The sequence below is a fragment of the Lagopus muta genome, chromosome 1 (genome assembly GCF_023343835.1).
Source record: "Lagopus muta isolate bLagMut1 chromosome 1, bLagMut1 primary, whole genome shotgun sequence".
Classification (NCBI taxonomy): Eukaryota; Metazoa; Chordata; class Aves; order Galliformes; family Phasianidae; genus Lagopus; species Lagopus muta.
In genome coordinates, this window is record NC_064433.1 from 74,578,502 (window position 1) to 74,650,590 (window position 72,089).

Below are 72,089 nucleotides of genomic sequence, written 5' to 3' on the forward strand. Positions count from 1 at the left end.
AAGGAAAATATTTGATTTTACTGTACATCAGAAATACTTGAAGGAAAGATATCTTGATACTCTAGGTCATCAAAAGCCCAAAAGGTAAAGCTAAGTTCCAGTGCTACTGATGATACAAAAAATGAAAAATTGTCTTTTGATGCAAATATAAATTACATTACATAAATTACCAAGAAAGATACTGAGCAGGCTCCCACCTAGCATCTGCACTGTAAGCTACACAGTAAAAAGCCAATCAACATCTTCATGCCACTGTCTGGTAAGAAGAATAACCTCCAAAACAACTTCATTGAAAATCTTTTAACTTTCACTAAGATAAACCTTTTATTAAACTGTTTTGAGAGAAAGTGTGTGTGCTCATCCACTAGAAAAAGTGGCTTTTTGCATAAGGGGCTTCTCAAATAAAGCTTATGTACAGTTCAATGAGTGCTTTGAAAATTTAGGCTGTTTAAAATGATTCTGATTTTGTAAGAATCAATTATTATAGAGTCTACACCTCCTGAACAATCGAACTAACATTGTACTCCTAATAAACATCAATGTAATTTGAATCAATACACGTGTTGTACGTTTACACAATCCCAACTCAGCTTTCTGAAACCTTCTTTTGACCTTTCAGATCACAAGAGTATTGCCCTGAGTGCAGGTGTCCAGTTGTGGAAAGGCCTGCCATAATGCTGATGTGTGGTATGAAACTGGGGTGCTAGACACAACTAGTTCCAGTCCACTGCTACTCACTCCTACTGCCCCACAGGACCCATTAGCCAATGAGCAGGCAGCTCAGAGGGAGTGGAGCTCAGAAGAAAGATCCCACAAAAGAGTGGGAACACCTTGTAAGAAGGTCATGGAGAAGGTGCTACGTGCCCCCAGCAACGCTCACCCTGCAGCTCCTGAAGAGCGTATGCTGGATCGGGGAGAGGTGTGAGGAGGAAGGGAAAGCGCAGAGGAGCTACTCTGCAACAGATGAAGGAGTCAGAAACGGAGGGGTGAGGAAGACCTGCTGAGCAGGGAATGGGAAGAATAAATGAAATTTATCTTCCCTAAGTGAAATATGTTTTACTTCTGAGGTAATATTCCCATGGGCTTTCCCCTCTCTCTCTGGCTTTCTGTGGAGGGGGAGTGAGAGAGAGGCTGAGTGAGTGTCTGGTGGCCATAAAATCAACACACCAAATGCACTGTGGCAAAAGCAATATAAAATCAATATACACTGATTAAGTTGACAAGGCACAGTCTCAGCACCTCGATTACTAGGAAGTCAGGTAGATCTTGGTGCATTATACAATAGATGTTCTTACTGATGGTGTCGATCGCCTAAGCAAATTATGCCTTTGAAGAGAAAGTTGTACAGCTGATTCAACGTGTATGTATGAGGTGTGCTTCAACAGTAACGTCTCCTATTTGATTATATTCGTCCACAATATCAGAGGCCGATGCTGGTGGTGTGACAATAGAGGATGTACCTTCTCAACAGTGTTCCACTACAGGTATATTACATACCTGTATATATACATACGTATATACAGGTGTGTTAGTGTTTAGTGTACTTAGCTAACATTTTGACAGTTACCTGCTTTTTTTTCCTTTCCCCCCCCCCAAAACTATTGTTATGATTTTCCAGGATCAAAGAACATCTATCACAATTAATTTTCCATAGATCATTTCTTCTTTTTTTCATCATTTTGCGTTCCCTTACTTTCGGGCTCTGAACCTTGCTTCTACAATGCAAAGGGATTCCAGCCACCACATGCATACAGCCAAGACATTTTAGTGTGAACTAGATACTCAGGCATACACAACCTGTAACGCACATGCTACGTGTATCCCAACTCAACTTGCACCCCCTACAGCTGTATCTATCATGGCAGCAGCTCTACCCTGATGAGTGGCCAGGCCTAGCCCAGAGTCACAGCAAGGTTTGCAGAGCAGCACTGAAAAATAAAGCAACAGAACTGAGAAAAGCCTGTCACCGGAAGAAAATATTTTCAACAAAGTCACATGGCAAAAGAAGGTAATGACAGTGCTTTCTAACGGGAGATAAGCGCCATAGCAGGTAACCATACAAGGCCATATGACCATACCTAACAGGTAACCATACATAACCTACAAGAACCATAGCAGCAGGTAACAAAGAAAAATTAGCTCACCCCTTCCAGAAACTAGTAACAACTCAAAAGAAGAGCAAACTCAGAGAGATACTGCTCCCTCTGCTGCTAACACTTAAATAAAAGCACCTTTTCCAATCATTGCTTGCACCTGAGCTCCCTGGGAGAGCCTTGACCTCTCCACTAATGTTCAATCATTGGTTCAGGCTGTGAAGGGATGGAGTGCAGCAGAGTTGCCAGGTCACTGCCTGAACCAAAGAGTGAGGAGGTCAGGGCTCAACTCCTGCTGTTTTGGAAACATGAAGTACAACGTGCATCGCGATGCAGGTACAGTACCTATCAATGATGTGATTGACAGGTGATTGTTGCAAGGTGATTGTTGACAGTCTTCTTATGGTTCTGTTGGAACAGTACTTGATGTTCCTTCTGGAGGCTTCTCTTCTTCAGTTTGGGTTTGGGTTCCCTGGTTCCCAGAATTTCAGCACTCCACCACCTGGTGTCATGACATACCCTCGTAGACACTGAAGCACGCTGAAGTGTTGATGCTCCTACCAGTGGTCCTGTGGACTTCACAGCCTCAAGGGGAGTAGTACAGATGTTTAAAAGGTATGAGGAGTGGTGGGTCTGCCTTCAGTGGGAGGATACAGGCTGCGTTTTTGTCTTGAGTCAAACACCTCCACTTATGCTGGGGCATGTCCTGGCCTTTGGTACAACATCCTTTGTCCTGTATTTACCTTTGAAGGTCAATATTAATTATTCTGCCATACGTCCCCCATTTTGGAACTGCAAGCAGCTTTCGTGTCTTCTCTATGTGAGAAGTTAGTCCAGAACAAGGTTTTAACTCACCCTACAAATCCTGCCATGGGGCTGTTCTGCCAGTCGTACAAAGAAAATTGTCTTTCTGCTCTGCAGAGTACAATGAACTTTTCATCTTCTCACTTAACAGCTGTATCTTTTAAAGAATAAAAGTAAATATAAAATTAGCGAGGATTCAGTAACAGTAGGTCAGCTATAAATACTTGCAAATGGGAAACATACAGCGAGCATCTTTGGAATTATGACATTACAGCATTCTGATTTTAGGAAAGTTACAATTAAGCTCCGTTTCAATACAACCAACTCTATATTACAAACTCAACAAAAACGTACGGAGGAGCAGAAGTCCTGCTCAGTGCACTTAGTGCCTTTTACACGGTTATTCAGATACAGCATGGTCACAGCTCTGGCCCGGTTCGACCTGGATCCTTGACTAAATGGCACAGGGGGACCCATGGACCCACCCCCTGTGATGGTTCTGAACACAAAACAGCGGCAACGAGCTAAGGGAGAAAATTAATTTACTAGATATTATAGCACAGTGTGAGAGAATGCAATATAGCACAATACAATTGGAATTGTAGCCTAGCCTAGCCATGTTTGCCTAAAGATGAACTGTTGCTAGCTAAGCGCATATTGCTAATTCTCACATTTGCTCATTCTGCACTAGGCCATTATTCCTGGACCCCTGCTGTCCTGGGATAGAGGTAAGTTGGAAGAAAAAATGTAGGGGAGCATCACTTGCATTCCTCCTAATCCAAAAGAGGGACAGTTTGACCTCCTGTCAGAGGCCCCTTAAGTTGTTCTTTTGCTGAGGGCCTCTTGGCAGAACAGAATAGTCTATAATACAAAAGTTACCATTTTGGTACTTCTTGAGGATTTCATCTTATCTACTAAGTGTGCATAAATGTGGAATAAGAAGCCACTTTCTTCCCATGGGCTTTCCCCTCTCTCTCTGGTACGGCACAAATAAACGACTTTCCTTTTCCAGCTCGGGTACGAGCATTGTTTTGCAGAACACTAATACGGTCCGAAACACTCTGCAAGTTATACCAGTTCTGTCGTGCCCAATCCATACCTGATAAAGAGGGTCGAGCACCATGTTTTTCTAAAAGATCAAATAATACATCTTCACTTTTCATGGTGGCAATGCTGTCGCTCATTTTTTCAATACAATGAGAGACCTACACTAAGGGAGGAGGAGGTGCAGGTATTCAAAAGCTCAAGTGACTCCTTATCTCCCCAGGGAAACAGACACTTTTCAAATGCTAATGCTCAAAGCACTCTTCCCTTTCTCTGAGGGGAGCACACAAAAGCCCGTTAGTCCAAACCAGATAAGGAGTCTAATTTTAGAGCTGGAGATAGTGTAACACTGTTACTAGTTGATACTTGCTATTTCATTGCATTCCAGGATTGTGTACTAAGCAAAAGAACTGCCTCATAGAAGAGAATGACTTATGAATTAGAATGCAGTAGTGATCTTGTTCTTGGTGTTATTATTGCATATATATACCTGCCTTTGCATTGTTAGTTCTAGAAGATACTGTCTACAGGTATTGCTGACAATTTTCTTCCCCATCACTCTGTATCTCTCATTGTCTTTTTCATAGTTTCCATTGTGTGTTTCCCTTTTCTTGTTCTTCGTTTCTTTTTTCTTTCTTTCTTTCTTTTTTTTTTTTTAATTTTTGTTTGTCTATCTGTATTGCTGTTGCTTAAGTTTTTGTTTGTTTGTTTGTTTGTTTGTTTGTTGTTGGGGGTAGGGAGGACAGGGGGGCTTGGGAGGGCTGAGTTGGTTGTTTTAGCTTGGTTGTTCTGTTTGTGCGTCTGCTTCCAAGTGACTTCAGTATATGTCCATCTCAGAAATCTGTTTGTATTATGATCTTTAATGCAAATATGAAAAATATTTACTACAGACACCTTTTCACTGATATTCTGATACTTCACTCAACTAAGGAAACCTCATTATTCTTCAACAGTTCATCTACAAACTGATTAGTAGAGCAGAAGCCACTAGCAGTAACAAACAATTAAGAGGCCATGGCCACCTGATGGAAACCTCATGGTGTTTTGTTTTGGCCAAGGAAAACCAGTTGATTATTTTCAGAACTTGCATAAATAAACAAATAAATAAATAAAAATGATACAAATAAATAGTAATAATAAGTAAAGAAAAGTAAGAGAAGACCATTCAAGCTGCATGAAAATAAAATCAAGGATTCTCACTACCACTGTTGCTGTATTTGTTTATAAAGCCAAGATCATGGCCTCAATCTACTGTGTAAAATTGCATCACTTGACATGCTGTCTTCCTCTACAGAGGGATTAAAAACAGAAATGAAATCTTAGAATCCATTTGAAAATCAATTTTGCTTTATTTCCCTTAACTTCAATAATATAATGAAACCCAATCTTCAGATAAAAGGATGAGTAACATGAGCAAACGTGGATTAATAACTGGTATAACTAAGTGATATTATTCTATAGACTTCAAAGGTGTCTGCCTTCTGAATATCACCAGATTTTACAAAAGATCATTCAGATCAACGCTTTAAACGTATGCTATCAAAATAAGCTCAACCAGCTTACAAAAATGACTAGGCATTTTCACTTTCAATAGACACGATTTAAAATGATACCTTTAAAGTAGTGACCAAGCTCGGTGTGGCTTCCATCATTTCTAGCCTCGCTATATTAACTACATCTCAAGAATAAGGATTGCGCTCTTATGGAAAAATTAGGTAGTGAATGTCAGTCTTACTGAGAAGACTAACGGTCATCACTTTATCTAAAAATAGTAAAACATGGATCACACAAATATACGTTTTCTTGTCTGGAAAAAAGCAAGAATTTTCAGAAGGAGCATGAAATCACAAGCAGCATGGATGTTCAGATTTTGTATATTCACAGGCAAAAAAAGAATTCTCATAGAAAATATCCATAGAAAATATGTAATCCTTTATCGCCTTTGGAGAAACTGCATGCATGCAAGAGCAGTTGGTGAATCAGATGCTAGGGGAGTACTGCTTTGTCTTATCCACAAGTCCGTTCTTTCCACTTAAACACAACAACTTCTAAACAGAATTAGGTCATGTTGGAGGAAGATCAAAGAACTGGATTGAGTACCAAAAAACATTCAATGCTGCCAAACTCTTTTAAAACAGCTAAAAGGAAAATATTTGATTTTACTGTACATCAGAAATACTTGAAGGAAAGATATCTTGATACTCTAGGTCATCAAAAGCCCAAAAGGTAAAGCTAAGTTCCAGTGCTACTGATGATACAAAAAATGAAAAATTGTCTTTTGATGCAAATATAAATTACATTACATAAATTACCAAGAAAGATACTGAGCAGGCTCCCACCTAGCATCTGCACTGTAAGCTACACAGTAAAAAGCCAATCAACATCTTCATGCCACTGTCTGGTAAGAAGAATAACCTCCAAAACAACTTCATTGAAAATCTTTTAACTTTCACTAAGATAAACCTTTTATTAAACTGTTTTGAGAGAAAGTGTGTGTGCTCATCCACTAGAAAAAGTGGCTTTTTGCATAAGGGGCTTCTCAAATAAAGCTTATGTACAGTTCAATGAGTGCTTTGAAAATTTAGGCTGTTTAAAATGATTCTGATTTTGTAAGAATCAATTATTATAGAGTCTACACCTCCTGAACAATCGAACTAACATTGTACTCCTAATAAACATCAATGTAATTTGAATCAATACACGTGTTGTACGTTTACACAATCCCAACTCAGCTTTCTGAAACCTTCTTTTGACCTTTCAGATCACAAGAGTATTGCCCTGAGTGCAGGTGTCCAGTTGTGGAAAGGCCTGCCATAATGCTGATGTGTGGTATGAAACTGGGGTGCTAGACACAACTAGTTCCAGTCCACTGCTACTCACTCCTACTGCCCCACAGGACCCATTAGCCAATGAGCAGGCAGCTCAGAGGGAGTGGAGCTCAGAAGAAAGATCCCACAAAAGAGTGGGAACACCTTGTAAGAAGGTCATGGAGAAGGTGCTACGTGCCCCCAGCAACGCTCACCCTGCAGCTCCTGAAGAGCGTATGCTGGATCGGGGAGAGGTGTGAGGAGGAAGGGAAAGCGCAGAGGAGCTACTCTGCAACAGATGAAGGAGTCAGAAACAGAGGGGTGAGGAAGACCTGCTGAGCAGGGAATGGGAAGAATAAATGAAATTTATCTTCCCTAAGTGAAATATGTTTTACTTCTGAGGTAATATTCCCATGGGCTTTCCCCTCTCTCTCTGGCTTTCTGTGGAGGGGGAGTGAGAGAGAGGCTGAGTGAGTGTCTGGTGGCCATAAAATCAACACACCAAATGCACTGTGGCAAAAGCAATATAAAATCAATATACACTGATTAAGTTGACAAGGCACAGTCTCAGCACCTCGATTACTAGGAAGTCAGGTAGATCTTGGTGCATTATACAATAGATGTTCTTACTGATGGTGTCGATCGCCTAAGCAAATTATGCCTTTGAAGAGAAAGTTGTACAGCTGATTCAACGTGTATGTATGAGGTGTGCTTCAACAGTAACGTCTCCTATTTGATTATATTCGTCCACAATATCAGAGGCCGATGCTGGTGGTGTGACAATAGAGGATGTACCTTCTCAACAGTGTTCCACTACAGGTATATTACATACCTGTATATATACATACGTATATACAGGTGTGTTAGTGTTTAGTGTACTTAGCTAACATTTTGACAGTTACCTGCTTTTTTTTCCTTTCCCCCCCCCCAAAACTATTGTTATGATTTTCCAGGATCAAAGAACATCTATCACAATTAATTTTCCATAGATCATTTCTTCTTTTTTTCATCATTTTGCGTTCCCTTACTTTCGGGCTCTGAACCTTGCTTCTACAATGCAAAGGGATTCCAGCCACCACATGCATACAGCCAAGACATTTTAGTGTGAACTAGATACTCAGGCATACACAACCTGTAACGCACATGCTACGTGTATCCCAACTCAACTTGCACCCCCTACAGCTGTATCTATCATGGCAGCAGCTCTACCCTGATGAGTGGCCAGGCCTAGCCCAGAGTCACAGCAAGGTTTGCAGAGCAGCACTGAAAAATAAAGCAACAGAACTGAGAAAAGCCTGTCACCGGAAGAAAATATTTTCAACAAAGTCACATGGCAAAAGAAGGTAATGACAGTGCTTTCTAACGGGAGATAAGCGCCATAGCAGGTAACCATACAAGGCCATATGACCATACCTAACAGGTAACCATACATAACCTACAAGAACCATAGCAGCAGGTAACAAAGAAAAATTAGCTCACCCCTTCCAGAAACTAGTAACAACTCAAAAGAAGAGCAAACTCAGAGAGATACTGCTCCCTCTGCTGCTAACACTTAAATAAAAGCACCTTTTCCAATCATTGCTTGCACCTGAGCTCCCTGGGAGAGCCTTGACCTCTCCACTAATGTTCAATCATTGGTTCAGGCTGTGAAGGGATGGAGTGCAGCAGAGTTGCCAGGTCACTGCCTGAACCAAAGAGTGAGTAGGTCAGGGCTCAACTCCTGCTGTTTTGGAAACATGAAGTACAACGTGCATCGCGATGCAGGTACAGTACCTATCAATGATGTGATTGACAGGTGATTGTTGCAAGGTGATTGTTGACAGTCTTCTTATGGTTCTGTTGGAACAGTACTTGATGTTCCTTCTGGAGGCTTCTCTTCTTCAGTTTGGGTTTGGGTTCCCTGGTTCCCAGAATTTCAGCACTCCACCACCTGGTGTCATGACATACCCTCGTAGACACTGAAGCACGCTGAAGTGTTGATGCTCCTACCAGTGGTCCTGTGGACTTCACAGCCTCAAGGGGAGTAGTACAGATGTTTAAAAGGTATGAGGAGTGGTGGGTCTGCCTTCAGTGGGAGGATACAGGCTGCGTTTTTGTCTTGAGTCAAACACCTCCACTTATGCTGGGGCATGTCCTGGCCTTTGGTACAACATCCTTTGTCCTGTATTTACCTTTGAAGGTCAATATTAATTATTCTGCCATACGTCCCCCATTTTGGAACTGCAAGCAGCTTTCATGTCTTCTCTATGTGAGAAGTTAGTCCAGAACAAGGTTTTAACTCACCCTACAAATCCTGCCATGGGGCTGTTCTGCCAGTCGTACAAAGAAAATTGTCTTTCTGCTCTGCAGAGTACAATGAACTTTTCATCTTCTCACTTAACAGCTGTATCTTTTAAAGAATAAAAGTAAATATAAAATTAGCGAGGATTCAGTAACAGTAGGTCAGCTATAAATACTTGCAAATGGGAAACATACAGCGAGCATCTTTGGAATTATGACATTACAGCATTCTGATTTTAGGAAAGTTACAATTAAGCTCCGTTTCAATACAACCAACTCTATATTACAAACTCAACAAAAACGTACGGAGGAGCAGAAGTCCTGCTCAGTGCACTTAGTGCCTTTTACACGGTTATTCAGATACAGCATGGTCACAGCTCTGGCCCGGTTCGACCTGGATCCTTGACTAAATGGCACAGGGGGACCCATGGACCCACCCCCTGTGATGGTTCTGAACACAAAACAGCGGCAACGAGCTAAGGGAGAAAATTAATTTACTAGATATTATAGCACAGTGTGAGAGAATGCAATATAGCACAATACAATTGGAATTGTAGCCTAGCCTAGCCATGTTTGCCTAAAGATGAACTGTTGCTAGCTAAGCGCATATTGCTAATTCTCACATTTGCTCATTCTGCACTAGGCCATTATTCCTGGACCCCTGCTGTCCTGGGATAGAGGTAAGTTGGAAGAAAAAATGTAGGGGAGCATCACTTGCATTCCTCCTAATCCAAAAGAGGGACAGTTTGACCTCCTGTCAGAGGCCCCTTAAGTTGTTCTTTTGCTGAGGGCCTCTTGGCAGAACAGAATAGTCTATAATACAAAAGTTACCATTTTGGTACTTCTTGAGGATTTCATCTTATCTACTAAGTGTGCATAAATGTGGAATAAGAAGCCACTTTCTTCCCATGGGCTTTCCCCTCTCTCTCTGGCTTTCTGTGGAGGGGGAGTGAGAGAGAGGCTGAGTGAGTGTCTGGTGGCCATAAAATCAACACACCAAATGCACTGTGGCAAAAGCAATATAAAATCAATATACACTGATTAAGTTGACAAGGTACAGTCTCAGCACCTTGATTACTAGGAAGTCAGGTAAATCTTGGTGCATTATACAATAGATGTTCTTACTGATGGTGTCGATTGCCTAAGCAAATTAGGCCTTTGAAGAGAAAGTTGTACAGCTGATTCAATGTGTATGTATGAGGTGTGCTTCAACAGTAACATCTCCTATTTGATTATATTCGTCCACAATATCAGAGGCCGATGCTGGTGGTGTGACAACAGATGATATACTTGTAGTGGAACACTGTTGAGAAGGTACATAACATACCTGTATATATGCATACGTATATACAAGTGTATTAGTGTTTAGTGTACTTAGCTAACATTTTGACAGTTACCTGCTTTTTTTTCCTTCCCCCCCCCCCAAAACTATTGTTATGATTTTCCAGGATCAAAGAACATCTATCACAATTAATTTTCCATAGATCATTTCTTCTTTTTTTCATCATTTTGCGTTCCCTTACTTTCGGGCTCTGAACTTTGCTTCTACAATGCAAAGGGATTCCAGCCACCACATGCATACAGCCAAGACATTTTAGTGTGAACTAGATACTCAGGCATACACAACCTGTAACGCACATGCTACGTGTATCCCAACTCAACTTGCACCCCCTACAGCTGTATCTATCATGGCAGCAGCTCTACCTTGATGAGTGGCCAGGCCTAGCCCAGAGTCACAGCAAGGTTTGCAGAGCAGCACTGAAAAATAAAGCAACAGAACTGAGAAAAGCCTGTCACCGGAAGAAAATTTTTGGTCTTGCTTTGGAGCAAATTCTTTGGTCTTGCTACTCTGCTATCACTGTCGTGCTTTTCATTGTGTTACAACCAGTAATTTAAGTGACTTGCTAAAACGTACAGGGCAAGGACAGTATTTAAGTGAGCCAGGAGATATTTTGCCTTGTATTTAATCTTTTTCTTCTTACAAAGTAGCCCTGCGTGAGGAAGTTTGTGTGAGGAACATTTGTTTTGTGGAAGCTGATTCAGGAGAACTCAATTTTTAATATTCCAAAGGGAAATCTCTCTGGAGTTACGACTACAAGCAGGCAAGCAACAACTGAATCTAATGTAGAAGTTTAGGACCATATGAAAAGACAGCTACATTAGCGAACTGGACTGCCTGCATGAGTATACTCCCTGGGATTCAACAAAATCTAAATTTTCACTTTATTTCTTTGATTACCATTCACTCACTACTTCAAAATCTCAATTTTAATTCTATACCAATTTTCATTTTTCATTGCCTTTTTCAAAATGTTTAGTACTGTATGTACTTTATACTATATATACTTATAATGGTTTAATCCCTCTGTAACAGATACATTTTGGTTAGAATTCACAATGTTTTTTGAAGATCTGTGCAGGTCATTCGACAAATTCAAGGGAAACTTACAGCACTTTACTTGTTATTGGAACAGATGGATGTGTTTCGCCCATTCATCTTCTTCCATGTCCTTCTAAATTATTTGTCAATTTATCAGACAAACAAGATGGTGAGACTAATTTTTTATGTCATTTAAAGATGATGTTTATGCAATATAATATATTTTGCATCTATTATCTGAACGTCTGTATTTATCAGTAATATCAGTGTGGCTCATAATTTGAGGAAATTGATCAGTCTCATCCATCCCTTGGCCAGGCTGGGCTGCTCCAGGAGGCAGATGATGTGGCAGGGTGAGCAGGCGGAAGTGTGAGCAAAACTGTTTTAGAGGCAGAATGTTCTTGTTTCACAGTATTGCAGATATGCAATCCTGCATTCAAGATGGAAGAAAGGGGCCTAGAATTTCAAAGAGATATGATGCAAAGTGGACAATGAGGGTCATTGCAAAAATTGTCCTTCTTTAGGGAACAAAACTTGCCTCCTGTTGAGTTCAATGACAGTCCTGCTATTGATTTGTGCCTGCCCTATCTATTCATTTTTCTGCTCCCCTGATTTTTTTTTTTTTTTTTTTTCCACTTTTGCTCAGATTAATGACTTGCTTCCTTCCTTAACTTTATCCTCTCTTCCCGAAAAGTGTTGTCAGCAGGTCAAGGTAGATGATCCTGCCCCTCTGCTCTGCATTGGTAAAGTCCGTATGGAAAAAATTGCACCCACCAACATTCACCGACACTTGCTGGATGGAGTCCAGACAATGGACATGAGCTCAGGGAGCTGGTAGATGTTGGACTTCAGCAGTGGTGACAACAGCAGTAGTTTACCTCTGCTGGTGCAGATTTTTACAAATGCAGCATGCAGGCTCATGTTCATTGCTAAATCACATCAAAAATGCATAGCTAGTGGTGGTGTCTATGTTAAAAAATAGTATTTTGAAGCTGAGAGTTTTCTCTCTCAAGTAATGTGATGGTTGTATGGGAACTGTTGATCACAGCCTGGACCTCTTATTGACCACCTGAGGCAAGCAATAAGTCAGCCATGGGAGCACAGGTGAAAGCAATTTGCCAGTGCTACCAGGAAGGGGTGGAGATCCCATTTAAGGGCTGACTCCCACTGAGGAGGGATCTCTTTCTGGAGGTTGCTCTCTGGGGTGTTTACTGTGAGCCTGTGAGTCCAGTTAGCATTTCCTTTTTTTTTTTTTTTCCTTTTTTTTTTTTTTCTTTTTAAATGTATATATCTTTTCATCATGGTTATCTTATGAAGCCTAACCTTTGTGCATCTGTTGATTGTAGAAGCCCCTAGCCTACAATATTACCATAGTAGTAAGAATGTTACAGTTTTCTGAGAAAGTAATAAAAAGGAGTAAAGAAATTTCTCTTGTTTTGAGAAATATTGCTTTCTCCAGCCTTTTTGAAGAAAGGTTAGACTAGAGAAGCTGCAATTACGTGGTAAAGTCATTCTTAATGCTTCTTATCTGCAACATCCTTTTTTTTTTTTTTAACTTCTTTTTATAATGAATACATGGCAGAATACCTTACCCATGAGCAGGTAACTTTTCTTAAAAGCATAACTTTTGACGCTCTTGACAGCAATACCTGAAATGCAGTTTGTGAGTCTTGGAAAAGGAAGGCAGACAGAAAAAAGACACCACGTAGTCTGGATTTGATGAACATTAGTCTGTTGCTCTCAGTTTGTTGCAGAACTGAACTTCTACAATGGCATACAGTGCAGATCACACAAAGGCTTTGGCAGAAGTTTTTCGTTATTAAAGACTGGGACAAATTTTCTGCCTTTAAAATAATGTTCAGATCCAAGTGTATGAGAGATTTTGGCCACATGAACAGGCATGACCACTGTGGTGGAAATGCTAAGTCAGGGCTTGAAACAGTGATTGAGCACCTAGTAGTAAGGCAGGGCCAAGCCAGGGGAGCTCAAGTGTATGCAGTGCACATGAATGACCAGTATGGGTATTGACAGGATCTTCCTCTTCCCAGACCTCATTTAAGTGTTGGCAGTGGAGGTGAGGGTATCTCATCTGGAGATCCCTGCATAGCTGAGGCCTTCCAAGGATAAGCAGGTTTTTGTTCCTTCTTTCTGTCTCCATGACTGCTCTGTTTAGCAAGTTTTCATTCACTGCAGCCTGGGGTCTTGCTACTCTGCTTCTTATCTGCAACATCCTTTTTTTTTTTTTAACTTCTTTTTATAATGAATACATGGCAGAATACGTTACCCATGAGCGGATAACTTTTCTTAAAAGCATAACTTTTGACGCTCTTGACAGCAATACCTGAAATGCAGTTTGTGAGTCTTGGAAAAGGAAGGCAGACAGAAAAAAGACACCACGTAGTCTGGATTTGATGAACATTAGTCTGTTGCTCTCAGTTTGTTGCAGAACTGAACTTCTACAATGGCATACAGTGCAGATCACACAAAGGCTTTGGCAGAAGTTTTTCGTTATTAATGACCGGGATAATTTTTCTGCCTTTAAAATAATGTTCAGATCCAAGTGTATGAGAGATTTTGGCCACATGAACAGGCATGACCACTGTGGTGGAAATGCTAAGTCAGGGCTTGAAACAGTGATTGAGCACCTAGTAGTAAGGCAGGGCCAAGCTTTAAATGACATAAAAAATTAGTCTCACCATCTTGTTTGTCTGATAAATTGACAAATAATTTAGAAGGACATGGAAGAAGATGAATGGGCGAAACACATCCATCTGTTCCAATAACAAGTAAAGTGCTGTAAGTTTCCCTTGAATTTGTCGAATGACCTGCACAGATCTTCAAAAAACATTGTGAATTCTAACCAAAATGTATCTGTTACAGAGGGATTAAACCATTATAAGTATATATAGTATAAAGTACATACAGTACTAAACATTTTGAAAAAGGCAATGAAAAATGAAAATTGGTATAGAATTAAAATTGAGATTTTGAAGTAGTGAGTGAATGGTAATCAAAGAAATAAAGTGAAAATTTAGATTTTGTTGAATCCCAGGGAGTATACTCATGCAGGCAGTCCAGTTCGCTAATGTAGCTGTCTTTTCATATGGTCCTAAACTTCTACATTAGATTCAGTTGTTGCTTGCCTGCTTGTAGTGTGGCTTCCATCATTTCTAGCCTCGCTATATTAACTACATCTCAAGAATAAGGATTGCGCTCTTATGGAAAAATTAGGTAGTGAATGTCAGTCTTACTGAGAAGACTAACGGTCATCACTTTATCTAAAAATAGTAAAACATGGATCACACAAATATACGTTTTCTTGTCTGGAAAAAAGCAAGAATTTTCAGAAGGAGCATGAAATCACAAGCAGCATGGATGTTCAGATTTTGTATATTCACAGGCAAAAAAAGAATTCTCATAGAAAATATCCATAGAAAATATGTAATCCTTTATCGCCTTTGGAGAAACTGCATGCATGCAAGAGCAGTTGGTGAATCAGATGCTAGGGGAGTACTGCTTTGTCTTATCCACAAGTCCGTTCTTTCCACTTAAACACAACAACTTCTAAACAGAATTAGGTCATGTTGGAGGAAGATCAAAGAACTGGATTGAGTACCAAAAAACATTCAATGCTGCCAAACTCTTTTAAAACAGCTAAAAGGAAAATATTTGATTTTACTGTACATCAGAAATACTTGAAGGAAAGATATCTTGATACTCTAGGTCATCAAAAGCCCAAAAGGTAAAGCTAAGTTCCAGTGCTACTGATGATACAAAAAATGAAAAATTGTCTTTTGATGCAAATATAAATTACATTACATAAATTACCAAGAAAGATACTGAGCAGGCTCCCACCTAGCATCTGCACTGTAAGCTACACAGTAAAAAGCCAATCAACATCTTCATGCCACTGTCTGGTAAGAAGAATAACCTCCAAAACAACTTCATTGAAAATCTTTTAACTTTCACTAAGATAAACCTTTTATTAAACTGTTTTGAGAGAAAGTGTGTGTGCTCATCCACTAGAAAAAGTGGCTTTTTGCATAAGGGGCTTCTCAAATAAAGCTTATGTACAGTTCAATGAGTGCTTTGAAAATTTAGGCTGTTTAAAATGATTCTGATTTTGTAAGAATCAATTATTATAGAGTCTACACCTCCTGAACAATCGAACTAACATTGTACTCCTAATAAACATCAATGTAATTTGAATCAATACACGTGTTGTACGTTTACACAATCCCAACTCAGCTTTCTGAAACCTTCTTTTGACCTTTCAGATCACAAGAGTATTGCCCTGAGTGCAGGTGTCCAGTTGTGGAAAGGCCTGCCATAATGCTGATGTGTGGTATGAAACTGGGGTGCTAGACACAACTAGTTCCAGTCCACTGCTACTCACTCCTACTGCCCCACAGGACCCATTAGCCAATGAGCAGGCAGCTCAGAGGGAGTGGAGCTCAGAAGAAAGATCCCACAAAAGAGTGGGAACACCTTGTAAGAAGGTCATGGAGAAGGTGCTACGTGCCCCCAGCAACGCTCACCCTGCAGCTCCTGAAGAGCGTATGCTGGATCGGGGAGAGGTGTGAGGAGGAAGGGAAAGCGCAGAGGAGCTACTCTGCAACAGATGAAGGAGTCAGAAACAGAGGGGTGAGGAAGACCTGCTGAGCAGGGAATGGGAAGAATAAATGAAATTTATCTTCCCTAAGTGAAATATGTTTTACTTCTGAGGTAATATTCCCATGGGCTTTCCCCTCTCTCTCTGGCTTTCTGTGGAGGGGGAGTGAGAGAGAGGCTGAGTGAGTGTCTGGTGGCCATAAAATCAACACACCAAATGCACTGTGGCAAAAGCAATATAAAATCAATATACACTGATTAAGTTGACAAGGCACAGTCTCAGCACCTCGATTACTAGGAAGTCAGGTAGATCTTGGTGCATTATACAATAGATGTTCTTACTGATGGTGTCGATCGCCTAAGCAAATTATGCCTTTGAAGAGAAAGTTGTACAGCTGATTCAACGTGTATGTATGAGGTGTGCTTCAACAGTAACGTCTCCTATTTGATTATATTCGTCCACAATATCAGAGGCCGATGCTGGTGGTGTGACAATAGAGGATGTACCTTCTCAACAGTGTTCCACTACAGGTATATTACATACCTGTATATATACATACGTATATACAGGTGTGTTAGTGTTTAGTGTACTTAGCTAACATTTTGACAGTTACCTGCTTTTTTTTCCTTTCCCCCCCCCAAAACTATTGTTATGATTTTCCAGGATCAAAGAACATCTATCACAATTAATTTTCCATAGATCATTTCTTCTTTTTTTCATCATTTTGCGTTCCCTTACTTTCGGGCTCTGAACCTTGCTTCTACAATGCAAAGGGATTCCAGCCACCACATGCATACAGCCAAGACATTTTAGTGTGAACTAGATACTCAGGCATACACAACCTGTAACGCACATGCTACGTGTATCCCAACTCAACTTGCACCCCCTACAGCTGTATCTATCATGGCAGCAGCTCTACCCTGATGAGTGGCCAGGCCTAGCCCAGAGTCACAGCAAGGTTTGCAGAGCAGCACTGAAAAATAAAGCAACAGAACTGAGAAAAGCCTGTCACCGGAAGAAAATATTTTCAACAAAGTCACATGGCAAAAGAAGGTAATGACAGTGCTTTCTAACGGGAGATAAGCGCCATAGCAGGTAACCATACAAGGCCATATGACCATACCTAACAGGTAACCATACATAACCTACAAGAACCATAGCAGCAGGTAACAAAGAAAAATTAGCTCACCCCTTCCAGAAACTAGTAACAACTCAAAAGAAGAGCAAACTCAGAGAGATACTGCTCCCTCTGCTGCTAACACTTAAATAAAAGCACCTTTTCCAATCATTGCTTGCACCTGAGCTCCCTGGGAGAGCCTTGACCTCTCCACTAATGTTCAATCATTGGTTCAGGCTGTGAAGGGATGGAGTGCAGCAGAGTTGCCAGGTCACTGCCTGAACCAAAGAGTGAGTAGGTCAGGGCTCAACTCCTGCTGTTTTGGAAACATGAAGTACAACGTGCATCGCGATGCAGGTACAGTACCTATCAATGATGTGATTGACAGGTGATTGTTGCAAGGTGATTGTTGACAGTCTTCTTATGGTTCTGTTGGAACAGTACTTGATGTTCCTTCTGGAGGCTTCTCTTCTTCAGTTTGGGTTTGGGTTCCCTGGTTCCCAGAATTTCAGCACTCCACCACCTGGTGTCATGACATACCCTCGTAGACACTGAAGCACGCTGAAGTGTTGATGCTCCTACCAGTGGTCCTGTGGACTTCACAGCCTCAAGGGGAGTAGTACAGATGTTTAAAAGGTATGAGGAGTGGTGGGTCTGCCTTCAGTGGGAGGATACAGGCTGCGTTTTTGTCTTGAGTCAAACACCTCCACTTATGCTGGGGCATGTCCTGGCCTTTGGTACAACATCCTTTGTCCTGTATTTACCTTTGAAGGTCAATATTAATTATTCTGCCATACGTCCCCCATTTTGGAACTGCAAGCAGCTTTCGTGTCTTCTCTATGTGAGAAGTTAGTCCAGAACAAGGTTTTAACTCACCCTACAAATCCTGCCATGGGGCTGTTCTGCCAGTCGTACAAAGAAAATTGTCTTTCTGCTCTGCAGAGTACAATGAACTTTTCATCTTCTCACTTAACAGCTGTATCTTTTAAAGAATAAAAGTAAATATAAAATTAGCGAGGATTCAGTAACAGTAGGTCAGCTATAAATACTTGCAAATGGGAAACATACAGCGAGCATCTTTGGAATTATGACATTACAGCATTCTGATTTTAGGAAAGTTACAATTAAGCTCCGTTTCAATACAACCAACTCTATATTACAAACTCAACAAAAACGTACGGAGGAGCAGAAGTCCTGCTCAGTGCACTTAGTGCCTTTTACACGGTTATTCAGATACAGCATGGTCACAGCTCTGGCCCGGTTCGACCTGGATCCTTGACTAAATGGCACAGGGGGACCCATGGACCCACCCCCTGTGATGGTTCTGAACACAAAACAGCGGCAACGAGCTAAGGGAGAAAATTAATTTACTAGATATTATAGCACAGTGTGAGAGAATGCAATATAGCACAATACAATTGGAATTGTAGCCTAGCCTAGCCATGTTTGCCTAAAGATGAACTGTTGCTAGCTAAGCGCATATTGCTAATTCTCACATTTGCTCATTCTGCACTAGGCCATTATTCCTGGACCCCTGCTGTCCTGGGATAGAGGTAAGTTGGAAGAAAAAATGTAGGGGAGCATCACTTGCATTCCTCCTAATCCAAAAGAGGGACAGTTTGACCTCCTGTCAGAGGCCCCTTAAGTTGTTCTTTTGCTGAGGGCCTCTTGGCAGAACAGAATAGTCTATAATACAAAAGTTACCATTTTGGTACTTCTTGAGGATTTCATCTTATCTACTAAGTGTGCATAAATGTGGAATAAGAAGCCACTTTCTTCCCATGGGCTTTCCCCTCTCTCTCTGGCTTTCTGTGGAGGGGGAGTGAGAGAGAGGCTGAGTGAGTGTCTGGTGGCCATAAAATCAACACACCAAATGCACTGTGGCAAAAGCAATATAAAATCAATATACACTGATTAAGTTGACAAGGTACAGTCTCAGCACCTTGATTACTAGGAAGTCAGGTAAATCTTGGTGCATTATACAATAGATGTTCTTACTGATGGTGTCGATTGCCTAAGCAAATTAGGCCTTTGAAGAGAAAGTTGTACAGCTGATTCAATGTGTATGTATGAGGTGTGCTTCAACAGTAACATCTCCTATTTGATTATATTCGTCCACAATATCAGAGGCCGATGCTGGTGGTGTGACAACAGATGATATACTTGTAGTGGAACACTGTTGAGAAGGTACATAACATACCTGTATATATGCATACGTATATACAAGTGTATTAGTGTTTAGTGTACTTAGCTAACATTTTGACAGTTACCTGCTTTTTTTTCCTTCCCCCCCCCCCAAAACTATTGTTATGATTTTCCAGGATCAAAGAACATCTATCACAATTAATTTTCCATAGATCATTTCTTCTTTTTTTCATCATTTTGCGTTCCCTTACTTTCGGGCTCTGAACTTTGCTTCTACAATGCAAAGGGATTCCAGCCACCACATGCATACAGCCAAGACATTTTAGTGTGAACTAGATACTCAGGCATACACAACCTGTAACGCACATGCTACGTGTATCCCAACTCAACTTGCACCCCCTACAGCTGTATCTATCATGGCAGCAGCTCTACCTTGATGAGTGGCCAGGCCTAGCCCAGAGTCACAGCAAGGTTTGCAGAGCAGCACTGAAAAATAAAGCAACAGAACTGAGAAAAGCCTGTCACCGGAAGAAAATTTTTGGTCTTGCTTTGGAGCAAATTCTTTGGTCTTGCTACTCTGCTATCACTGTCGTGCTTTTCATTGTGTTACAACCAGTAATTTAAGTGACTTGCTAAAACGTACAGGGCAAGGACAGTATTTAAGTGAGCCAGGAGATATTTTGCCTTGTATTTAATCTTTTTCTTCTTACAAAGTAGCCCTGCGTGAGGAAGTTTGTGTGAGGAACATTTGTTTTGTGGAAGCTGATTCAGGAGAACTCAATTTTTAATATTCCAAAGGGAAATCTCTCTGGAGTTACGACTACAAGCAGGCAAGCAACAACTGAATCTAATGTAGAAGTTTAGGACCATATGAAAAGACAGCTACATTAGCGAACTGGACTGCCTGCATGAGTATACTCCCTGGGATTCAACAAAATCTAAATTTTCACTTTATTTCTTTGATTACCATTCACTCACTACTTCAAAATCTCAATTTTAATTCTATACCAATTTTCATTTTTCATTGCCTTTTTCAAAATGTTTAGTACTGTATGTACTTTATACTATATATACTTATAATGGTTTAATCCCTCTGTAACAGATACATTTTGGTTAGAATTCACAATGTTTTTTGAAGATCTGTGCAGGTCATTCGACAAATTCAAGGGAAACTTACAGCACTTTACTTGTTATTGGAACAGATGGATGTGTTTCGCCCATTCATCTTCTTCCATGTCCTTCTAAATTATTTGTCAATTTATCAGACAAACAAGATGGTGAGACTAATTTTTTATGTCATTTAAAGCTTGGCCCTGCCTTACTACTAGGTGCTCAATCACTGTTTCAAGCCCTGACTTAGCATTTCCACCACAGTGGTCATGCCTGTTCATGTGGCCAAAATCTCTCATACACTTGGATCTGAACATTATTTTAAAGGCAGAAAAATTATCCCGGTCATTAATAACGAAAAACTTCTGCCAAAGCCTTTGTGTGATCTGCACTGTATGCCATTGTAGAAGTTCAGTTCTGCAACAAACTGAGAGCAACAGACTAATGTTCATCAAATCCAGACTACGTGGTGTCTTTTTTCTGTCTGCCTTCCTTTTCCAAGACTCACAAACTGCATTTCAGGTATTGCTGTCAAGAGCGTCAAAAGTTATGCTTTTAAGAAAAGTTATCCGCTCATGGGTAACGTATTCTGCCATGTATTCATTATAAAAAGAAGTTAAAAAAAAAAAAAGGATGTTGCAGATAAGAAGCAGAGTAGCAAGACCCCAGGCTGCAGTGAATGAAAACTTGCTAAACAGAGCAGTCATGGAGACAGAAAGAAGGAACAAAAACCTGCTTATCCTTGGAAGGCCTCAGCTATGCAGGGATCTCCAGATGAGATACCCTCACCTCCACTGCCAACACTTAAATGAGGTCTGGGAAGAGGAAGATCCTGTCAATACCCATACTGGTCATTCATGTGCACTGCATACACTTGAGCTCCCCTGGCTTGGCCCTGCCTTACTACTAGGTGCTCAATCACTGTTTCAAGCCCTGACTTAGCATTTCCACCACAGTGGTCATGCCTGTTCATGTGGCCAAAATCTCTCATACACTTGGATCTGAACATTATTTTAAAGGCAGAAAATTTGTCCCAGTCTTTAATAACGAAAAACTTCTGCCAAAGCCTTTGTGTGATCTGCACTGTATGCCATTGTAGAAGTTCAGTTCTGCAACAAACTGAGAGCAACAGACTAATGTTCATCAAATCCAGACTACGTGGTGTCTTTTTTCTGTCTGCCTTCCTTTTCCAAGACTCACAAACTGCATTTCAGGTATTGCTGTCAAGAGCGTCAAAAGTTATGCTTTTAAGAAAAGTTACCTGCTCATGGGTAAGGTATTCTGCCATGTATTCATTATAAAAAGAAGTTAAAAAAAAAAAAAAGGATGTTGCAGATAAGAAGCATTAAGAATGACTTTACCACGTAATTGCAGCTTCTCTAGTCTAACCTTTCTTCAAAAAGGCTGGAGAAAGCAATATTTCTCAAAACAAGAGAAATTTCTTTACTCCTTTTTATTACTTTCTCAGAAAACTGTAACATTCTTACTACTATGGTAATATTGTAGGCTAGGGGCTTCTACAATCAACAGATGCACAAAGGTTAGGCTTCATAAGATAACCATGATGAAAAGATATATACATTTAAAAAGAAAAAAAAAAAAAAGGAAAAAAAAAAAAAAAGGAAATGCTAACTGGACTCACAGGCTCACAGTAAACACCCCAGAGAGCAACCTCCAGAAAGAGATCCCTCCTCAGTGGGAGTCAGCCCTTAAATGGGATCTCCACCCCTTCCTGGTAGCACTGGCAAATTGCTTTCACCTGTGCTCCCATGGCTGACTTATTGCTTGCCTCAGGTGGTCAATAAGAGGTCCAGGCTGTGATCAACAGTTCCCATACAACCATCACATTACTTGAGAGAGAAAACTCTCAGCTTCAAAATACTATTTTTTAACATAGACACCACCACTAGCTATGCATTTTTGATGTGATTTAGCAATGAACATGAGCCTGCATGCTGCATTTGTAAAAATCTGCACCAGCAGAGGTAAACTACTGCTGTTGTCACCACTGCTGAAGTCCAACATCTACCAGCTCCCTGAGCTCATGTCCATTGTCTGGACTCCATCCAGCAAGTGTCGGTGAATGTTGGTGGGTGCAATTTTTTCCATACGGACTTTACCAATGCAGAGCAGAGGGGCAGGATCATCTACCTTGACCTGCTGACAACACTTTTCGGGAAGAGAGGATAAAGTTAAGGAAGGAAGCAAGTCATTAATCTGAGCAAAAGTGGAAAAAAAAAAAAAAAAAAAAAATCAGGGGAGCAGAAAAATGAATAGATAGGGCAGGCACAAATCAATAGCAGGACTGTCATTGAACTCAACAGGAGGCAAGTTTTGTTCCCTAAAGAAGGACAATTTTTGCAATGACCCTCATTGTCCACTTTGCATCATATCTCTTTGAAATTCTAGGCCCCTTTCTTCCATCTTGAATGCAGGATTGCATATCTGCAATACTGTGAAACAAGAACATTCTGCCTCTAAAACAGTTTTGCTCACACTTCCGCCTGCTCACCCTGCCACATCATCTGCCTCCTGGAGCAGCCCAGCCTGGCCAAGGGATGGATGAGACTGATCAATTTCCTCAAATTATGAGCCACACTGATATTACTGATAAATACAAACGTTCAGATAATAGATGCAAAATATATTATATTGCATAAACATCATCTTTAAATGACATAAAAAATTAGTCTCACCATCTTGTTTGTCTGATAAATTGACAAATAATTTAGAAGGACATGGAAGAAGATGAATGGGCGAAACACATCCATCTGTTCCAATAACAAGTAAAGTGCTGTAAGTTTCCCTTGAATTTGTCGAATGACCTGCACAGATCTTCAAAAAACATTGTGAATTCTAACCAAAATGTATCTGTTACAGAGGGATTAAACCATTATAAGTATATATAGTATAAAGTACATACAGTACTAAACATTTTGAAAAAGGCAATGAAAAATGAAAATTGGTATAGAATTAAAATTGAGATTTTGAAGTAGTGAGTGAATGGTAATCAAAGAAATAAAGTGAAAATTTAGATTTTGTTGAATCCCAGGGAGTATACTCATGCAGGCAGTCCAGTTCGCTAATGTAGCTGTCTTTTCATATGGTCCTAAACTTCTACATTAGATTCAGTTGTTGCTTGCCTGCTTGTAGTCGTAACTCCAGAGAGATTTCCCTTTGGAATATTAAAAATTGAGTTCTCCTGAATCAGCTTCCACAAAACAAATGTTCCTCACACAAACTTCCTCACGCAGGGCTACTTTGTAAGAAGAAAAAGATTAAATACAAGGCAAAATATCTCCTGGCTCACTTAAATACTGTCCTTGCCCTGTACGTTTTAGCAAGTCACTTAAATTACTGGTTGTAACACAATGAAAAGCACGACAGTGATAGCAGAGTAGCAAGACCAAAGAATTTGCTCCAAAGCAAGACCAAAAATTTTCTTCCGGTGACAGGCTTTTCTCAGTTCTGTTGCTTTATTTTTCAGTGCTGCTCTGCAAACCTTGCTGTGACTCTGGGCTAGGCCTGGCCACTCATCAAGGTAGAGCTGCTGCCATGATAGATACAGCTGTAGGGGGTGCAAGTTGAGTTGGGATACACGTAGCATGTGCGTTACAGGTTGTGTATGCCTGAGTATCTAGTTCACACTAAAATGTCTTGGCTGTATGCATGTGGTGGCTGGAATCCCTTTGCATTGTAGAAGCAAGGTTCAGAGCCCGAAAGTAAGGGAACGCAAAATGATGAAAAAAAGAAGAAATGATCTATGGAAAATTAATTGTGATAGATGTTCTTTGATCCTGGAAAATCATAACAATAGTTTTGGGGGGGGGGGAAGGAAAAAAAAGCAGGTAACTGTCAAAATGTTAGCTAAGTACACTAAACACTAATACACTTGTATATACGTATGCATATATACAGGTATGTTATGTACCTTCTCAACAGTGTTCCACTACAAGTATATCATCTGTTGTCACACCACCAGCATCGGCCTCTGATATTGTGGACGAATATAATCAAATAGGAGATGTTACTGTTGAAGCACACCTCATACATACACATTGAATCAGCTGTACAACTTTCTCTTCAAAGGCCTAATTTGCTTAGGCAATCGACACCATCAGTAAGAACATCTATTGTATAATGCACCAAGATTTACCTGACTTCCTAGTAATCAAGGTGCTGAGACTGTACCTTGTCAACTTAATCAGTGTATATTGATTTTATATTGCTTTTGCCACAGTGCATTTGGTGTGTTGATTTTATGGCCACCAGACACTCACTCAGCCTCTCTCTCACTCCCCCTCCACAGAAAGCCAGAGAGAGAGGGGAAAGCCCATGGGAAGAAAGTGGCTTCTTATTCCACATTTATGCACACTTAGTAGATAAGATGAAATCCTCAAGAAGTACCAAAATGGTAACTTTTGTATTATAGACTATTCTGTTCTGCCAAGAGGCCCTCAGCAAAAGAACAACTTAAGGGGCCTCTGACAGGAGGTCAAACTGTCCCTCTTTTGGATTAGGAGGAATGCAAGTGATGCTCCCCTACATTTTTTCTTCCAACTTACCTCTATCCCAGGACAGCAGGGGTCCAGGAATAATGGCCTAGTGCAGAATGAGCAAATGTGAGAATTAGCAATATGCGCTTAGCTAGCAACAGTTCATCTTTAGGCAAACATGGCTAGGCTAGGCTACAATTCCAATTGTATTGTGCTATATTGCATTCTCTCACACTGTGCTATAATATCTAGTAAATTAATTTTCTCCCTTAGCTCGTTGCCGCTGTTTTGTGTTCAGAACCATCACAGGGGGTGGGTCCATGGGTCCCCCTGTGCCATTTAGTCAAGGATCCAGGTCGAACCGGGCCAGAGCTGTGACCATGCTGTATCTGAATAACCGTGTAAAAGGCACTAAGTGCACTGAGCAGGACTTCTGCTCCTCCGTACGTTTTTGTTGAGTTTGTAATATAGAGTTGGTTGTATTGAAACGGAGCTTAATTGTAACTTTCCTAAAATCAGAATGCTGTAATGTCATAATTCCAAAGATGCTCGCTGTATGTTTCCCATTTGCAAGTATTTATAGCTGACCTACTGTTACTGAATCCTCGCTAATTTTATATTTACTTTTATTCTTTAAAAGATACAGCTGTTAAGTGAGAAGATGAAAAGTTCATTGTACTCTGCAGAGCAGAAAGACAATTTTCTTTGTACGACTGGCAGAACAGCCCCATGGCAGGATTTGTAGGGTGAGTTAAAACCTTGTTCTGGACTAACTTCTCACATAGAGAAGACATGAAAGCTGCTTGCAGTTCCAAAATGGGGGACGTATGGCAGAATAATTAATATTGACCTTCAAAGGTAAATACAGGACAAAGGATGTTGTACCAAAGGCCAGGACATGCCCCAGCATAAGTGGAGGTGTTTGACTCAAGACAAAAACGCAGCCTGTATCCTCCCACTGAAGGCAGACCCACCACTCCTCATACCTTTTAAACATCTGTACTACTCCCCTTGAGGCTGTGAAGTCCACAGGACCACTGGTAGGAGCATCAACACTTCAGCGTGCTTCAGTGTCTACGAGGGTATGTCATGACACCAGGTGGTGGAGTGCTGAAATTCTGGGAACCAGGGAACCCAAACCCAAACTGAAGAAGAGAAGCCTCCAGAAGGAACATCAAGTACTGTTCCAACAGAACCATAAGAAGACTGTCAACAATCACCTTGCAACAATCACCTGTCAATCACATCATTGATAGGTACTGTACCTGCATCGCGATGCACGTTGTACTTCATGTTTCCAAAACAGCAGGAGTTGAGCCCTGACCTACTCACTCTTTGGTTCAGGCGGTGACCTGGCAACTCTGCTGCACTCCATCCCTTCACAGCCTGAACCAATGATTGAACATTAGTGGAGAGGTCAAGGCTCTCCCAGGGAGCTCAGGTGCAAGCAATGATTGGAAAAGGTGCTTTTATTTAAGTGTTAGCAGCAGAGGGAGCAGTATCTCTCTGAGTTTGCTCTTCTTTTGAGTTGTTACTAGTTTCTGGAAGGGGTGAGCTAATTTTTCTTTGTTACCTGCTGCTATGGTTCTTGTAGGTTATGTATGGTTACCTGTTAGGTATGGTCATATGGCCTTGTATGGTTACCTGCTATGGCGCTTATCTCCCGTTAGAAAGCACTGTCATTACCTTCTTTTGCCATGTGACTTTGTTGAAAATATTTTCTTCCGGTGACAGGCTTTTCTCAGTTCTGTTGCTTTATTTTTCAGTGCTGCTCTGCAAACCTTGCTGTGACTCTGGGCTAGGCCTGGCCACTCATCAGGGTAGAGCTGCTGCCATGATAGATACAGCTGTAGGGGGTGCAAGTTGAGTTGGGATACACGTAGCATGTGCGTTACAGGTTGTGTATGCCTGAGTATCTAGTTCACACTAAAATGTCTTGGCTGTATGCATGTGGTGGCTGGAATCCCTTTGCATTGTAGAAGCAAGGTTCAGAGCCCGAAAGTAAGGGAACGCAAAATGATGAAAAAAAGAAGAAATGATCTATGGAAAATTAATTGTGATAGATGTTCTTTGATCCTGGAAAATCATAACAATAGTTTTGGGGGGGGGAAAGGAAAAAAAAGCAGGTAACTGTCAAAATGTTAGCTAAGTACACTAAACACTAACACACCTGTATATACGTATGTATATATACAGGTATGTAATATACCTGTAGTGGAACACTGTTGAGAAGGTACATCCTCTATTGTCACACCACCAGCATCGGCCTCTGATATTGTGGACGAATATAATCAAATAGGAGACGTTACTGTTGAAGCACACCTCATACATACACGTTGAATCAGCTGTACAACTTTCTCTTCAAAGGCATAATTTGCTTAGGCGATCGACACCATCAGTAAGAACATCTATTGTATAATGCACCAAGATCTACCTGACTTCCTAGTAATCGAGGTGCTGAGACTGTGCCTTGTCAACTTAATCAGTGTATATTGATTTTATATTGCTTTTGCCACAGTGCATTTGGTGTGTTGATTTTATGGCCACCAGACACTCACTCAGCCTCTCTCTCACTCCCCCTCCACAGAAAGCCAGAGAGAGAGGGGAAAGCCCATGGGAATATTACCTCAGAAGTAAAACATATTTCACTTAGGGAAGATAAATTTCATTTATTCTTCCCATTCCCTGCTCAGCAGGTCTTCCTCACCCCTCCGTTTCTGACTCCTTCATCTGTTGCAGAGTAGCTCCTCTGCGCTTTCCCTTCCTCCTCACACCTCTCCCCGATCCAGCATACGCTCTTCAGGAGCTGCAGGGTGAGCGTTGCTGGGGGCACGTAGCACCTTCTCCATGACCTTCTTACAAGGTGTTCCCACTCTTTTGTGGGATCTTTCTTCTGAGCTCCACTCCCTCTGAGCTGCCTGCTCATTGGCTAATGGGTCCTGTGGGGCAGTAGGAGTGAGTAGCAGTGGACTGGAACTAGTTGTGTCTAGCACCCCAGTTTCATACCACACATCAGCATTATGGCAGGCCTTTCCACAACTGGACACCTGCACTCAGGGCAATACTCTTGTGATCTGAAAGGTCAAAAGAAGGTTTCAGAAAGCTGAGTTGGGATTGTGTAAACGTACAACACGTGTATTGATTCAAATTACATTGATGTTTATTAGGAGTACAATGTTAGTTCGATTGTTCAGGAGGTGTAGACTCTATAATAATTGATTCTTACAAAATCAGAATCATTTTAAACAGCCTAAATTTTCAAAGCACTCATTGAACTGTACATAAGCTTTATTTGAGAAGCCCCTTATGCAAAAAGCCACTTTTTCTAGTGGATGAGCACACACACTTTCTCTCAAAACAGTTTAATAAAAGGTTTATCTTAGTGAAAGTTAAAAGATTTTCAATGAAGTTGTTTTGGAGGTTATTCTTCTTACCAGACAGTGGCATGAAGATGTTGATTGGCTTTTTACTGTGTAGCTTACAGTGCAGATGCTAGGTGGGAGCCTGCTCAGTATCTTTCTTGGTAATTTATGTAATGTAATTTATATTTGCATCAAAAGACAATTTTTCATTTTTTGTATCATCAGTAGCACTGGAACTTAGCTTTACCTTTTGGGCTTTTGATGACCTAGAGTATCAAGATATCTTTCCTTCAAGTATTTCTGATGTACAGTAAAATCAAATATTTTCCTTTTAGCTGTTTTAAAAGAGTTTGGCAGCATTGAATGTTTTTTGGTACTCAATCCAGTTCTTTGATCTTCCTCCAACATGACCTAATTCTGTTTAGAAGTTGTTGTGTTTAAGTGGAAAGAACGGACTTGTGGATAAGACAAAGCAGTACTCCCCTAGCATCTGATTCACCAACTGCTCTTGCATGCATGCAGTTTCTCCAAAGGCGATAAAGGATTACATATTTTCTATGGATATTTTCTATGAGAATTCTTTTTTTGCCTGTGAATATACAAAATCTGAACATCCATGCTGCTTGTGATTTCATGCTCCTTCTGAAAATTCTTGCTTTTTTCCAGACAAGAAAACGTATATTTGTGTGATCCATGTTTTACTATTTTTAGATAAAGTGATGACCGTTAGTCTTCTCAGTAAGACTGACATTCACTACCTAATTTTTCCATAAGAGCGCAATCCTTATTCTTGAGATGTAGTTAATATAGCGAGGCTAGAAATGATGGAAGCCACACCGAGCTTGGTCACTACTTTAAAGGTATCATTTTAAATCGTGTCTATTGAAAGTGAAAATGCCTAGTCATTTTTGTAAGCTGGTTGAGCTTATTTTGATAGCATACGTTTAAAGCGTTGATCTGAATGATCTTTTGTAAAATCTGGTGATATTCAGAAGGCAGACACCTTTGAAGTCTATAGAATAATATCACTTAGTTATACCAGTTATTAATCCACGTTTGCTCATGTTACTCATCCTTTTATCTGAAGATTGGGTTTCATTATATTATTGAAGTTAAGGGAAATAAAGCAAAATTGATTTTCAAATGGATTCTAAGATTTCATTTCTGTTTTTAATCCCTCTGTAGAGGAAGACAGCATGTCAAGTGATGCAATTTTACACAGTAGGTTGAGGCCATGATCTTGGCTTTATAAACAAATACAGCAACAGTGGTAGTGAGAATCCTTGATTTTATTTTCATGCAGCTTGAATGGTCTTCTCTTACTTTTCTTTACTTATTATTACTATTTATTTGTATCATTTTTATTTATTTATTTGTTTATTTATGCAAGTTCTGAAAATAATCAACTGGTTTTCCTTGGCCAAAACAAAACACCATGAGGTTTCCATCAGGTGGCCATGGCCTCTTAATTGTTTGTTACTGCTAGTGGCTTCTGCTCTACTAATCAGTTTGTAGATGAACTGTTGAAGAATAATGAGGTTTCCTTAGTTGAGTGAAGTATCAGAATATCAGTGAAAAGGTGTCTGTAGTAAATATTTTTCATATTTGCATTAAAGATCATAATACAAACAGATTTCTGAGATGGACATATACTGAAGTCACTTGGAAGCAGACACACAAACAGAACAACCAAGCTAAAACAACCAACTCAGCCCTCCCAAGCCCCCCTGTCCTCCCTACCCCCAACAACAAACAAACAAACAAACAAACAAACAAAAACTTAAGCAACAGCAATACAGATAGACAAACAAAAATTAAAAAAAAAAAAAAAGAAAGAAAGAAAGAAAAAAGAAACGAAGAACAAGAAAAGGGAAACACACAATGGAAACTATGAAAAAGACAATGAGAGATACAGAGTGATGGGGAAGAAAATTGTCAGCAATACCTGTAGACAGTATCTTCTAGAACTAACAATGCAAAGGCAGGTATATATATGCAATAATAACACCAAGAACAAGATCACTACTGCATTCTAATTCATAAGTCATTCTCTTCTATGAGGCAGTTCTTTTGCTTAGTACACAATCCTGGAATGCAATGAAATAGCAAGTATCAACTAGTAACAGTGTTACACTATCTCCAGCTCTAAAATTAGACTCCTTATCTGGTTTGGACTAACGGGCTTTTGTGTGCTCCCCTCAGAGAAAGGGAAGAGTGCTTTGAGCATTAGCATTTGAAAAGTGTCTGTTTCCCTGGGGAGATAAGGAGTCACTTGAGCTTTTGAATACCTGCACCTCCTCCTCCCTTAGTGTAGGTCTCTCATTGTATTGAAAAAATGAGCGACAGCATTGCCACCATGAAAAGTGAAGATGTATTATTTGATCTTTTAGAAACACATGGTGCTCGACCCTCTTTATCAGGTATGGATTGGGCACGACAGAACTGGTATAACTTGCAGAGTGTTTCGGACCGTATTAGTGTTCTGCAAAACAATGCTCGTACCCGAGCTGGAAAAGGAAAGTCGTTTATTTGTGCCGTACCAGAGAGAGAGGGGAAAGCCCATGGGAAGAAAGTGGCTTCTTATTCCACATTTATGCACACTTAGTAGATAAGATGAAATCCTCAAGAAGTACCAAAATGGTAACTTTTGTATTATAGACTATTCTGTTCTGCCAAGAGGCCCTCAGCAAAAGAACAACTTAAGGGGCCTCTGACAGGAGGTCAAACTGTCCCTCTTTTGGATTAGGAGGAATGCAAGTGATGCTCCCCTACATTTTTTCTTCCAACTTACCTCTATCCCAGGACAGCAGGGGTCCAGGAATAATGGCCTAGTGCAGAATGAGCAAATGTGAGAATTAGCAATATGCGCTTAGCTAGCAACAGTTCATCTTTAGGCAAACATGGCTAGGCTAGGCTACAATTCCAATTGTATTGTGCTATATTGCATTCTCTCACACTGTGCTATAATATCTAGTAAATTAATTTTCTCCCTTAGCTCGTTGCCGCTGTTTTGTGTTCAGAACCATCACAGGGGGTGGGTCCATGGGTCCCCCTGTGCCATTTAGTCAAGGATCCAGGTCGAACCGGGCCAGAGCTGTGACCATGCTGTATCTGAATAACCGTGTAAAAGGCACTAAGTGCACTGAGCAGGACTTCTGCTCCTCCGTACGTTTTTGTTGAGTTTGTAATATAGAGTTGGTTGTATTGAAACGGAGCTTAATTGTAACTTTCCTAAAATCAGAATGCTGTAATGTCATAATTCCAAAGATGCTCGCTGTATGTTTCCCATTTGCAAGTATTTATAGCTGACCTACTGTTACTGAATCCTCGCTAATTTTATATTTACTTTTATTCTTTAAAAGATACAGCTGTTAAGTGAGAAGATGAAAAGTTCATTGTACTCTGCAGAGCAGAAAGACAATTTTCTTTGTACGACTGGCAGAACAGCCCCATGGCAGGATTTGTAGGGTGAGTTAAAACCTTGTTCTGGACTAACTTCTCACATAGAGAAGACACGAAAGCTGCTTGCAGTTCCAAAATGGGGGACGTATGGCAGAATAATTAATATTGACCTTCAAAGGTAAATACAGGACAAAGGATGTTGTACCAAAGGCCAGGACATGCCCCAGCATAAGTGGAGGTGTTTGACTCAAGACAAAAACGCAGCCTGTATCCTCCCACTGAAGGCAGACCCACCACTCCTCATACCTTTTAAACATCTGTACTACTCCCCTTGAGGCTGTGAAGTCCACAGGACCACTGGTAGGAGCATCAACACTTCAGCGTGCTTCAGTGTCTACGAGGGTATGTCATGACACCAGGTGGTGGAGTGCTGAAATTCTGGGAACCAGGGAACCCAAACCCAAACTGAAGAAGAGAAGCCTCCAGAAGGAACATCAAGTACTGTTCCAACAGAACCATAAGAAGACTGTCAACAATCACCTTGCAACAATCACCTGTCAATCACACCATTGATAGGTACTGTACCTGCATCGCGATGCACGTTGTACTTCATGTTTCCAAAACAGCAGGAGTTGAGCCCTGACCTACTCACTCTTTGGTTCAGGCAGTGACCTGGCAACTCTGCTGCACTCCATCCCTTCACAGCCTGAACCAATGATTGAACATTAGTGGAGAGGTCAAGGCTCTCCCAGGGAGCTCAGGTGCAAGCAATGATTGGAAAAGGTGCTTTTATTTAAGTGTTAGCAGCAGAGGGAGCAGTATCTCTCTGAGTTTGCTCTTCTTTTGAGTTGTTACTAGTTTCTGGAAGGGGTGAGCTAATTTTTCTTTGTTACCTGCTGCTATGGTTCTTGTAGGTTATGTATGGTTACCTGTTAGGTATGGTCATATGGCCTTGTATGGTTACCTGCTATGGCGCTTATCTCCCGTTAGAAAGCACTGTCATTACCTTCTTTTGCCATGTGACTTTGTTGAAAATATTTTCTTCCGGTGACAGGCTTTTCTCAGTTCTGTTGCTTTATTTTTCAGTGCTGCTCTGCAAACCTTGCTGTGACTCTGGGCTAGGCCTGGCCACTCATCAGGGTAGAGCTGCTGCCATGATAGATACAGCTGTAGGGGGTGCAAGTTGAGTTGGGATACACGTAGCATGTGCGTTACAGGTTGTGTATGCCTGAGTATCTAGTTCACACTAAAATGTCTTGGCTGTATGCATGTGGTGGCTGGAATCCCTTTGCATTGTAGAAGCAAGGTTCAGAGCCCGAAAGTAAGGGAACGCAAAATGATGAAAAAAAGAAGAAATGATCTATGGAAAATTAATTGTGATAGATGTTCTTTGATCCTGGAAAATCATAACAATAGTTTTGGGGGGGGGAAAGGAAAAAAAAGCAGGTAACTGTCAAAATGTTAGCTAAGTACACTAAACACTAACACACCTGTATATACGTATGTATATATACAGGTATGTAATATACCTGTAGTGGAACACTGTTGAGAAGGTACATCCTCTATTGTCACACCACCAGCATCGGCCTCTGATATTGTGGACGAATATAATCAAATAGGAGACGTTACTGTTGAAGCACACCTCATACATACACGTTGAATCAGCTGTACAACTTTCTCTTCAAAGGCATAATTTGCTTAGGCGATCGACACCATCAGTAAGAACATCTATTGTATAATGCACCAAGATCTACCTGACTTCCTAGTAATCGAGGTGCTGAGACTGTGCCTTGTCAACTTAATCAGTGTATATTGATTTTATATTGCTTTTGCCACAGTGCATTTGGTGTGTTGATTTTATGGCCACCAGACACTCACTCAGCCTCTCTCTCACTCCCCCTCCACAGAAAGCCAGAGAGAGAGGGGAAAGCCCATGGGAATATTACCTCAGAAGTAAAACATATTTCACTTAGGGAAGATAAATTTCATTTATTCTTCCCATTCCCTGCTCAGCAGGTCTTCCTCACCCCTCTGTTTCTGACTCCTTCATCTGTTGCAGAGTAGCTCCTCTGCGCTTTCCCTTCCTCCTCACACCTCTCCCCGATCCAGCATACGCTCTTCAGGAGCTGCAGGGTGAGCGTTGCTGGGGGCACGTAGCACCTTCTCCATGACCTTCTTACAAGGTGTTCCCACTCTTTTGTGGGATCTTTCTTCTGAGCTCCACTCCCTCTGAGCTGCCTGCTCATTGGCTAATGGGTCCTGTGGGGCAGTAGGAGTGAGTAGCAGTGGACTGGAACTAGTTGTGTCTAGCACCCCAGTTTCATACCACACATCAGCATTATGGCAGGCCTTTCCACAACTGGACACCTGCACTCAGGGCAATACTCTTGTGATCTGAAAGGTCAAAAGAAGGTTTCAGAAAGCTGAGTTGGGATTGTGTAAACGTACAACACGTGTATTGATTCAAATTACATTGATGTTTATTAGGAGTACAATGTTAGTTCGATTGTTCAGGAGGTGTAGACTCTATAATAATTGATTCTTACAAAATCAGAATCATTTTAAACAGCCTAAATTTTCAAAGCACTCATTGAACTGTACATAAGCTTTATTTGAGAAGCCCCTTATGCAAAAAGCCACTTTTTCTAGTGGATGAGCACACACACTTTCTCTCAAAACAGTTTAATAAAAGGTTTATCTTAGTGAAAGTTAAAAGATTTTCAATGAAGTTGTTTTGGAGGTTATTCTTCTTACCAGACAGTGGCATGAAGATGTTGATTGGCTTTTTACTGTGTAGCTTACAGTGCAGATGCTAGGTGGGAGCCTGCTCAGTATCTTTCTTGGTAATTTATGTAATGTAATTTATATTTGCATCAAAAGACAATTTTTCATTTTTTGTATCATCAGTAGCACTGGAACTTAGCTTTACCTTTTGGGCTTTTGATGACCTAGAGTATCAAGATATCTTTCCTTCAAGTATTTCTGATGTACAGTAAAATCAAATATTTTCCTTTTAGCTGTTTTAAAAGAGTTTGGCAGCATTGAATGTTTTTTGGTACTCAATCCAGTTCTTTGATCTTCCTCCAACATGACCTAATTCTGTTTAGAAGTTGTTGTGTTTAAGTGGAAAGAACGGACTTGTGGATAAGACAAAGCAGTACTCCCCTAGCATCTGATTCACCAACTGCTCTTGCATGCATGCAGTTTCTCCAAAGGCGATAAAGGATTACATATTTTCTATGGATATTTTCTATGAGAATTCTTTTTTTGCCTGTGAATATACAAAATCTGAACATCCATGCTGCTTGTGATTTCATGCTCCTTCTGAAAATTCTTGCTTTTTTCCAGACAAGAAAACGTATATTTGTGTGATCCATGTTTTACTATTTTTAGATAAAGTGATGACCGTTAGTCTTCTCAGTAAGACTGACATTCACTACCTAATTTTTCCATAAGAGCGCAATCCTTATTCTTGAGATGTAGTTAATATAGCGAGGCTAGAAATGATGGAAGCCACACCGAGCTTGGTCACTACTTTAAAGGTATCATTTTAAATCGTGTCTATTGAAAGTGAAAATGCCTAGTCATTTTTGTAAGCTGGTTGAGCTTATTTTGATAGCATACGTTTAAAGCGTTGATCTGAATGATCTTTTGTAAAATCTGGTGATATTCAGAAGGCAGACACCTTTGAAGTCTATAGAATAATATCACTTAGTTATACCAGTTATTAATCCACGTTTGCTCATGTTACTCATCCTTTTATCTGAAGATTGGGTTTCATTATATTATTGAAGTTAAGGGAAATAAAGCAAAATTGATTTTCAAATGGATTCTAAGATTTCATTTCTGTTTTTAATCCCTCTGTAGAGGAAGACAGCATGTCAAGTGATGCAATTTTACACAGTAGGTTGAGGCCATGATCTTGGCTTTATAAACAAATACAGCAACAGTGGTAGTGAGAATCCTTGATTTTATTTTCATGCAGCTTGAATGGTCTTCTCTTACTTTTCTTTACTTATTATTACTATTTATTTGTATCATTTTTATTTATTTATTTGTTTATTTATGCAAGTTCTGAAAATAATCAACTGGTTTTCCTTGGCCAAAACAAAACACCATGAGGTTTCCATCAGGTGGCCATGGCCTCTTAATTGTTTGTTACTGCTAGTGGCTTCTGCTCTACTAATCAGTTTGTAGATGAACTGTTGAAGAATAATGAGGTTTCCTTAGTTGAGTGAAGTATCAGAATATCAGTGAAAAGGTGTCTGTAGTAAATATTTTTCATATTTGCATTAAAGATCATAATACAAACAGATTTCTGAGATGGACATATACTGAAGTCACTTGGAAGCAGACACACAAACAGAACAACCAAGCTAAAACAACCAACTCAGCCCTCCCAAGCCCCCCTGTCCTCCCTACCCCCAACAACAAACAAACAAACAAACAAACAAACAAACAAAAACTTAAGCAACAGCAATACAGATAGACAAACAAAAATTAAAAAAAAAAAAAAGAAAGAAAGAAAGAAAAAAGAAACGAAGAACAAGAAAAGGGAAACACACAATGGAAACTATGAAAAAGACAATGAGAGATACAGAGTGATGGGGAAGAAAATTGTCAGCAATACCTGTAGACAGTATCTTCTAGAACTAACAATGCAAAGGCAGGTATATATATGCAATAATAACACCAAGAACAAGATCACTACTGCATTCTAATTCATAAGTCATTCTCTTCTATGAGGCAGTTCTTTTGCTTAGTACACAATCCTGGAATGCAATGAAATAGCAAGTATCAACTAGTAACAGTGTTACACTATCTCCAGCTCTAAAATTAGACTCCTTATCTGGTTTGGACTAACGGGCTTTTGTGTGCTCCCCTCAGAGAAAGGGAAGAGTGCTTTGAGCATTAGCATTTGAAAAGTGTCTGTTTCCCTGGGGAGATAAGGAGTCACTTGAGCTTTTGAATACCTGCACCTCCTCCTCCCTTAGTGTAGGTCTCTCATTGTATTGAAAAAATGAGCGACAGCATTGCCACCATGAAAAGTGAAGATGTATTATTTGATCTTTTAGAAAAACATGGTGCTCGACCCTCTTTATCAGGTATGGATTGGGCACGACAGAACTGGTATAACTTGCAGAGTGTTTCGGACCGTATTAGTGTTCTGCAAAACAATGCTCGTACCCGAGCTGGAAAAGGAAAGTCGTTTATTTGTGCCGTACCAGAGAGAGAGGGGAAAGCCCATGGGAAGAAAGTGGCTTCTTATTCCACATTTATGCACACTTAGTAGATAAGATGAAATCCTCAAGAAGTACCAAAATGGTAACTTTTGTATTATAGACTATTCTGTTCTGCCAAGAGGCCCTCAGCAAAAGAACAACTTAAGGGGCCTCTGACAGGAGGTCAAACTGTCCCTCTTTTGGATTAGGAGGAATGCAAGTGATGCTCCCCTACATTTTTTCTTCCAACTTACCTCTATCCCAGGACAGCAGGGGTCCAGGAATAATGGCCTAGTGCAGAATGAGCAAATGTGAGAATTAGCAATATGCGCTTAGCTAGCAACAGTTCATCTTTAGGCAAACATGGCTAGGCTAGGCTACAATTCCAATTGTATTGTGCTATATTGCATTCTCTCACACTGTGCTATAATATCTAGTAAATTAATTTTCTCCCTTAGCTCGTTGCCGCTGTTTTGTGTTCAGAACCATCACAGGGGGTGGGTCCATGGGTCCCCCTGTGCCATTTAGTCAAGGATCCAGGTCGAACCGGGCCAGAGCTGTGACCATGCTGTATCTGAATAACCGTGTAAAAGGCACTAAGTGCACTGAGCAGGACTTCTGCTCCTCCGTACGTTTTTGTTGAGTTTGTAATATAGAGTTGGTTGTATTGAAACGGAGCTTAATTGTAACTTTCCTAAAATCAGAATGCTGTAATGTCATAATTCCAAAGATGCTCGCTGTATGTTTCCCATTTGCAAGTATTTATAGCTGACCTACTGTTACTGAATCCTCGCTAATTTTATATTTACTTTTATTCTTTAAAAGATACAGCTGTTAAGTGAGAAGATGAAAAGTTCATTGTACTCTGCAGAGCAGAAAGACAATTTTCTTTGTACGACTGGCAGAACAGCCCCATGGCAGGATTTGTAGGGTGAGTTAAAACCTTGTTCTGGACTAACTTCTCACATAGAGAAGACACGAAAGCTGCTTGCAGTTCCAAAATGGGGGACGTATGGCAGAATAATTAATATTGACCTTCAAAGGTAAATACAGGACAAAGGATGTTGTACCAAAGGCCAGGACATGCCCCAGCATAAGTGGAGGTGTTTGACTCAAGACAAAAACGCAGCCTGTATCCTCCCACTGAAGGCAGACCCACCACTCCTCATACCTTTTAAACATCTGTACTACTCCCCTTGAGGCTGTGAAGTCCACAGGACCACTGGTAGGAGCATCAACACTTCAGCGTGCTTCAGTGTCTACGAGGGTATGTCATGACACCAGGTGGTGGAGTGCTGAAATTCTGGGAACCAGGGAACCCAAACCCAAACTGAAGAAGAGAAGCCTCCAGAAGGAACATCAAGTACTGTTCCAACAGAACCATAAGAAGACTGTCAACAGTCACCTTGCAACAATCACCTGTCAATCACATCATTGATAGGTACTGTACCTGCATCGCGATGCACGTTGTACTTCATGTTTCCAAAACAGCAGGAGTTGAGCCCTGACCTACTCACTCTTTGGTTCAGGCAGTGACCTGGCAACTCTGCTGCACTCCATCCCTTCACAGCCTGAACCAATGATTGAACATTAGTGGAGAGGTCAAGGCTCTCCCAGGGAGCTCAGGTGCAAGCAATGATTGGAAAAGGTGCTTTTATTTAAGTGTTAGCAGCAGAGGGAGCAGTATCTCTCTGAGTTTGCTCTTCTTTTGAGTTGTTACTAGTTTCTGGAAGGGGTGAGCTAATTTTTCTTTGTTACCTGCTGCTATGGTTCTTGTAGGTTATGTATGGTTACCTGTTAGGTATGGTCATATGGCCTTGTATGGTTACCTGCTATGGCGCTTATCTCCCGTTAGAAAGCACTGTCATTACCTTCTTTTGCCATGTGACTTTGTTGAAAATATTTTCTTCCGGTGACAGGCTTTTCTCAGTTCTGTTGCTTTATTTTTCAGTGCTGCTCTGCAAACCTTGCTGTGACTCTGGGCTAGGCCTGGCCACTCATCAGGGTAGAGCTGCTGCCATGATAGATACAGCTGTAGGGGGTGCAAGTTGAGTTGGGATACACGTAGCATGTGCGTTACAGGTTGTGTATGCCTGAGTATCTAGTTCACACTAAAATGTCTTGGCTGTATGCATGTGGTGGCTGGAATCCCTTTGCATTGTAGAAGCAAGGTTCAGAGCCCAAAAGTAAGGGAACGCAAAATGATGAAAAAAAGAAGAAATGATCTATGGAAAATTAATTGTGATAGATGTTCTTTGATCCTGGAAAATCATAACAATAGTTTTGGGGGGGGGAAAGGAAAAAAAAGCAGGTAACTGTCAAAATGTTAGCTAAGTACACTAAACACTAACACACCTGTATATACGTATGTATATATACAGGTATGTAATATACCTGTAGTGGAACACTGTTGAGAAGGTACATCCTCTATTGTCACACCACCAGCATCGGCCTCTGATATTGTGGACGAATATAATCAAATAGGAGACGTTACTGTTGAAGCACACCTCATACATACACGTTGAATCAGCTGTACAACTTTCTCTTCAAAGGCATAATTTGCTTAGGCGATCGACACCATCAGTAAGAACATCTATTGTATAATGCACCAAGATCTACCTGACTTCCTAGTAATCGAGGTGCTGAGACTGTGCCTTGTCAACTTAATCAGTGTATATTGATTTTATATTGCTTTTGCCACAGTGCATTTGGTGTGTTGATTTTATGGCCACCAGACACTCACTCAGCCTCTCTCTCACTCCCCCTCCACAGAAAGCCAGAGAGAGAGGGGAAAGCCCATGGGAATATTACCTCAGAAGTAAAACATATTTCACTTAGGGAAGATAAATTTCATTTATTCTTCCCATTCCCTGCTCAGCAGGTCTTCCTCACCCCTCTGTTTCTGACTCCTTCATCTGTTGCAGAGTAGCTCCTCTGCGCTTTCCCTTCCTCCTCACACCTCTCCCCGATCCAGCATACGCTCTTCAGGAGCTGCAGGGTGAGCGTTGCTGGGGGCACGTAGCACCTTCTCCATGACCTTCTTACAAGGTGTTCCCACTCTTTTGTGGGATCTTTCTTCTGAGCTCCACTCCCTCTGAGCTGCCTGCTCATTGGCTAATGGGTCCTGTGGGGCAGTAGGAGTGAGTAGCAGTGGACTGGAACTAGTTGTGTCTAGCACCCCAGTTTCATACCACACATCAGCATTATGGCAGGCCTTTCCACAACTGGACACCTGCACTCAGGGCAATACTCTTGTGATCTGAAAGGTCAAAAGAAGGTTTCAGAAAGCTGAGTTGGGATTGTGTAAACGTACAACACGTGTATTGATTCAAATTACATTGATGTTTATTAGGAGTACAATGTTAGTTCGATTGTTCAGGAGGTGTAGACTCTATAATAATTGATTCTTACAAAATCAGAATCATTTTAAACAGCCTAAATTTTCAAAGCACTCATTGAACTGTACATAAGCTTTATTTGAGAAGCCCCTTATGCAAAAAGCCACTTTTTCTAGTGGATGAGCACACACACTTTCTCTCAAAACAGTTTAATAAAAGGTTTATCTTAGTGAAAGTTAAAAGATTTTCAATGAAGTTGTTTTGGAGGTTATTCTTCTTACCAGACAGTGGCATGAAGATGTTGATTGGCTTTTTACTGTGTAGCTTACAGTGCAGATGCTAGGTGGGAGCCTGCTCAGTATCTTTCTTGGTAATTTATGTAATGTAATTTATATTTGCATCAAAAGACAATTTTTCATTTTTTGTATCATCAGTAGCACTGGAACTTAGCTTTACCTTTTGGGCTTTTGATGACCTAGAGTATCAAGATATCTTTCCTTCAAGTATTTCTGATGTACAGTAAAATCAAATATTTTCCTTTTAGCTGTTTTAAAAGAGTTTGGCAGCATTGAATGTTTTTTGGTACTCAATCCAGTTCTTTGATCTTCCTCCAACATGACCTAATTCTGTTTAGAAGTTGTTGTGTTTAAGTGGAAAGAACGGACTTGTGGATAAGACAAAGCAGTACTCCTCTAGCATCTGATTCACCAACTGCTCTTGCATGCATGCAGTTTCTCCAAAGGCGATAAAGGATTACATATTTTCTATGGATATTTTCTATGAGAATTCTTTTTTTGCCTGTGAATATACAAAATCTGAACATCCATGCTGCTTGTGATTTCATGCTCCTTCTGAAAATTCTTGCTTTTTTCCAGACAAGAAAACGTATATTTGTGTGATCCATGTTTTACTATTTTTAGATAAAGTGATGACCGTTAGTCTTCTCAGTAAGACTGACATTCACTACCTAATTTTTCCATAAGAGCGCAATCCTTATTCTTGAGATGTAGTTAATATAGCGAGGCTAGAAATGATGGAAGCCACACCGAGCTTGGTCACTACTTTAAAGGTATCATTTTAAATCGTGTCTATTGAAAGTGAAAATGCCTAGTCATTTTTGTAAGCTGGTTGAGCTTATTTTGATAGCATACGTTTAAAGCGTTGATCTGAATGATCTTTTGTAAAATCTGGTGATATTCAGAAGGCAGACACCTTTGAAGTCTATAGAATAATATCACTTAGTTATACCAGTTATTAATCCACGTTTGCTCATGTTACTCATCCTTTTATCTGAAGATTGGGTTTCATTATATTATTGAAGTTAAGGGAAATAAAGCAAAATTGATTTTCAAATGGATTCTAAGATTTCATTTCTGTTTTTAATCCCTCTGTAGAGGAAGACAGCATGTCAAGTGATGCAATTTTACACAGTAGGTTGAGGCCATGATCTTGGCTTTATAAACAAATACAGCAACAGTGGTAGTGAGAATCCTTGATTTTATTTTCATGCAGCTTGAATGGTCTTCTCTTACTTTTCTTTACTTATTATTACTATTTATTTGTATCATTTTTATTTATTTATTTGTTTATTTATGCAAGTTCTGAAAATAATCAACTGGTTTTCCTTGGCCAAAACAAAACACCATGAGGTTTCCATCAGGTGGCCATGGCCTCTTAATTGTTTGTTACTGCTAGTGGCTTCTGCTCTACTAATCAGTTTGTAGATGAACTGTTGAAGAATAATGAGGTTTCCTTAGTTGAGTGAAGTATCAGAATATCAGTGAAAAGGTGTCTGTAGTAAATATTTTTCATATTTGCATTAAAGATCATAATACAAACAGATTTCTGAGATGGACATATACTGAAGTCACTTGGAAGCAGACACACAAACAGAACAACCAAGCTAAAACAACCAACTCAGCCCTCCCAAGCCCCCCTGTCCTCCCTACCCCCAACAACAAACAAACAAACAAACAAACAAACAAACAAAAACTTAAGCAACAGCAATACAGATAGACAAACAAAAATTAAAAAAAAAAAAAAAGAAAGAAAGAAAGAAAAAAGAAACGAAGAACAAGAAAAGGGAAACACACAATGGAAACTATGAAAAAGACAATGAGAGATACAGAGTGATGGGGAAGAAAATTGTCAGCAATACCTGTAGACAGTATCTTCTAGAACTAACAATGCAAAGGCAGGTATACATATGCAATAATAACACCAAGAACAAGATCACTACTGCATTCTAATTCATAAGTCATTCTCTTCTATGAGGCAGTTCTTTTGCTTAGTACACAATCCTGGAATGCAATGAAATAGCAAGTATCAACTAGTAACAGTGTTACACTATCTCCAGCTCTAAAATTAGACTCCTTATCTGGTTTGGACTAACGGGCTTACAGCAGGTCAGAAAAAGACTTGTGTGAATACTAAGCACAGAGAACTTTCTAAAAAGTAAGCAGCTAATCAGCAGTATTTAACCTGTAGGAAAAAATGTATATGCTTTACTGTGCTTTGACTAATTATAGAAATATTTATAAGGCCCCATCCATACAGAATTCAGAGATTTACAGTAGTAAATTTAGTAAGAATCCCAGATGAATTTTTGTCCTTTTCTCAGAGCTGAAGTGAGAGAAGCACTGGACTGGGCTCCCCAGGGAGGTGGTTGAGTCACCATCCCTGGATGTTTTAAAATCCGTTTGGATGCGGTGCTCAGGAACATGATTTAGCAGAGGGTTGTTAGAGCAAAAGTAGTATGGTTAGGTCATGGTTGGATTCGATGATTTTTCAGGTCTTTTCCAACCTGAGTGATTCTATGAGTGTAAGTGAGAAAACGACCTGCCAGAAATCACCAAACATACATAGAAATTGTCTGTAGCTCTGTCAAGGGTTGAAGCCTAGCAAGAAACCTTTTTTAATGTCTTTGAACTATTTCTGAAAACTTTCTGAATTCTGCCTCTCCTCCATTCTTTACCTCGCTACAATGTATTAGCCAGCTATAATTATCTCAAATTTCTTTTTTGTACTGTTTTTAATTGCTACAGTTTTCCAGAGCACTTTGTGTACAAAACCTAACTGGATAATCCTCACTGTAAGGGGCTATGAGTCCTTTCCATTTTGATTGGAGAAGGTAAAGCCATGGAGATATTTTATTTGATTTATGATTATCAATTTATGATCAGATATGATACAAACTGTGGAACACTTACAAAGCTTTGCTTTCTGTGCTTTGATTGCTTCTGCATTTGGCAAAACTCTCTCTCCTTATTTCTCTAGTTGTTCAACTGTAAAATATCAAAAGGATATGATACTCTAGGAGTGGGAATTATCACACAAACAAAAACAAGTGCACAAACTTGAAGTGCAATTTCTTGCTCAAACCAGAAAGGCCAATAGATTGGTAAAGAGCTTGACACTGTCACCATGTCAACACTTACAGACAATGCAAGTAACAAAAGTTTGGGCCCAAAATAGAACAGAACAGAACCTTGCGCTCTATATAATGCATGCCTCTGGGGCCAGGACCACATCCATCAGCCCAGGAAACAGAGCTGCTCTCCTCACCAGTAATAGCAGCCGGAGGAATCACAGAATCACAGAATGGCCAGGGTTGGAAGGGACCTCAAGCTTCATGAATCTCCAAACCCCCTGCCACATGCAAATCTAACCACATTTAATACCAGAGCACCACTAACCACCACATTTAATCCCAGAGCAGGCTGCGCAGGGCCCCATCCAACCTGGCCTTGAACACCTCCAGGGACGGGGCATGCACAGCCTCTCTGGAAGAAAGTGGCTTCTTATTCCACATTTATGCACACTTAGTAGATAAGATGAAATCCTTAAGAAGTACCAAAATGGTAACTTTTGTATTATAGACTATTTTGTTTTGCCAAGAGGCCCTCAGCAAAAGAACAACTTAAGGGGCCTCTGACAGGAGGTCAAACTGTCCCTCTTTTGGATTAGGAGGAATGCAAGTGATGCTCCCCTACATTTTTTCTTCCAACTTACCTCTATCCCAGGACAGCAGGGGTCCAGGAATAATGGCCTAGTGCAGAATGAGCAAATGTGAGAATTAGCAATATGCGCTTAGCTAGCAACAGTTCATCTTTAGCCAGTATCTGATTGTTCTGATGGCTGTAACACCTTTCCCACTATGTAATCTGCCAGTTAGTGGTGGTTTTTAGAGGTAGTAGCTCAGATACGATCAGTAAGGAGCTTCATTTTTGGATTGGCAGACTTTTTAGGAGCTCCTATCTCCTTAGTTCACTTGACAACTGGTGTCTTTAAAGACCTGGAAACGGCACTTATGTACTATCCTGTTGCAGGGACTTCAGAAGCTTGCTTCCTGTGACAAACCTAACTGCAGCTTTTCCATATTTGATTATGCATTGGGCATCTTTGCCAAGCCTTGTAGGGGTATGAAAGAACAACAAAGGAATTCCATGAATTGTTATGGGCTGTGGATATATCCAGTTCTGCTTACTAATTAAAAAATAAATAAATAAATAAATAAATAAAATTCTCTGCTTTGTGGAAAGCAGCCTCTTCTCTTGAAATCTTATCTGTCTTAGGAAAAAACACCCTTGTTTCTCAGCTGTGGTGCTGTCTTGTTCTTGATATGCTTTGTGAATTAACATGACAGTTTTCTAAAGACAGCTCTCTCCCACGATCGCTGCAGTGAATATCTCCTGCATGCAACACAGGAATCTTCCTGAATTTCATTTCTGTCTGTGCGCATTTCCAGAAGAGTGCAATGGAATGTATTTATTTTGTTGATCCATATTCCAAAAATATTATGGAGTAAATAAATATGAAGCTTGAATTTTGCTGAGTTTTGAACTTTGAATGGACTTTGTCCTGTTTAAAGAAAGAATGTTCCTGAGCCTTCTCAGCATCACCAATCATCCGGCTTGCCTGGGTGGCATGAGCTGAAGAGTCATTGTCTTGGGCTGAAGATAATATGTCCTCAGTCAGTATATATGAGTAACAAAGCTTCTTTGTAATGTATGACTAAAACATAAAATGAGAAAGCATAACACTAGTGGGAATGTGGACCTTGCTTTTGTGAAACGAATGCATCAGTGTCTGATTCAAGAGAAGCACTTGCAATTGTGAAGGAGTTCTCCAGGTGTCTGTGATGCATCTTTGAAAACAGGTTGCTCACATATGTACCTACTGCCAAAAAGGTAATGAGGCTAACTAGGTAAGCCCTGTCTCATCTTCACCTTGAGCAACTATATTTCTTTTTTGACTCCATAAATGATTTGATTTCATTTGGCAAATCATAACATCTTCTTCGCATTTTATCCCAACTTAGCAACTCCTCTGCCTGCTGGAGGCCCACTATTGCAATTGCAAATAAAATCTGCTTGATCAGAGCTACCGTCCCAGAAAATTATTTGGATATTTCCAACGCTTACCAAGACACCATTACAATTACCTGAGTATTTGAAGTTACAATGCAAGGAAATTTTGACAACGCATTTCAATATCTAGTGCTGCTGATCCCAGTTGAAGCCCTAGTTCACTAGAGCGTATATACACAAACAGTGATTCTTGGAGAAAATTAAAAAGACACCACAAGAGAAGGGCTCTGGAGATACCAGTGTAAGAGAGTGGAAATCACAAATTCAGTGCAGCGTGTAATCCTAATGAAACCGGCCAAAGCAATATTCCATAACATATATGTTATAACATATGTTCTATGTTATGACAATATGTTCATGCCGAAGGAGTTTTGAAGGGGACAGAAACTCGTCTAGCTCTCTTCTGGTGCTTGGTAGGTTACATTTGCCTAGTGTTTTGCAACATACGTCACTCAATGAAGATTACAATTAGCTCAGCAGTGCAGGAGTGAAGAGAAGGTGAGTTCTGGCTCATCATAAATATGCATGAAGAGTGCCCATATCTATGGGAGTGCAGACAGGGCCAGGCTCGGGGAGTTATATTCTCATATTCTGAATCCAACAGGCCGATCGTCTCTTTAAGCAGTTCTCTCAAAGTATCGGACTTACGTGCGAATGAAATGCCGTTTCTGCAGTGAGAAGCAGCAAGATGAGTATTTCATGGTCTCTGGTGCCATCTATTGTCATTTATTGGTACTAACAACTCTTGTTGGGATTCCCTTCATTACTGGAAACGGCACTTATGTACTATCCTGTTGCAGGGACTTCAGAAGCTTGCTTCCTGTGACAAACCTAACTGCAGCTTTTCCATATTTGATTATGCATTGGGCATCTTTGCCAAGCCTTGTAGGGGTATGAAAGAACAACAAAGGAATTCCATGAATTGTTATGGGCTGTGGATATATCCAGTTCTATTTACTAGTTAAAAAATAAATAAATAAATAAATAAATAAATAAATAAAATTCTCTGCTTTGTGGAAAGCAGCCTCTTCTCTTGAAATCTTATCTGTCTTAGGAAAAAACACCCTTGTTTCTCAGCTGTGGTGCTGTCTTGTTCTTGATATGCTTTGTGAATTAACATGACAGTTTTCCAAAGACAGCTCTCTCCCACGATCACTGCAGTGAACATCTCCTGCATGCAACACAGGAATCTTCCTGAATTTCATTTCTGTCTGTGCGCATTTCCAGAAGAGTGCAATGGAACCAGCAACAGGTTTTGCAAGAATGGGACTTATTTATTTCGTTGATCCATATTCCAAAAATATCATTGTGTAAATAAATACGAAGCTTGAATTTTGCCAAAGTTTGAATGGACTTTGTCCTGTTTAAAGAAAGAATGTTCCTGAGCCTTCTCAGCATCACCAATCATCTGGCTTGCCTGGGTGGCATGAGCTGAAGAGTCATTGTCTTGGGCTGAAGATAATATGTCCTCAGTCAGTATATATGAGTAACAAAGCTTCTTTGTAATGTATGACTAAAACATAAAATGAGAAAGCAGAACACTAGTGGGAATGTGGACCTTGCTTTTGTGAAACAATGCATCAGTGTCTGATTCAAGAGAAGCACTTGCAATTGTATAGCTGTTCTCCAGGTGTTTGCCAGAGGTTTTTGATGAAATATTGCTCTTTCTGTCTCTGGGGGTTATAAACTTGGTTTTCCCTGTTTGTGTTAAAGGCAGATTTACAATTCTCCTTCAGTTAATATTGTTTGATCCTTAATTTCAGTTCTATTTAATTTCTTGCCAGAGTCACCTGGTAAGTGCAAGCATGTATTTATTCCTTCTTGTTTTCTCAGGCCATATTCAATTAATCCCAAAAAGTAAGCCATTCATTTATTTGTTTGTTTGTGTATTTGTTAGTTAGTTTGTTTTTTTATTGGGATTAGCTGCTTCTGTTGTTACAAAATCATCTACGGGCAGGAAGAGGCACCCGTACCCAGGAAAGGTAGACTTCTTTATCCTGCTCCCCTAGCTGTAATTTAACCAAAAGAACTGCTAGGGTAGACTTCCCAAATTCCCATCCTTCATCTATGCAACCAGAAATTGCTCCCTCTTTCTCAGTAATTTAAGATTACTTTCATTCCAATGGGGCGGAGCCCTCTCTGGGCTCTTCCACACCTCCCCCCACCCCCTTCCTCCCCCCCCACCCCCCACTCCCCATGCCTCTCTGAGTGGATCCCTGTGTCCTACGGCCCTACTCCAGTGCCGTGACACTAACAGCCGCTGTTATTCCCAGGTTACCTCCTCTTCTCCAGAGGCTCCCAGTACCAACACTGGGATTCTCTCTGCAGAGCCTAGTCTCACTTCCAGTGCCCTGTCCTCTCACCTCCCCCTTTGCAAGTAATGTTGTTTACAGCAGAAGTCTCCGTCTGCAGCTCACTCTCTCACACCAAGTTCTGCTAGCGGGGAAACGGTGTGGAGGGTTGCTCTCACACCAGCACAGATTAACTCACTTTCTCTTTAACCCTTCTTCCTTTGTCGTACCCTCAGTTACACTTCCACATACCCTCCATTCTACTTCTGTATACCTTGTAACAATTACCTTTCTTAGACCACCAAAACAGTTTCTCTCCTTCCTTTCAAAATCCACAGATCAAACCGCGCAAGTCTTCAACTTCCACAAACACCCAGCACTTGGTCTCTCCTGATTAGGGTACTCAATTAGAAAACTGGTCCCTTTATTCCATTTCTGTTCCTAGTTTCTCATTTAGTGGCCTTTTCTTATTTGATGGCCCTCCTGCAACATCCTTCCAATGTGCCAACATACACCTGAGAGGTGTTTGGTTTGGTTTTCTGTTTGTTTGGTTTGGTTTTTTTGCTGGTGTGAGAGCAACCTCTCCACACCGAATAACTATGGAATTTCGAGCCACAACTCTTTGCAGTGTGGTTCTCTGTGGCTCCACTTCTGTGTTCTGTGACACAAGGGTAGAAGTGAAAAGCCTCTCTTAAAGAGGCAGCTGGAGATTCGAGGAGCGACAGATGCTGTGCTCCCAGGGAGCACATTCGAAGAAGTCGGGAGAGATCCTTTCTGCACAGCGCAGAAAATAACCCCCTCCGGAGGAACGGCAGCAGGCTGAATTCGGACGTTCTCGGCCTCAGAACGGCACGACTTCGCTCTGCCGGCTCGGAAGTGGCACTCGCGCTGAAGCGCTCCGGAGCGTTTGCCGTTGCTGCCCGAGAAGTCGCGCTTATCGGCGAATGCCGCTTTCAGCCTCCAGCCGCGGTGTCGTGTTCCTCCGTCGCCGAGAAGGGCGACTGTCGCCGGCAGCTTTTCTCCGAGTTGCCGGCTCTTCTCCGCACATCGGAAAGGAGCGCTTTGGACGTCGCCGAGTGTACATATACGCAGAATGCACTACGCCTGGCTCTGAATGTTGAGTCCGCACCTTCATTTCAAGCCACAACTCTTTGCAGTGTGGTTCTCTGTGGCTCCACTTCTGTGTTCTGTGACACAAGGGTAGAAGTGAAAAGCCTCTCTTAAAGAGGCAGCTGGAGATTCGAGGAGCGACAGATGCTGTGCTCCCAGGGAGCACATTCGAAGAAGTCGGGAGAGATCCTTTCTGCACAGCGCAGAAAATAACACCCTCCGGAGGAACGGCAGCAGGCTGAATTCGGACGTTCTCGGCTTCAGAACGGCACGACTTCGCTCTGCCGGCTCGGAAGTGGCACTCGCGCTGAAGCGCTCCGGAGCGTTTGACGTGTATACATATACGCCGAGTGTACATATACGCAGAATGCACTCTCCACAGAGAACCACACTGCAAAGAGTTGTGGCTTGAAATGAAGGTGCGGACTCAACATTCAGAGCCAGGCGTAGTGCATTCTGCGTATATGTACACTCGGCGACGTCCAAAGCGCTCCTTTCCGATGTGCGGAGAAGAGCCGGCAACTCGGAGAAAAGCTGCCGGCGACAGTCGCCCTTCTCGGCGACGGAGGAACACGACACCGCGGCTGGAGGCTGAAAGCGGCATTCGCCGATAAGCGCGACTTCTCGGGCAGCAACGGCAAACGCTCCGGAGCGCTTCAGCGCGAGTGCCACTTCCGAGCCGGCAGAGCGAAGTCGTGCCGTTCTGAGGCCGAGAACGTCCGAATTCAGCCTGCTGCCGTTCCTCCGGAGGGGGTTATTTTCTGCGCTGTGCAGAAAGGATCTCTCCCGACTTCTTCGAATGTGCTCCCTGGGAGCACAGCATCTGTCGCTCCTCGAATCTCCAGCTGCCTCTTTAAGAGAGGCTTTTCACTTCTACCCTTGTGTCACAGAACACAGAAGTGGAGCCACAGAGAACCACACTGCAAAGAGTTGTGGCTTGAAATGAAGGTGCGGACTCAACATTCAGAGCCAGGCGTAGTGCATTCTGCGTATATGTACACTCGGCGACGTCCAAAGCGCTCCTTTCCGATGTGCGGAGAAGAGCCGGCAACTCGGAGAAAAGCTGCCGGCGACAGTCGCCCTTCTCGGCGACGGAGGAACACGACACCGCGGCTGGAGGCTGAAAGCGGCATTCGCCGATAAGCGCGACTTCTCGGGCAGCAACGGCAAACGCTCCGGAGCGCTTCAGCGCGAGTGCCACTTCCGAGTCGGCAGAGCGAAGTCGTGCCGTTCTGAAGCCGAGAACGTCCGAATTCAGCCTGCTGCCGTTCCTCCGGAGGGGGTTATTTTCTGCGCTGTGCAGAAAGGATCTCTCCCGACTTCTTCGAATGTGCTCCCTGGGAGCACAGCATCTGTCGCTCCTCGAATCTCCAGCTGCCTCTTTAAGAGAGGCTTTTCACTTCTACCCTTGTGTCACAGAACACAGAAGTGGAGCCACAGAGAACCACACTGCGAAGAGTTGTGGCTTGAAATGAAGGTGCGGACTCAACATTCAGAGCCAGGCGTAGTGCATTCTGCGTATATGTACACTCGGCGACGTCCAAAGCGCTCCTTTCCGATGTGCGGAGAAGAGCCGGCAACTCGGAGAAAAGCTGCCGGCGACAGTCGCCCTTCTCGGCGACGGAGGAACACGACACCGCGGCTGGAGGCTGAAAGCGGCATTCGCCGATAAGCGCGACTTCTCGGGCAGCAACGGCAAACGCTCCGGAGCGCTTCAGCGCGAGTGCCACTTCCGAGCCGGCAGAGCGAAGTCGTGCCGTTCTGAAGCCGAGAACGTCCGAATTCAGCCTGCTGCCGTTCCTCCGGAGGGGGTTATTTTCTGCGCTGTGCAGAAAGGATCTCTCCCGACTTCTTCGAATGTGCTCCCTGGGAGCACAGCATCTGTCGCTCCTCGAATCTCCAGCTGCCTCTTTAAGAGAGGCTTTTCACTTCTACCCTTGTGTCACAGAACACAGAAGTGGAGCCACAGAGAACCACACTGCAAAGAGTTGTGGCTTGAAATGAAGGTGCGGACTCAACATTCAGAGCCAGGCGTAGTGCATTCTGCGTATATGTACACTCGGCGACGTCCAAAGCGCTCCTTTCCGATGTGCGGAGAAGAGCCGGCAACTCGGAGAAAAGCTGCCGGCGACAGTCGCCCTTCTCGGCGACGGAGGAACACGACACCGCGGCTGGAGGCTGAAAGCGGCATTCGCCGATAAGCGCGACTTCTCGGGCAGCAACGGCAAACGCTCCGGAGCGCTTCAGCGCGAGTGCCACTTCCGAGCCGGCAGAGCGAAGTCGTGCCGTTCTGAAGCCGAGAACGTCCGAATTCAGCCTGCTGCCGTTCCTCCGGAGGGGGTTATTTTCTGCGCTGTGCAGAAAGGATCTCTCCCGACTTCTTCGAATGTGCTCCCTGGGAGCACAGCATCTGTCGCTCCTCGAATCTCCAGCTGCCTCTTTAAGAGAGGCTTTTCACTTCTACCCTTGTGTCACAGAACACAGAAGTGGAGCCACAGAGAACCACACTGCAAAGAGTTGTGGCTTGAAATGAAGGTGCGGACTCAACATTCAGAGCCAGGCGTAGTGCATTCTGCGTATATGTACACTCGGCGACGTCCAAAGCGCTCCTTTCCGATGTGCGGAGAAGAGCCGGCAACTCGGAGAAAAGCTGCCGGCGACAGTCGCCCTTCTCGGCGACGGAGGAACACGACACCGCGGCTGGAGGCTGAAAGCGGCATTCGCCGATAAGCGCGACTTCTCGGGCAGCAACGGCAAACGCTCCGGAGCGCTTCAGCGCGAGTGCCACTTCCGAGCCGGCAGAGCGAAGTCGTGCCGTTCTGAGGCCGAGAACGTCCGAATTCAGCCTGCTGCCGTTCCTCCGGAGGGGGTTATTTTCTGCGCTGTGCAGAAAGGATCTCTCCCGACTTCTTCGAATGTGCTCCCTGGGAGCACAGCATCTGTCGCTCCTCGAATCTCCAGCTGCCTCTTTAAGAGAGGCTTTTCACTTCTACCCTTGTGTCACAGAACACAGAAGTGGACCAAAGGGAACCACACTGCAAAGAATTGTGGCTCGAAATTCCATAGTTATTCGGTGTGGAGAGGTTGCTCTCACACCAGCAAAAAAACCAAACCAAACAAACAGAAAACCAAACCAAACACCTCTCAGGTGTATGTTGGCACATTGGAAGGATGTTGCAGGAGGGCCATCAAATAAGAAAAGGCCACTAAATGAGAAACTAGGAACAGAAATGGAATAAAGGGACCAGTTTTCTAATTGAGTACCCTAATCAGGAGAGACCAAGTGCTGGGTGTTTGTGGAAGTTGAAGACTTGCGCGGTTTGATCTGTGGATTTTGAAAGGAAGGAGAGAAACTGTTTTGGTGGTCTAAGAAAGGTAATTGTTACAAGGTATACAGAAGTAGAATGGAGGGTATGTGGAAGTGTAACTGAGGGTACGACAAAGGAAGAAGGGTTAAAGAGAAAGTGAGTTAATCTGTGCTGGTGTGAGAGCAACCCTCCACACCGTTTCCCCGCTAGCAGAACTTGGTGTGAGAGAGTGAGCTGCAGACGGAGACTTCTGCTGTAAACAACATTACTTGCAAAGGGGGAGGTGAGAGGACAGGGCACTGGAAGTGAGACTAGGCTCTGCAGAGAGAATCCCAGTGTTGGTACTGGGAGCCTCTGGAGAAGAGGAGGTAACCTGGGAATAACAGCGGCTGTTAGTGTCACGGCACTGGAGTAGGGCCGTAGGACACAGGGATCCACTCAGAGAGGCATGGGGAGTGGGGGGTGGGGGGGGAGGAAGGGGGTGGGGGGAGGTGTGGAAGAGCCCAGAGAGGGCTCCGCCCCATTGGAATGAAAGTAATCTTAAATTACTGAGAAAGAGGGAGCAATTTCTGGTTGCATAGATGAAGGATGGGAATTTGGGAAGTCTACCCTAGCAGTTCTTTTGGTTAAATTACAGCTAGGGGAGCAGGATAAAGAAGTCTACCTTTCCTGGGTACGGGTGCCTCTTCCTGCCCGTAGATGATTTTGTAACAACAGAAGCAGCTAATCCCAATAAAAAAACAAACTAACTAACAAATACACAAACAAACAAATAAATGAATGGCTTACTTTTTGGGATTAATTGAATATGGCCTGAGAAAACAAGAAGGAATAAATACATGCTTGCACTTACCAGGTGACTCTGGCAAGAAATTAAATAGAACTGAAATTAAGGATCAAACAATATTAACTGAAGGAGAATTGTAAATCTGCCTTTAACACAAACAGGGAAAACCAAGTTTATAACCCCCAGAGACAGAAAGAGCAATATTTCATCAAAAACCTCTGGCAAACACCTGGAGAACACCTATACAATTGCAAGTGCTTCTCTTGAATCAGACACTGATGCATTGTTTCACAAAAGCAAGGTCCACATTCCCACTAGTGTTCTGCTTTCTCATTTTATGTTTTAGTCATACATTACAAAGAAGCTTTGTTACTCATATATACTGACTGAGGACATATTATCTTCAGCCCAAGACAATGACTCTTCAGCTCATGCCACCCAGGCAAGCCAGATGATTGGTGATGCTGAGAAGGCTCAGGAACATTCTTTCTTTAAACAGGACAAAGTCCATTCAAACTTTGGCAAAATTCAAGCTTCGTATTTATTTACACAATGATATTTTTGGAATATGGATCAACGAAATAAATAAGTCCCATTCTTGCAAAACCTGTTGCTGGTTCCATTGCACTCTTCTGGAAATGCGCACAGACAGAAATGAAATTCAGGAAGATTCCTGTGTTGCATGCAGGAGATGTTCACTGCAGTGATCGTGGGAGAGAGCTGTCTTTGGAAAACTGTCATGTTAATTCACAAAGCATATCAAGAACAAGACAGCACCACAGCTGAGAAACAAGGGTGTTTTTTCCTAAGACAGATAAGATTTCAAGAGAAGAGGCTGCTTTCCACAAAGCAGAGAATTTTATTTATTTATTTATTTATTTATTTATTTATTTATTTATTTATTTATTTATTAACTAGTAAATAGAACTGGATATATCCACAGCCCATAACAATTCATGGAATTCCTTTGTTGTTCTTTCATACCCCTACAAGGCTTGGCAAAGATGCCCAATGCATAATCAAATATGGAAAAGCTGCAGTTAGGTTTGTCACAGGAAGCAAGCTTCTGAAGTCCCTGCAACAGGATAGTACATAAGTGCCGTTTCCAGTAATGAAGGGAATCCCAACAAGAGTTGTTAGTACCAATAAATGACAATAGATGGCACCAGAGACCATGAAATACTCATCTTGCTGCTTCTCACTGCAGAAACGGCATTTCATTCGCACGTAAGTCCGATACTTTGAGAGAACTGCTTAAAGAGACGATCGGCCTGTTGGATTCAGAATATGAGAATATAACTCCCCGAGCCTGGCCCTGTCTGCACTCCCATAGATATGGGCACTCTTCATGCATATTTATGATGAGCCAGAACTCACCTTCTCTTCACTCCTGCACTGCTGAGCTAATTGTAATCTTCATTGAGTGACGTATGTTGCAAAACACTAGGCAAATGTAACCTACCAAGCACCAGAAGAGAGCTAGACGAGTTTCTGTCCCCTTCAAAACTCCTTCGGCATGAACATATTGTCATAACATAGAACATATGTTATAACATATATGTTATGGAATATTGCTTTGGCCGGTTTCATTAGGATTACACGCTGCACTGAATTTGTGATTTCCACTCTCTTACACTGGTATCTCCAGAGCCCTTCTCTTGTGGTGTCTTTTTAATTTTCTCCAAGAATCACTGTTTGTGTATATACGCTCTAGTGAACTAGGGCTTCAACTGGGATCAGCAGCACTAGATATTGAAATGCGTTGTCAAAATTTCCTTGCATTGTAACTTCAAATACTCAGGTAATTGTAATGGTGTCTTGGTAAGCGTTGGAAATATCCAAATAATTTTCTGGGACGGTAGCTCTGATCAAGCAGATTTTATTTGCAATTGCAATAGTGGGCCTCCAGCAGGCAGAGGAGTTGCTAAGTTGGGATAAAATGCGAAGAAGATGTTATGATTTGCCAAATGAAATCAAATCATTTATGGAGTCAAAAAAGAAATATAGTTGCTCAAGGTGAAGATGAGACAGGGCTTACCTAGTTAGCCTCATTACCTTTTTGGCAGTAGGTACATATGTGAGCAACCTGTTTTCAAAGATGCATCACAGACACCTGGAGAACTCCTTCACAATTGCAAGTGCTTCTCTTGAATCAGACACTGATGCATTCGTTTCACAAAAGCAAGGTCCACATTCCCACTAGTGTTATGCTTTCTCATTTTATGTTTTAGTCATACATTACAAAGAAGCTTTGTTACTCATATATACTGACTGAGGACATATTATCTTCAGCCCAAGACAATGACTCTTCAGCTCATGCCACCCAGGCAAGCCGGATGATTGGTGATGCTGAGAAGGCTCAGGAACATTCTTTCTTTAAACAGGACAAAGTCCATTCAAAGTTCAAAACTCAGCAAAATTCAAGCTTCATATTTATTTACTCCATAATATTTTTGGAATATGGATCAACAAAATAAATACATTCCATTGCACTCTTCTGGAAATGCGCACAGACAGAAATGAAATTCAGGAAGATTCCTGTGTTGCATGCAGGAGATATTCACTGCAGCGATCGTGGGAGAGAGCTGTCTTTAGAAAACTGTCATGTTAATTCACAAAGCATATCAAGAACAAGACAGCACCACAGCTGAGAAACAAGGGTGTTTTTTCCTAAGACAGATAAGATTTCAAGAGAAGAGGCTGCTTTCCACAAAGCAGAGAATTTTATTTATTTATTTATTTATTTATTTTTTAATTAGTAAGCAGAACTGGATATATCCACAGCCCATAACAATTCATGGAATTCCTTTGTTGTTCTTTCATACCCCTACAAGGCTTGGCAAAGATGCCCAATGCATAATCAAATATGGAAAAGCTGCAGTTAGGTTTGTCACAGGAAGCAAGCTTCTGAAGTCCCTGCAACAGGATAGTACATAAGTGCCGTTTCCAGGTCTTTAAAGACACCAGTTGTCAAGTGAACTAAGGAGATAGGAGCTCCTAAAAAGTCTGCCAATCCAAAAATGAAGCTCCTTACTGATCGTATCTGAGCTACTACCTCTAAAAACCACCACTAACTGGCAGATTACATAGTGGGAAAGGTGTTACAGCCATCAGAACAATCAGATACTGGCTAAAGATGAACTGTTGCTAGCTAAGCGCATATTGCTAATTCTCACATTTGCTCATTCTGCACTAGGCCATTATTCCTGGACCCCTGCTGTCCTGGGATAGAGGTAAGTTGGATGAAAAAATGTAGGGGAGCATCACTTGCATTCCTCCTAATCCAAAAGAGGGACAGTTTGACCTCCTGTCAGAGGCCCCTTAAGTTGTTCTTTTGCTGAGGGCCTCTTGGCAAAACAAAATAGTCTATAATACAAAAGTTACCATTTTGGTACTTCTTAAGGATTTCATCTTATCTACTAAGTGTGCATAAATGTGGAATAAGAAGCCACTTTCTTCCAGAGAGGCTGTGCATGCCCCGTCCCTGGAGGTGTTCAAGGCCAGGTTGGATGGGGCCCTGCGCAGCCTGCTCTGGGATTAAATGTGGTGGTTAGTGGTGCTCTGGTATTAAATGTGGTTAGATTTGCATGTGGCAGGGGGTTTGGAGATTCATGAAGCTTGAGGTCCCTTCCAACCCTGGCCATTCTGTGATTCTGTGATTCCTCCGGCTGCTATTACTGGTGAGGAGAGCAGCTCTGTTTCCTGGGCTGATGGATGTGGTCCTGGCCCCAGAGGCATGCATTATATAGAGCGCAAGGTTCTGTTCTGTTCTATTTTGGGCCCAAACTTTTGTTACTTGCATTGTCTGTAAGTGTTGACATGGTGACAGTGTCAAGCTCTTTACCAATCTATTGGCCTTTCTGGTTTGAGCAAGAAATTGCACTTCAAGTTTGTGCACTTGTTTTTGTTTGTGTGATAATTCCCACTCCTAGAGTATCATATCCTTTTGATATTTTACAGTTGAACAACTAGAGAAATAAGGAGAGAGAGTTTTGCCAAATGCAGAAGCAATCAAAGCACAGAAAGCAAAGCTTTGTAAGTGTTCCACAGTTTGTATCATATCTGATCATAAATTGATAATCATAAATCAAATAAAATATCTCCATGGCTTTACCTTCTCCAATCAAAATGGAAAGGACTCATAGCCCCTTACAGTGAGGATTATCCAGTTAGGTTTTGTACACAAAGTGCTCTGGAAAACTGTAGCAATTAAAAACAGTACAAAAAAGAAATTTGAGATAATTATAGCTGGCTAATACATTGTAGCGAGGTAAAGAATGGAGGAGAGGCAGAATTCAGAAAGTTTTCAGAAATAGTTCAAAGACATTAAAAAAGGTTTCTTGCTAGGCTTCAACCCTTGACAGAGCTACAGACAATTTCTATGTATGTTTGGTGATTTCTGGCAGGTCGTTTTCTCACTTACACTCATAGAATCACTCAGGTTGGAAAAGACCTGAAAAATCATCGAATCCAACCATGACCTAACCATACTACTTTTGCTCTAACAACCCTCTGCTAAATCATGTTCCTGAGCACCGCATCCAAACGGATTTTAAAACATCCAGGGATGGTGACTCAACCACCTCCCTGGGGAGCCCAGTCCAGTGCTTCTCTCACTTCAGCTCTGAGAAAAGGACAAAAATTCATCTGGGATTCTTACTAAATTTACTACTGTAAATCTCTGAATTCTGTATGGATGGGGCCTTATAAATATTTCTATAATTAGTCAAAGCACAGTAAAGCATATACATTTTTTCCTACAGGTTAAATACTGCTGATTAGCTGCTTACTTTTTAGAAAGTTCTCTGTGCTTAGTATTCACACAAGTCTTTTTTTGACCTGCTGTAAGCCCGTTAGTCCAAACCAGATAAGGAGTCTAATTTTAGAGCTGGAGATAGTGTAACACTGTTACTAGTTGATACTTGCTATTTCATTGCATTCCAGGATTGTGTACTAAGCAAAAGAACTGCCTCATAGAAGAGAATGACTTATGAATTAGAATGCAGTAGTGATCTTGTTCTTGGTGTTATTATTGCATATGTATACCTGCCTTTGCATTGTTAGTTCTAGAAGATACTGTCTACAGGTATTGCTGACAATTTTCTTCCCCATCACTCTGTATCTCTCATTGTCTTTTTCATAGTTTCCATTGTGTGTTTCCCTTTTCTTGTTCTTCGTTTCTTTTTTCTTTCTTTCTTTCTTTTTTTTTTTTTTTTAATTTTTGTTTGTCTATCTGTATTGCTGTTGCTTAAGTTTTTGTTTGTTTGTTTGTTTGTTTGTTTGTTGTTGGGGGTAGGGAGGACAGGGGGGCTTGGGAGGGCTGAGTTGGTTGTTTTAGCTTGGTTGTTCTGTTTGTGTGTCTGCTTCCAAGTGACTTCAGTATATGTCCATCTCAGAAATCTGTTTGTATTATGATCTTTAATGCAAATATGAAAAATATTTACTACAGACACCTTTTCACTGATATTCTGATACTTCACTCAACTAAGGAAACCTCATTATTCTTCAACAGTTCATCTACAAACTGATTAGTAGAGCAGAAGCCACTAGCAGTAACAAACAATTAAGAGGCCATGGCCACCTGATGGAAACCTCATGGTGTTTTGTTTTGGCCAAGGAAAACCAGTTGATTATTTTCAGAACTTGCATAAATAAACAAATAAATAAATAAAAATGATACAAATAAATAGTAATAATAAGTAAAGAAAAGTAAGAGAAGACCATTCAAGCTGCATGAAAATAAAATCAAGGATTCTCACTACCACTGTTGCTGTATTTGTTTATAAAGCCAAGATCATGGCCTCAACCTACTGTGTAAAATTGCATCACTTGACATGCTGTCTTCCTCTACAGAGGGATTAAAAACAGAAATGAAATCTTAGAATCCATTTGAAAATCAATTTTGCTTTATTTCCCTTAACTTCAATAATATAATGAAACCCAATCTTCAGATAAAAGGATGAGTAACATGAGCAAACGTGGATTAATAACTGGTATAACTAAGTGATATTATTCTATAGACTTCAAAGGTGTCTGCCTTCTGAATATCACCAGATTTTACAAAAGATCATTCAGATCAACGCTTTAAACGTATGCTATCAAAATAAGCTCAACCAGCTTACAAAAATGACTAGGCATTTTCACTTTCAATAGACACGATTTAAAATGATACCTTTAAAGTAGTGACCAAGCTCGGTGTGGCTTCCATCATTTCTAGCCTCGCTATATTAACTACATCTCAAGAATAAGGATTGCGCTCTTATGGAAAAATTAGGTAGTGAATGTCAGTCTTACTGAGAAGACTAACGGTCATCACTTTATCTAAAAATAGTAAAACATGGATCACACAAATATACGTTTTCTTGTCTGGAAAAAAGCAAGAATTTTCAGAAGGAGCATGAAATCACAAGCAGCATGGATGTTCAGATTTTGTATATTCACAGGCAAAAAAAGAATTCTCATAGAAAATATCCATAGAAAATATGTAATCCTTTATCGCCTTTGGAGAAACTGCATGCATGCAAGAGCAGTTGGTGAATCAGATGCTAGAGGAGTACTGCTTTGTCTTATCCACAAGTCCGTTCTTTCCACTTAAACACAACAACTTCTAAACAGAATTAGGTCATGTTGGAGGAAGATCAAAGAACTGGATTGAGTACCAAAAAACATTCAATGCTGCCAAACTCTTTTAAAACAGCTAAAAGGAAAATATTTGATTTTACTGTACATCAGAAATACTTGAAGGAAAGATATCTTGATACTCTAGGTCATCAAAAGCCCAAAAGGTAAAGCTAAGTTCCAGTGCTACTGATGATACAAAAAATGAAAAATTGTCTTTTGATGCAAATATAAATTACATTACATAAATTACCAAGAAAGATACTGAGCAGGCTCCCACCTAGCATCTGCACTGTAAGCTACACAGTAAAAAGCCAATCAACATCTTCATGCCACTGTCTGGTAAGAAGAATAACCTCCAAAACAACTTCATTGAAAATCTTTTAACTTTCACTAAGATAAACCTTTTATTAAACTGTTTTGAGAGAAAGTGTGTGTGCTCATCCACTAGAAAAAGTGGCTTTTTGCATAAGGGGCTTCTCAAATAAAGCTTATGTACAGTTCAATGAGTGCTTTGAAAATTTAGGCTGTTTAAAATGATTCTGATTTTGTAAGAATCAATTATTATAGAGTCTACACCTCCTGAACAATCGAACTAACATTGTACTCCTAATAAACATCAATGTAATTTGAATCAATACACGTGTTGTACGTTTACACAATCCCAACTCAGCTTTCTGAAACCTTCTTTTGACCTTTCAGATCACAAGAGTATTGCCCTGAGTGCAGGTGTCCAGTTGTGGAAAGGCCTGCCATAATGCTGATGTGTGGTATGAAACTGGGGTGCTAGACACAACTAGTTCCAGTCCACTGCTACTCACTCCTACTGCCCCACAGGACCCATTAGCCAATGAGCAGGCAGCTCAGAGGGAGTGGAGCTCAGAAGAAAGATCCCACAAAAGAGTGGGAACACCTTGTAAGAAGGTCATGGAGAAGGTGCTACGTGCCCCCAGCAACGCTCACCCTGCAGCTCCTGAAGAGCGTATGCTGGATCGGGGAGAGGTGTGAGGAGGAAGGGAAAGCGCAGAGGAGCTACTCTGCAACAGATGAAGGAGTCAGAAACAGAGGGGTGAGGAAGACCTGCTGAGCAGGGAATGGGAAGAATAAATGAAATTTATCTTCCCTAAGTGAAATATGTTTTACTTCTGAGGTAATATTCCCATGGGCTTTCCCCTCTCTCTCTGGCTTTCTGTGGAGGGGGAGTGAGAGAGAGGCTGAGTGAGTGTCTGGTGGCCATAAAATCAACACACCAAATGCACTGTGGCAAAAGCAATATAAAATCAATATACACTGATTAAGTTGACAAGGCACAGTCTCAGCACCTCGATTACTAGGAAGTCAGGTAGATCTTGGTGCATTATACAATAGATGTTCTTACTGATGGTGTCGATCGCCTAAGCAAATTATGCCTTTGAAGAGAAAGTTGTACAGCTGATTCAACGTGTATGTATGAGGTGTGCTTCAACAGTAACGTCTCCTATTTGATTATATTCGTCCACAATATCAGAGGCCGATGCTGGTGGTGTGACAATAGAGGATGTACCTTCTCAACAGTGTTCCACTACAGGTATATTACATACCTGTATATATACATACGTATATACAGGTGTGTTAGTGTTTAGTGTACTTAGCTAACATTTTGACAGTTACCTGCTTTTTTTTCCTTTCCCCCCCCCAAAACTATTGTTATGATTTTCCAGGATCAAAGAACATCTATCACAATTAATTTTCCATAGATCATTTCTTCTTTTTTTCATCATTTTGCGTTCCCTTACTTTCGGGCTCTGAACCTTGCTTCTACAATGCAAAGGGATTCCAGCCACCACATGCATACAGCCAAGACATTTTAGTGTGAACTAGATACTCAGGCATACACAACCTGTAACGCACATGCTACGTGTATCCCAACTCAACTTGCACCCCCTACAGCTGTATCTATCATGGCAGCAGCTCTACCCTGATGAGTGGCCAGGCCTAGCCCAGAGTCACAGCAAGGTTTGCAGAGCAGCACTGAAAAATAAAGCAACAGAACTGAGAAAAGCCTGTCACCGGAAGAAAATATTTTCAACAAAGTCACATGGCAAAAGAAGGTAATGACAGTGCTTTCTAACGGGAGATAAGCGCCATAGCAGGTAACCATACAAGGCCATATGACCATACCTAACAGGTAACCATACATAACCTACAAGAACCATAGCAGCAGGTAACAAAGAAAAATTAGCTCACCCCTTCCAGAAACTAGTAACAACTCAAAAGAAGAGCAAACTCAGAGAGATACTGCTCCCTCTGCTGCTAACACTTAAATAAAAGCACCTTTTCCAATCATTGCTTGCACCTGAGCTCCCTGGGAGAGCCTTGACCTCTCCACTAATGTTCAATCATTGGTTCAGGCTGTGAAGGGATGGAGTGCAGCAGAGTTGCCAGGTCACTGCCTGAACCAAAGAGTGAGTAGGTCAGGGCTCAACTCCTGCTGTTTTGGAAACATGAAGTACAACGTGCATCGCGATGCAGGTACAGTACCTATCAATGATGTGATTGACAGGTGATTGTTGCAAGGTGACTGTTGACAGTCTTCTTATGGTTCTGTTGGAACAGTACTTGATGTTCCTTCTGGAGGCTTCTCTTCTTCAGTTTGGGTTTGGGTTCCCTGGTTCCCAGAATTTCAGCACTCCACCACCTGGTGTCATGACATACCCTCGTAGACACTGAAGCACGCTGAAGTGTTGATGCTCCTACCAGTGGTCCTGTGGACTTCACAGCCTCAAGGGGAGTAGTACAGATGTTTAAAAGGTATGAGGAGTGGTGGGTCTGCCTTCAGTGGGAGGATACAGGCTGCGTTTTTGTCTTGAGTCAAACACCTCCACTTATGCTGGGGCATGTCCTGGCCTTTGGTACAACATCCTTTGTCCTGTATTTACCTTTGAAGGTCAATATTAATTATTCTGCCATACGTCCCCCATTTTGGAACTGCAAGCAGCTTTCGTGTCTTCTCTATGTGAGAAGTTAGTCCAGAACAAGGTTTTAACTCACCCTACAAATCCTGCCATGGGGCTGTTCTGCCAGTCGTACAAAGAAAATTGTCTTTCTGCTCTGCAGAGTACAATGAACTTTTCATCTTCTCACTTAACAGCTGTATCTTTTAAAGAATAAAAGTAAATATAAAATTAGCGAGGATTCAGTAACAGTAGGTCAGCTATAAATACTTGCAAATGGGAAACATACAGCGAGCATCTTTGGAATTATGACATTACAGCATTCTGATTTTAGGAAAGTTACAATTAAGCTCCGTTTCAATACAACCAACTCTATATTACAAACTCAACAAAAACGTACGGAGGAGCAGAAGTCCTGCTCAGTGCACTTAGTGCCTTTTACACGGTTATTCAGATACAGCATGGTCACAGCTCTGGCCCGGTTCGACCTGGATCCTTGACTAAATGGCACAGGGGGACCCATGGACCCACCCCCTGTGATGGTTCTGAACACAAAACAGCGGCAACGAGCTAAGGGAGAAAATTAATTTACTAGATATTATAGCACAGTGTGAGAGAATGCAATATAGCACAATACAATTGGAATTGTAGCCTAGCCTAGCCATGTTTGCCTAAAGATGAACTGTTGCTAGCTAAGCGCATATTGCTAATTCTCACATTTGCTCATTCTGCACTAGGCCATTATTCCTGGACCCCTGCTGTCCTGGGATAGAGGTAAGTTGGAAGAAAAAATGTAGGGGAGCATCACTTGCATTCCTCCTAATCCAAAAGAGGGACAGTTTGACCTCCTGTCAGAGGCCCCTTAAGTTGTTCTTTTGCTGAGGGCCTCTTGGCAGAACAGAATAGTCTATAATACAAAAGTTACCATTTTGGTACTTCTTGAGGATTTCATCTTATCTACTAAGTGTGCATAAATGTGGAATAAGAAGCCACTTTCTTCCCATGGGCTTTCCCCTCTCTCTCTGGTACGGCACAAATAAACGACTTTCCTTTTCCAGCTCGGGTACGAGCATTGTTTTGCAGAACACTAATACGGTCCGAAACACTCTGCAAGTTATACCAGTTCTGTCGTGCCCAATCCATACCTGATAAAGAGGGTCGAGCACCATGTTTTTCTAAAAGATCAAATAATACATCTTCACTTTTCATGGTGGCAATGCTGTCGCTCATTTTTTCAATACAATGAGAGACCTACACTAAGGGAGGAGGAGGTGCAGGTATTCAAAAGCTCAAGTGACTCCTTATCTCCCCAGGGAAACAGACACTTTTCAAATGCTAATGCTCAAAGCACTCTTCCCTTTCTCTGAGGGGAGCACACAAAAGCCCGTTAGTCCAAACCAGATAAGGAGTCTAATTTTAGAGCTGGAGATAGTGTAACACTGTTACTAGTTGATACTTGCTATTTCATTGCATTCCAGGATTGTGTACTAAGCAAAAGAACTGCCTCATAGAAGAGAATGACTTATGAATTAGAATGCAGTAGTGATCTTGTTCTTGGTGTTATTATTGCATATATATACCTGCCTTTGCATTGTTAGTTCTAGAAGATACTGTCTACAGGTATTGCTGACAATTTTCTTCCCCATCACTCTGTATCTCTCATTGTCTTTTTCATAGTTTCCATTGTGTGTTTCCCTTTTCTTGTTCTTCGTTTCTTTTTTCTTTCTTTCTTTCTTTTTTTTTTTTTTTAATTTTTGTTTGTCTATCTGTATTGCTGTTGCTTAAGTTTTTGTTTGTTTGTTTGTTTGTTTGTTTGTTTGTTGTTGGGGGTAGGGAGGACAGGGGGGCTTGGGAGGGCTGAGTTGGTTGTTTTAGCTTGGTTGTTCTGTTTGTGTGTCTGCTTCCAAGTGACTTCAGTATATGTCCATCTCAGAAATCTGTTTGTATTATGATCTTTAATGCAAATATGAAAAATATTTACTACAGACACCTTTTCACTGATATTCTGATACTTCACTCAACTAAGGAAACCTCATTATTCTTCAACAGTTCATCTACAAACTGATTAGTAGAGCAGAAGCCACTAGCAGTAACAAACAATTAAGAGGCCATGGCCACCTGATGGAAACCTCATGGTGTTTTGTTTTGGCCAAGGAAAACCAGTTGATTATTTTCAGAACTTGCATAAATAAACAAATAAATAAATAAAAATGATACAAATAAATAGTAATAATAAGTAAAGAAAAGTAAGAGAAGACCATTCAAGCTGCATGAAAATAAAATCAAGGATTCTCACTACCACTGTTGCTGTATTTGTTTATAAAGCCAAGATCATGGCCTCAACCTACTGTGTAAAATTGCATCACTTGACATGCTGTCTTCCTCTACAGAGGGATTAAAAACAGAAATGAAATCTTAGAATCCATTTGAAAATCAATTTTGCTTTATTTCCCTTAACTTCAATAATATAATGAAACCCAATCTTCAGATAAAAGGATGAGTAACATGAGCAAACGTGGATTAATAACTGGTATAACTAAGTGATATTATTCTATAGACTTCAAAGGTGTCTGCCTTCTGAATATCACCAGATTTTACAAAAGATCATTCAGATCAACGCTTTAAACGTATGCTATCAAAATAAGCTCAACCAGCTTACAAAAATGACTAGGCATTTTCACTTTCAATAGACACGATTTAAAATGATACCTTTAAAGTAGTGACCAAGCTCGGTGTGGCTTCCATCATTTCTAGCCTCGCTATATTAACTACATCTCAAGAATAAGGATTGCGCTCTTATGGAAAAATTAGGTAGTGAATGTCAGTCTTACTGAGAAGACTAACGGTCATCACTTTATCTAAAAATAGTAAAACATGGATCACACAAATATACGTTTTCTTGTCTGGAAAAAAGCAAGAATTTTCAGAAGGAGCATGAAATCACAAGCAGCATGGATGTTCAGATTTTGTATATTCACAGGCAAAAAAAGAATTCTCATAGAAAATATCCATAGAAAATATGTAATCCTTTATCGCCTTTGGAGAAACTGCATGCATGCAAGAGCAGTTGGTGAATCAGATGCTAGGGGAGTACTGCTTTGTCTTATCCACAAGTCCGTTCTTTCCACTTAAACACAACAACTTCTAAACAGAATTAGGTCATGTTGGAGGAAGATCAAAGAACTGGATTGAGTACCAAAAAACATTCAATGCTGCCAAACTCTTTTAAAACAGCTAAAAGGAAAATATTTGATTTTACTGTACATCAGAAATACTTGAAGGAAAGATATCTTGATACTCTAGGTCATCAAAAGCCCAAAAGGTAAAGCTAAGTTCCAGTGCTACTGATGATACAAAAAATGAAAAATTGTATTTTGATGCAAATATAAATTACATTACATAAATTACCAAGAAAGATACTGAGCAGGCTCCCACCTAGCATCTGCACTGTAAGCTACACAGTAAAAAGCCAATCAACATCTTCATGCCACTGTCTGGTAAGAAGAATAACCTCCAAAACAACTTCATTGAAAATCTTTTAACTTTCACTAAGATAAACCTTTTATTAAACTGTTTTGAGAGAAAGTGTGTGTGCTCATCCACTAGAAAAAGTGGCTTTTTGCATAAGGGGCTTCTCAAATAAAGCTTATGTACAGTTCAATGAGTGCTTTGAAAATTTAGGCTGTTTAAAATGATTCTGATTTTGTAAGAATCAATTATTATAGAGTCTACACCTCCTGAACAATCGAACTAACATTGTACTCCTAATAAACATCAATGTAATTTGAATCAATACACGTGTTGTACGTTTACACAATCCCAACTCAGCTTTCTGAAACCTTCTTTTGACCTTTCAGATCACAAGAGTATTGCCCTGAGTGCAGGTGTCCAGTTGTGGAAAGGCCTGCCATAATGCTGATGTGTGGTATGAAACTGGGGTGCTAGACACAACTAGTTCCAGTCCACTGCTACTCACTCCTACTGCCCCACAGGACCCATTAGCCAATGAGCAGGCAGCTCAGAGGGAGTGGAGCTCAGAAGAAAGATCCCACAAAAGAGTGGGAACACCTTGTAAGAAGGTCATGGAGAAGGTGCTACGTGCCCCCAGCAACGCTCACCCTGCAGCTCCTGAAGAGCGTATGCTGGATCGGGGAGAGGTGTGAGGAGGAAGGGAAAGCGCAGAGGAGCTACTCTGCAACAGATGAAGGAGTCAGAAACAGAGGGGTGAGGAAGACCTGCTGAGCAGGGAATGGGAAGAATAAATGAAATTTATCTTCCCTAAGTGAAATATGTTTTACTTCTGAGGTAATATTCCCATGGGCTTTCCCCTCTCTCTCTGGCTTTCTGTGGAGGGGGAGTGAGAGAGAGGCTGAGTGAGTGTCTGGTGGCCATAAAATCAACACACCAAATGCACTGTGGCAAAAGCAATATAAAATCAATATACACTGATTAAGTTGACAAGGCACAGTCTCAGCACCTCGATTACTAGGAAGTCAGGTAGATCTTGGTGCATTATACAATAGATGTTCTTACTGATGGTGTCGATCGCCTAAGCAAATTATGCCTTTGAAGAGAAAGTTGTACAGCTGATTCAACGTGTATGTATGAGGTGTGCTTCAACAGTAACGTCTCCTATTTGATTATATTCGTCCACAATATCAGAGGCCGATGCTGGTGGTGTGACAATAGAGGATGTACCTTCTCAACAGTGTTCCACTACAGGTATATTACATACCTGTATATATACATACGTATATACAGGTGTGTTAGTGTTTAGTGTACTTAGCTAACATTTTGACAGTTACCTGCTTTTTTTTCCTTTCCCCCCCCCAAAACTATTGTTATGATTTTCCAGGATCAAAGAACATCTATCACAATTAATTTTCCATAGATCATTTCTTCTTTTTTTCATCATTTTGCGTTCCCTTACTTTCGGGCTCTGAACCTTGCTTCTACAATGCAAAGGGATTCCAGCCACCACATGCATACAGCCAAGACATTTTAGTGTGAACTAGATACTCAGGCATACACAACCTGTAACGCACATGCTACGTGTATCCCAACTCAACTTGCACCCCCTACAGCTGTATCTATCATGGCAGCAGCTCTACCCTGATGAGTGGCCAGGCCTAGCCCAGAGTCACAGCAAGGTTTGCAGAGCAGCACTGAAAAATAAAGCAACAGAACTGAGAAAAGCCTGTCACCGGAAGAAAATATTTTCAACAAAGTCACATGGCAAAAGAAGGTAATGACAGTGCTTTCTAACGGGAGATAAGCGCCATAGCAGGTAACCATACAAGGCCATATGACCATACCTAACAGGTAACCATACATAACCTACAAGAACCATAGCAGCAGGTAACAAAGAAAAATTAGCTCACCCCTTCCAGAAACTAGTAACAACTCAAAAGAAGAGCAAACTCAGAGAGATACTGCTCCCTCTGCTGCTAACACTTAAATAAAAGCACCTTTTCCAATCATTGCTTGCACCTGAGCTCCCTGGGAGAGCCTTGACCTCTCCACTAATGTTCAATCATTGGTTCAGGCTGTGAAGGGATGGAGTGCAGCAGAGTTGCCAGGTCACTGCCTGAACCAAAGAGTGAGTAGGTCAGGGCTCAACTCCTGCTGTTTTGGAAACATGAAGTACAACGTGCATCGCGATGCAGGTACAGTACCTATCAATGGTGTGATTGACAGGTGATTGTTGCAAGGTGATTGTTGACAGTCTTCTTATGGTTCTGTTGGAACAGTACTTGATGTTCCTTCTGGAGGCTTCTCTTCTTCAGTTTGGGTTTGGGTTCCCTGGTTCCCAGAATTTCAGCACTCCACCACCTGGTGTCATGACATACCCTCGTAGACACTGAAGCACGCTGAAGTGTTGATGCTCCTACCAGTGGTCCTGTGGACTTCACAGCCTCAAGGGGAGTAGTACAGATGTTTAAAAGGTATGAGGAGTGGTGGGTCTGCCTTCAGTGGGAGGATACAGGCTGCGTTTTTGTCTTGAGTCAAACACCTCCACTTATGCTGGGGCATGTCCTGGCCTTTGGTACAACATCCTTTGTCCTGTATTTACCTTTGAAGGTCAATATTAATTATTCTGCCATACGTCCCCCATTTTGGAACTGCAAGCAGCTTTCGTGTCTTCTCTATGTGAGAAGTTAGTCCAGAACAAGGTTTTAACTCACCCTACAAATCCTGCCATGGGGCTGTTCTGCCAGTCGTACAAAGAAAATTGTCTTTCTGCTCTGCAGAGTACAATGAACTTTTCATCTTCTCACTTAACAGCTGTATCTTTTAAAGAATAAAAGTAAATATAAAATTAGCGAGGATTCAGTAACAGTAGGTCAGCTATAAATACTTGCAAATGGGAAACATACAGCGAGCATCTTTGGAATTATGACATTACAGCATTCTGATTTTAGGAAAGTTACAATTAAGCTCCGTTTCAATACAACCAACTCTATATTACAAACTCAACAAAAACGTACGGAGGAGCAGAAGTCCTGCTCAGTGCACTTAGTGCCTTTTACACGGTTATTCAGATACAGCATGGTCACAGCTCTGGCCCGGTTCGACCTGGATCCTTGACTAAATGGCACAGGGGGACCCATGGACCCACCCCCTGTGATGGTTCTGAACACAAAACAGCGGCAACGAGCTAAGGGAGAAAATTAATTTACTAGATATTATAGCACAGTGTGAGAGAATGCAATATAGCACAATACAATTGGAATTGTAGCCTAGCCTAGCCATGTTTGCCTAAAGATGAACTGTTGCTAGCTAAGCGCATATTGCTAATTCTCACATTTGCTCATTCTGCACTAGGCCATTATTCCTGGACCCCTGCTGTCCTGGGATAGAGGTAAGTTGGAAGAAAAAATGTAGGGGAGCATCACTTGCATTCCTCCTAATCCAAAAGAGGGACAGTTTGACCTCCTGTCAGAGGCCCCTTAAGTTGTTCTTTTGCTGAGGGCCTCTTGGCAGAACAGAATAGTCTATAATACAAAAGTTACCATTTTGGTACTTCTTGAGGATTTCATCTTATCTACTAAGTGTGCATAAATGTGGAATAAGAAGCCACTTTCTTCCCATGGGCTTTCCCCTCTCTCTCTGGTACGGCACAAATAAACGACTTTCCTTTTCCAGCTCGGGTACGAGCATTGTTTTGCAGAACACTAATACGGTCCGAAACACTCTGCAAGTTATACCAGTTCTGTCGTGCCCAATCCATACCTGATAAAGAGGGTCGAGCACCATGTGTTTCTAAAAGATCAAATAATACATCTTCACTTTTCATGGTGGCAATGCTGTCGCTCATTTTTTCAATACAATGAGAGACCTACACTAAGGGAGGAGGAGGTGCAGGTATTCAAAAGCTCAAGTGACTCCTTATCTCCCCAGGGAAACAGACACTTTTCAAATGCTAATGCTCAAAGCACTCTTCCCTTTCTCTGAGGGGAGCACACAAAAGCCCGTTAGTCCAAACCAGATAAGGAGTCTAATTTTAGAGCTGGAGATAGTGTAACACTGTTACTAGTTGATACTTGCTATTTCATTGCATTCCAGGATTGTGTACTAAGCAAAAGAACTGCCTCATAGAAGAGAATGACTTATGAATTAGAATGCAGTAGTGATCTTGTTCTTGGTGTTATTATTGCATATATATACCTGCCTTTGCATTGTTAGTTCTAGAAGATACTGTCTACAGGTATTGCTGACAATTTTCTTCCCCATCACTCTGTATCTCTCATTGTCTTTTTCATAGTTTCCATTGTGTGTTTCCCTTTTCTTGTTCTTCGTTTCTTTTTTCTTTCTTTCTTTCTTTTTTTTTTTTTTTAATTTTTGTTTGTCTATCTGTATTGCTGTTGCTTAAGTTTTTGTTTGTTTGTTTGTTTGTTTGTTTGTTGTTGGGGGTAGGGAGGACAGGGGGGCTTGGGAGGGCTGAGTTGGTTGTTTTAGCTTGGTTGTTCTGTTTGTGTGTCTGCTTCCAAGTGACTTCAGTATATGTCCATCTCAGAAATCTGTTTGTATTATGATCTTTAATGCAAATATGAAAAATATTTACTACAGACACCTTTTCACTGATGTTCTGATACTTCACTCAACTAAGGAAACCTCATTATTCTTCAACAGTTCATCTACAAACTGATTAGTAGAGCAGAAGCCACTAGCAGTAACAAACAATTAAGAGGCCATGGCCACCTGATGGAAACCTCATGGTGTTTTGTTTTGGCCAAGGAAAACCAGTTGATTATTTTCAGAACTTGCATAAATAAACAAATAAATAAATAAAAATGATACAAATAAATAGTAATAATAAGTAAAGAAAAGTAAGAGAAGACCATTCAAGCTGCATGAAAATAAAATCAAGGATTCTCACTACCACTGTTGCTGTATTTGTTTATAAAGCCAAGATCATGGCCTCAACCTACTGTGTAAAATTGCATCACTTGACATGCTGTCTTCCTCTACAGAGGGATTAAAAACAGAAATGAAATCTTAGAATCCATTTGAAAATCAATTTTGCTTTATTTCCCTTAACTTCAATAATATAATGAAACCCAATCTTCAGATAAAAGGATGAGTAACATGAGCAAACGTGGATTAATAACTGGTATAACTAAGTGATATTATTCTATAGACTTCAAAGGTGTCTGCCTTCTGAATATCACCAGATTTTACAAAAGATCATTCAGATCAACGCTTTAAACGTATGCTATCAAAATAAGCTCAACCAGCTTACAAAAATGACTAGGCATTTTCACTTTCAATAGACACGATTTAAAATGATACCTTTAAAGTAGTGACCAAGCTCGGTGTGGCTTCCATCATTTCTAGCCTCGCTATATTAACTACATCTCAAGAATAAGGATTGCGCTCTTATGGAAAAATTAGGTAGTGAATGTCAGTCTTACTGAGAAGACTAACGGTCATCACTTTATCTAAAAATAGTAAAACATGGATCACACAAATATACGTTTTCTTGTCTGGAAAAAAGCAAGAATTTTCAGAAGGAGCATGAAATCACAAGCAGCATGGATGTTCAGATTTTGTATATTCACAGGCAAAAAAAGAATTCTCATAGAAAATATCCATAGAAAATATGTAATCCTTTATCGCCTTTGGAGAAACTGCATGCATGCAAGAGCAGTTGGTGAATCAGATGCTAGGGGAGTACTGCTTTGTCTTATCCACAAGTCCGTTCTTTCCACTTAAACACAACAACTTCTAAACAGAATTAGGTCATGTTGGAGGAAGATCAAAGAACTGGATTGAGTACCAAAAAACATTCAATGCTGCCAAACTCTTTTAAAACAGCTAAAAGGAAAATATTTGATTTTACTGTACATCAGAAATACTTGAAGGAAAGATATCTTGATACTCTAGGTCATCAAAAGCCCAAAAGGTAAAGCTAAGTTCCAGTGCTACTGATGATACAAAAAATGAAAAATTGTCTTTTG